Source organism: Phoenix dactylifera, unplaced genomic scaffold, assembly GCF_009389715.1.
Source record: "Phoenix dactylifera cultivar Barhee BC4 unplaced genomic scaffold, palm_55x_up_171113_PBpolish2nd_filt_p 000214F, whole genome shotgun sequence".
Lineage (NCBI taxonomy): Eukaryota > Viridiplantae > Streptophyta > Magnoliopsida > Arecales > Arecaceae > Phoenix > Phoenix dactylifera.
In genome coordinates, this window is record NW_024067725.1 from 771,885 (window position 1) to 843,973 (window position 72,089).

Sequence of the window (72,089 nt, forward strand, 5' to 3'; positions counted from 1 at the left end):
TTTGGAAGAGAAGAGGGTAGGAGAGAGTTTCAAGCGAAAGAAGGGAGTAGAAGAAATGAAACAAAATTGTGAACATTTGGGTATAACACCTATCCCCCGACACAAGGGTCGACTCGAACTAATTTTTGAGTCGACTCCAGAGTAGGGGGTTGTCCCATCAATTTCTGTGAGTCGATTTCTTCATCGCCCGCAAAACTTTGAGTTACCTCTAGAGTCGACTCGAAGCTCCCTCTTGCTCCAAGGGGTCGACTCCTTAGACCAAGCATCAGCTCATGATAAAAAGGGTTACGAGATTTTCATTTAAGTCACAAAAGAATGAAATTTTGAATTAAACCAACAAAATAATTAGGAGCTAATAGCATGATGACAACTATAAATTATCCTACTAAGGTCAGTATGGTGATGACTACATAGTATTCCACCTAGATTAGGGTGTGCTGACTATGCGGTGTCCTACCAAAAATAGTATGACGATGACCACTCAGTATCCCACCGACACTAAGGTGACGATGACTATATGATATCCAACTAAGATTAGTGTGACAATGATTAGGTAACATCCTATCGGGTCTGGCACAAGGCTTGTTGGTGCTCTTTCCATCTTATTCAAGTATATCACTAGGCCTGCTGGCAAAATCCTATCTAGGTACGATAGAGAAGAGTAGTGACAAGCCAAATGGCATGGTTTAGTGTGCATGGGTGTGCTATTGATGTCAGATTAGTCGAAAAGTAATTGAAGGGAGGATAGAGTAGTGCAGGACCAGGAGCCTTGATTTGCAAGGACTTTTGTCACTATCACACCACCATTTGATGGATAAAGGGCGCAATGTTGGGCTATAGTAAAGTGATATAGTTCTGGATAATAGTAGAGCTGTAATGTTGGGTTATGGTAGAGGGGTGTTGCACTAGGCTAAAAGAGCTAAGTTACTCCTATTTCTAAGGTAGAAACTAGGGTTGACTAAAATAAGATAAACAACATTTGATTGATTGTTGAAGGATCCTTTTATAAAGTACAATTTTTACTTGTTTATACTAAGAGTCAATAACTGCATATTGTGATAGTTGGTACCACGTTTGGCCGCCACTCTTAGTAATTTTGATAATTAAGGCAAGTTAGCCTCCACCATGCACGTTCATTAGCATGGTTGGAATGCAACTTTCAAACTAATAATCATACCTTTTGGTCTTAGCTTAGCTTAGTTTATATTGACCATCCCTTTTACTTTGGTCTAAGATACAAGTCCATGTTTGAGATTAGTTGCCTGAGTCTGTCTCCATATATTACGGTTGATCATGGCCATGTTCTAGGCTTTTGATCTATTTTTGACCTAACTGTCCTCCGATCTCTACCTCCACACTGGATGAAATTGTCATGGTTCCCAATCCAACAAAAATCATATGATTCTCGCATACTCTGGTTTCATCAAACCTAATCCATATGATGCTAGCTTATTCTTAGCTACTAGCTAAATTGTTAATATAGGGTGTAAACACTATCATTCAAGTTTATTGTATAATGTGCAATAGAAATTTGGCTATTAAAGCATTCTAGTTATTGTAATTTGTTATAATATTATATTGTAATTTAAAAACTGCTAAAAAAGGAGAAAAACAATATGCACTAAGGCTAATACCAATGATGCAAGTACTAATGATAGAAGTTTCTATATGAAAGTACAACTTATGCAAAGTATCTGTGCAAATATTAATAAAGCTAGTACTAATGACTGAAATTTTACATGGCCATCATAAAAATTCCTTGCCTAATTTGCAACAAAAAATTGGCTATAGAACCCTTCTATTTATTATAATTTATTTTATTGCTATATTTCATCTTAAGAATAATTGAAAAAAGAAAAGTAACTATATCATGTGCATAACACAGATTATATGTTAGTACAAATTAAGACTGAGACTGACAATATAGTTAAGAGTAGCTTGGCAAGGAAATGCAAACGGTGGTGGGGATCGAGAGAGGGTGGTCTTTGTGGAGCCTTCTCCTTGCTTTGTCGATAGTAGCTAGGGTGATAGCCACTGATAGAGATGACTTCCCAGATGGCTTTATTTTTGGTGCTGGTACCGCTGCCTACCAGGTAAGACAACTATGCATCCATCTGTGTATGTTTGTAGTGTATGTGAACCTTGGTAGACAAATTAAAGGTTGCTTTGGAAAAAAAGTTATGTATGTATGTATATATGTACGTAGACAGACAGACAGACAGACAGACAGACAGACAGACAGACAGATCGATCGATCGATCGATCGATAAATGAAGCGGGTGGACTAAATCACCCTCAAGTAGATAATGTTATGATTTATGTTGACTAAGTGAATCCTACTAAAACTTTTCAGGGCAAAAAAATTGATGAGCAATCTTCAGAATTTTTCATTTTTTTTGGATTGAAAATGAGCTCCAAGTTTCTCGGGTATTAAAAATCGAAACACAGCAGCTATCCTCATCTCCAGGAACTACTGATTGGAGTGAAAATTAAGATATTCTTATCACAAATAAGTCTTTTACCATGTTACTTCTTGAATATTAATACAAAATAGTCTGGCCTTTCCTTGTAAATCAAATAAACGATATCATTGATGGGCTGATCTCTAGATTTTTAACGAAAAAGATAAATATGCTCATGTTTTAGCCCCTGGCTAATGCTAAAAATAATTGCAAATAAAATGCAAGTGGATAAATAATTGAGATCGGTCAGTTTAATAACATTTTTTTGGTATTAATAATGGATGAGAGTTACAACGGTTCTCCTTTTCTGTTGTCTATTGTTTGGGAAAATAAAGCACTAACAAAGAACGCAAATTTAAAGCTGATTAGCGATTACTAGCTTAAACCCATCAAAATCAGAATTGCCACATAAAAATCAGAATTTACAAGCAATGCGGTGAAAACAACAATAAAAGTTAAAAAAAAAAAAGAAACACAATTAAGAAAACTAGTTAATAGACTAAGATCTGGTAAAGAAACAAGGATTCAGCTACCCGGTATCCATATGTGACTCAGCTCGTAAGAGGGCTGTTCTGGTGGACTGCAGGCAGAAGGAGCAGTTGCAGAGGATGGAAGAAAGCCCAGTATCTGGGATACTTTCACCCATGCTGGTCAGTCAAATACTGTCATGTCAAGTGTTGTGAAGTAGTATTTCAGTCTTTAGATCAAGTCTTATAGGTTTCCTTGCAGGGAGAAGTAAAGACGAGCACAGGAGACATAGCAGCAGACCAGTATCACAAATACAAGGGCAAGCCTGTCTACTACTCGAAGAGATGCGCTGCTGTTATAACACAAGCATAGTTTGAAGAATTGCAGGCAAATATCCTTTTTTTATTTGATGGCAGGAAGATGTGAAACTGATGCATGAGATGGGCCTGGAAGCTTATAGATTTTCCATCTCCTGGTCCCGGCTTATTCCCGGTAACTCTGTGGATGACTTCTTTATTTTTTGTGTTACAACAGAAGCATTTATTATCCAAAACTTGAGTATGATGCTTCATGGTCCTACTCTTGCAGATGGGCGAGGACCTGTCAATCCAAAAGGATTGCAGTACTACAACAATCTAATAAATGAGCTGTTAAGCTATGGTATGGAAATGATTATCTAAGTAAAGAATCTGATGTTATTAGACCTTATTTATTTTTTTCAAACATTGGTAATCCTGCAGGAATAGAACCCCATGTAACTCTTTTACCACTTCGACCTTCCCCAAGCATTGCAATATGAGTATGCAGGATTTCTGAGCCCAAAGATAGTGTAAACTTCTGCACTAATTATATATATATCACATGAAAATTTAACTCATGGTTATTCATAATAGCAATGCAGCGAAGTGGTTTTATGATATGGTTTTGATGCAGAGAGGATTACACAGCTTATGCTAATGTCTGCTTTAGAGAATTTGCTGATAGAGTGAAGTTCTGGACTACTTTCAGCCCACTACTCGAGTCCTCCCTTTTGTTTTCCCTACAGCTGAATATTTGTTTTGAATATCCTTAAAGTTATGGAAACTATCCTAAAATACCTTAATTGTATGCGCTATTCAGGATATCCGGAGTTAAATGTTAACAGTACAGCGAATGCACATTTTTATAATGATGATTTGAGAGCAAGCTTCTTACAACAGTACTTAGAAAGCCTGCTTCTGTCTATAAGGTAATCATCTATGATTGGAGAGCAACCTTCTGCTTCCCAATTATAACACCAGAATTCTCTACCAAAACACTTCCTAAGCATTGAGTCTATGCATGCATATCTCAAGCGCTGGGTTCTTGTTGGGAATCACTACCCAGAAGATGCACGTAAGAGACTGCTAAATAGATGATTGCACCCTGTGCATATGCAAATAGATGACTATGATTTTATAGAGGTTATATTCACCAGCACTTATAGCAACAGCACTCAGCATTGTTCAACTCAATTCAGTTCTCTGTTTCATCTGAAGCAATATCTGTATGCAGGAACGGATCAAATACACAAGGATACTTTGTCTGGTCTTTCATAGACTGTTTCGAGCTTGCATTTGGTTATACTGCTCGCTATGGCATCCATGGAGTTGACTTCATTGACAAAAATAAAACAAGGTATCCAAGAGTTTCTGGGGAGTGGTATTCCATGTTTCTCACGAATGGTGGATTGAGGAGGAGAACATCTGGCAATGCCTATGTTGAGTAAACATAGGCCAGAATCTATATTAAGAGGATAAAACCTAAACATTTTGAATCATAAGCTATGATATGTTATTTCCTATTTAGGCTATAGGCAAAAAACAGAAATATATGCATGCACTGTGCTCATGTTAGTTGCATACTTTGTCTTAATGAAAAAGCAAGTTCGGGCATTCCCTAGCTTTTAGAGAGAGAGAGAGAGATTGTGAAAATGCTTGTAGCACTGGATGAAGTTGTAATTTCATTATGAGATTGGAAAAAAAGAAAGACCATTAGAATATTTTTTTTGCCTTATTACATCTTTATGATCATGAAAAAACATAGGTTCGTGTAGCCTTTTGTTTGCCCATTCAAAAACCCAGGAAGAAAAATAAACTAGATTATATAACATGCAGGATGAAACTATTTGTTTTTGAAGTTATTTGTAATGTCTTTAACAGAGTGAAAATAAAAAGCAATGAATACCAAAAGCTTTGCTCAAATGCTGTCTTCAACATTAGCCTCCCAGTGGTTCAGTAATTTATAGGGTTACAAAAACACTGCAAAAAATGGTAGCAACAGGCCTTTAATAATTTGATTTTCCAGAATTGCTATTCATTAGCTGAGCTAGCACTGAAAGGGTTCTTGAGGTCTCCATGCTTATCCACAGATGACTAGGTTATGAGCAATGGCCTCTTCGAAAGAAAAAAAAAAGCTGAAAGGATCCTAACAAATTTCACTAGGAGAATGAAAGGGCAATCAGGGAGAAAAAAAAAACCAGGGAAGAAGAAATAAAACCACAACCCAAAGGAGCAAACAATGAGGGAGACACTGCACAAATCTAGCAGTTGCAGTTCCATAGTAACATACACCATCAGACACAGCACACTAATCATGGCAGATCCCAAGACAGTTAATAATATCCCAAGACAGTAACATACACCTGCAGATCAAAACCACTCTGAAGAACTTGCAAAAGGATCTCAAGTGAAGGACACATTCTGAGACCACCTCCATCTAACCTAATCTTAATAGAGAATTTCTATAAGCCACTGTCCTCCTCAAACATAACTTTTGAGATTGACCTTCTACATTTCAAATCCCATACCATGCCTTCAGCCAGTACGCTGTATTAAGAAGAAAAAAAGGCATCCATGTTTGCTGCAATAGAGAATATACATGACAACAAACATTAAGAGGTAGGTCACCTAGTTACCTCTCCTTGCAAAATTATATAGATTGCATTTACTAGAATGAAAGAAATCCTACAACTGAAGCTATCCTTCATCTTCTAAACCCCTCAATTGAATAGTGCGGCTCTAGAGAAAGATCCATAATAGTTGAAGAGCCTTATATAATTTATACCCAACACAAGCCGTTTCCAAGGATGATCTCCTAAAAGAAGCTTCCACTACCATTTTCCCAACAAAGATATGTTAAACTCTTAAAGATTCTTTATACCTAGTCTTCCTTGCACTTTAGACTTGCAAATGATATCCCAATTAAGAAGCAAAAACCAACACTGACTGAACTATCACCCATTTACAAGAAAGTTGTCCTTTTGTCAGTTATGTTAGTAATCCCACAAAGGAGCACATAAAGCCCTCGCTGTTTTGCCGATTAGCACATTGGCTAGTTTGATGGGACATAATTAATAAGATTAAGACTCCACCTAGTGGAAGCACCTTTCCCTTCCAACCAGAAAGCTTCTTGTCAACTGTGTTAGTGGCAGCCGATCTTCTTCATGCAAAGAATCTGGTCTAAGTGTTAGGCCAAGATATTCAATTGGAAATTACTCATTCTTACAATCAAAAAAATAGAAGTCAGGGGACTCCCCTGATCAACATCATCACCAAATATATAAGTGAGGTCTTGTTAAAGTTTATCTTCGAATGAGAGAGATTCAAAACCGTTTAATGAAAGCTTTAACTTAACCATCTTCTCCTTAAGTTCCAGGCTGAATATAAGTATGGCATGTGCAAACTACAGCAAATAACCTTTTTACAGGCAAGCCCTTGTCTAGCAATAAAACCATTCTCTTAAGCCATATATATCTTCCCTTCCAAGACATCAGCTATAAGACAAAGGATCACCTTTTCTCAAACCTCTCTTGTATTTATTCCATTTATCAGACTTCCCATTTAGCATGACAGCTTATTTACCATGTACTAAGAAAGCCTTGATCCAATCAATCCATCTAGAGCTAAAACCTCTAGCCTGAAGAACCTTAAGGAGAAACTTCCAGCTGTCAAAACCCTTTTAAAGATGAAGTTTTTATGGCACCAATAAGATTTCCTGTGCCCCTGCAAAGCTGTCAAGAATACACTACATCTTCATAGCAGATTGAGACTCAAGAATAAGATTAGCCAATAATATTTTCAATCTATATGCCAACACTTTTAAGATAATCTTATGGATACCATTTAACAAGCTAATTTCGCCTAATATCACCTAAATTATCTGCAGTTTCTTTCCAAACCAACACACTGTAAACACCATCAATACAATCAACATTAATGCAACCTTCATAGAACTCTTGAAACAGCCTTCTGGAGTCCTCCATTAATGTCCAATATCTCTGAGAATATCTGATTGGCAAGCCATGAGGATATGGAACCTTTCAACAGGAAGATGAAAAATTGCTAGTCTAATTTCTTCCAGAAAGAAAGTATATAACAAACTCCAATTAAAACCTTGCCAAGCATACAAACTACTTCAATCAGACTCACTTCCCTTTCCAAAAAGATCTGTTGAGAACTCATGAAAATATTGGACAATTTTGTTCTCCTTGATTTTATCCCTTTATGTCCAAACGAACAATGAACTCTTTTCTTGCTATTAGCAATCTTATAAAAAATAAAAAGGAGATATGATTGTTTCCCTCTTTAAGCCACAAGCGCCTAGATCATTGCCCCTACCATCTCTTCATTCTCCAAAATGCCTTAAATGGAATCATTGTCCATTTTTTTCTCTCTCAGCCTGAGATAAAACTTGACATTCTTCAATTCTGTCTATTTTATGGACTTTCAATTAAGGCACTTCTTTAGATTTTTCTGATATTTTTCCGCTCCATTACCTAATTAATGTTGTTAAGAGAACTGACCTTCATACCAAGGCACCTCCTTTGGCTGGATCACCTAGGCTGTAGCTGCTTAAAGCTCTCCTCCCCATTCTATTGACACTAGGAGGGCAGAAGCCCCACATTTTCTCTTGTATGATAGCAAGAATTGAACCTAGATCTCTTGCATGGACACAAGAGACTTCACCTCAGCCAGTTAGCACCTTATAAATATAATAAAGTTGAAATTAGTGTTAGCCAATGAGTTTAGATGAGTTGTTCGTCAATGCAACCAAGAAATGCAGAATTAAATACATAAAGAACTCAAGTAAATACAGCTATGACAAAAAATTGATTATGTCAGATGTTTCAACTTTAAAGCCATAAATTATTACTGAAGTAGAAGAACATATAGAAGTAACATGAAGTTTCAAAAGATACATGCTTCTCACTATGAATACAGATAATCAAGCAAAGAGTTTTAACACCTTTTACCAAATCAAGCATAAGAATATCTTGCTGTAATCCAACACAGGTCAAGAGCACAATGCTTTCTCTAACAGCTCCTGTAATTGCCCATTCTTGTATGCTTCTGTTACACAAAAATATCAAAATTGAAGTGAGATCATGGATCTTAAAGCAAAAGTTCTGGCCAAAAAGCACATGCTAGAGTTCCCTAGTAACCTTCCGAGGCTCCCCAAGAAGTAACATAAAGTTGAACATAATTATGCATGCTTATAATACTCAGAAACAAAAAATTGTCAGCAAGGAAATAAATAATGTTTGGAAATAGAACACAAGGTATGAGAATAGCTAGGTTAAAAAAAGTCATTGTCGAGATTTATCTATTTAGTTCGGAGGATGCAATACCAAGAAACCGGTTTGATATGGAGTGACGTTATGTAGTAGGGTTAAAAGTGTGAGCTCAAGTCTAATGTGAATGAGTTTAATGTACGAGTTATATATATTAATCTTATATATGTATCAAGCACATCAATATAAAATTGTAAGAGTATCATATTTCCTTTTTCCTTCACATTGATGTTGTTGTGTACTGTTTATCTCAAGTTTGAACCATTGCAAGTTACAGGAAATTAATCTCACGGAAATCCTTGGTCCTTTTCCAACTTGCATCCCTAACAAGTTAATTTAGAACCAAAAGATAGGAAAAAACTTAAAATCACCAATCATAAATTTTTTAACCTTTTCCTATTGTAGTATATCATATTTAACCTTAAATAAGAGTGTGAAATGGTTTATGGAGCAATATTTAGACAATTTATGAGCATGAGATGGCTTGACAACCATACTTAGCCCACCGTGTGACATAAAGATGCCTTGGACAGTCATATCTGGCCTATAATAGGGTTGATCATCTCTTGCTCCACCATTATGGGCCATATCTAATGCTAAGAGTTGGCTAAAAGAGGAATGAAAAACCTACAGGAATGAATTTCCCTTCATTCTCTATTATCCCATTTCGGCACAGTCTTCTCCCTGGTGATCTCAGTGGAAAGAGTGAATGTGCAATGTATGAAAACAAGAGGGAAAAAGGAGAGAGGAAAAAAAAAAGAGGTTATCGTGGGGATGAGATACTGTTCTCCATCTAAGGATGAAAATGCTGCAACCACATTGGGCCATAATAACTGCCTCAAATGTTGAAACCTAAACAGCCTCTTTATTGAAATGGATACAAAAGTAGCTCCTGATTCCAATGTTTTCCGCACTAATATGTACCACCCTGTATAAGACATAGCGACATAGAACCATCATCATACTTGTACGAGATCCAATACCGAGATTGTGAACCTTGCTTGATTGTTTTACCCTAACGAGTTAAATAAAAAGTTTCTATAGCTAATTTACTTCAATGGGAATTGATACATTCACTTCTGAGATAGATTGAAGGATGAGCCATTATCAAGTATTGTAGACAAGAGAGCAAAGGAATTGTAACAACAATATTGCCATCCATAACAGGATCGAGAAATTTCACCTAATATGTTGTGTGTTGCCTTTATTTCCCTGTTTACCGTTTTCTTCTTTTGGTTTCTTTTTCTATAGTACCTTTAATCAATTGAGTAAATTCTACTTCTTAACTTTTTCTCTTGTCTTGTTATCCTCTGATTCCTATAGTTATCATTCTTTCTAACAAAATAACGATAGTTCCATGACAGTCAAAGGCGGATATAAATCAGATAGCACTAACCTATAATTTCAAGAGATCTCAATAGAAAGGTCAGAGAAGCAAGAAACCAAAAGGCCACTAAACTATGTAGAAGGATAAGCTTACCAACTGTAATATCACAGCCACCAAAGAACTCCCCATCAATGTAAAGCTGAGGGAATGTTGGCCAGTTGGAGTACTCCTTCAGCCCCTGGCGCAGTATTTCATTCTCCAGTATATTCAGCGTCTCGAACGGCACATTTAGCGAGTTCAATAACTGCACAACAGTGTTTGAAAAGCCACACTGTGGAAAATCCTTGGTTCCCTTCATAAAAAGAACCACTTTGTGTGATTTGACCACCTTATCCAACGTCGACCTCATCTCCGGACTCAACGCTAGAAGATAGTAAATGGAGCGTTAAGGAACTCAGCATTCATTTGAATTCATGAATATCAAAGATACCATGACTATAAAAAAAATTAAGAAAAATCCAACTTTTTACCATAACATGAAAAAGAAAAATAAAAATTGGATTTCATTTGCCCTTTCTCTTCTAAACTAAAGCAAGCCCCAAGAAACTCGGCATTCATTTGAAATCATGAACATCCAAGGTAACATAAGCAAAAAAAAAATCCATCTTTTTCCCCATTACATAAAAAAGAGAGATAGAAACTCCTTTCCTTCTCAAATCAAACAAGCCCCAAGATATCTCCAACAAAAGACAAAGAACGGGGGGAAAAATGTAAAAAGAAGCAAGCTTTAAGACCTAAAAATTGTTCTTGGGATCGTAGTATTACCGGAGAAGCACCGAAACGAGAGAGCTGAGCCGAAACCCTTGGATTGGAGTCGCCGTGGATGACCGAAAAGGGCAGCGCATCCGCTTCCATACGGACGAGAGAGGGGCGAAGTAGGAGAAGAAGAAGAGATACGACATGCGGCCGTAACAACCCTTCTGGCTCCATTAACTCTCCAGGTATAGAGGGGAAGGGAGAATCTGATCGGCTGCGTCGATGCGGCGGCGGCGGCGGCTGCGGCGGAGGCCATCGTTGGAAGTTCGAGGGGAGGCCGAAGAGCGTACGAAGGCCAAGGGTTCTCAAAGGTGGGACTTGCTCGATTTCGACTGGAGCTACTAATAATAGACCAGATAATCGTTAAAGGGCCCGACCGGAATCAAAAGAGCCGGCCCGGTCTAATTGGCCGATTTAGAGCGTGGAGATGGTTGCATTTACTATTATTTATTTGGTTCGGAGATGAGGCTAAAATGAGGCTTGAAAATTAGGATCATGATGGTCTCCTTCGCGCAGGATTCACCTTCCTTCGCGCCCATTCACCGCCGGATCATCCACTCTCGCTTTAAGAGCTGGGCAGATTGATGAATGATACAGTTCAGAGTACTTTGAGATCTGTGTAGTGGGTGATCCAACGGTGGATGGGAGCTATTGTTGATTGTGTGGCAAATAGGTTGGCCGGGCCAAACACCCATTGGAATGAAAAATTATCAATCCATACATAGCCAATCTGTTGAAAATTTTTGTACCAATATATATATATGCCAGAATTTGAAACCCATACCTATCTCGGCCTATTTAATTAATGGTAACCTAAACCAACCTACAAAACCTCTCTAGTAAACAGGATGTTTCGGGTTTGCTTAGAATTTAGGTAAAACACTAGAATATAGCCTGCATAATACGTAAGATATAATTTTCTTATTCTTTTATCAACCATTCCTAAAATGTAGTATAGCAATATAATAAATTATAAGAAGTTGAAGATTTCAATAGCTCAATTTTCAATGGCCAAAAAGAAACTTTTATTTTTAATACTAACATCGACATGGAATGCAAAGAACTTTATAAAAGCTAAGGTGTAAATCTTGTCATTAATATCGGTATCATGAATGCTACCCTTATGTAATGCATGAATATCAAATTTTTCTCTTTCTTCCAGCTATTCTTAATATACAATATAGCAATATAATAAATTAAAATTAATAGAAGGCTTCAATAGACAAATTGTTATTGCAAATTAAGCAACAAATTTTAATATAATCGAGCAGAAACTCCAGCTATTTATACCAATTTTCATATACTAAACAGAGAATTCAGTATAACAGGTTCTATGCAAAAACTCTCATCATTAATGCTGACATCAATAATTCCAGCCCCCACAAAGCACAAGGTATATTTTTCCTCATTTTTTCCCTCTATTTTTGAAGTGCAATGTAACAATTTAAAAAATTATAATAAATATAAATTTAATAACCAAATTTTTGTTGCACATCAAGGAATGAGCTTTGATGATGGCCGAGTATATTAATATCAATATCACTAATATTAGTTGTCGTTGAATTTTAATAATGATCAAGAGCAATTAGTGAGCCTTTCCAAGATCGAGTTCAATCGCAAAATCAGGAGGCACATGTTGAGTCACCTTAGCAGCAGATATCTATTTGAGCCCTGTGGATTTGACTAAGTTTGTGCCGACCAGTAATGTAGAGTGTCCATGAGCCTCTGTCCCTCTCCAAGTAGAACCCGTTCCAAAACCCGCTTCCAAGCCATCATTTTCAAGCTCCTCAACAACTAGACAGGAGGTCAAAGTAAGTAAGAAAACTTTATTTCCTCATTCATCACCTAAGTTCTATTAGTTAACTCTCTCTCTCTACAAGCAATGGCTGCAACAATCCAGTCCTCAACTCACTCGCCAATGTGAAGGCTAGGCTAGCACACAATCACCCAACTTATCTTGCCTTGCACCTCATTTGAAGTTCTGAAGACTAAGAGAGCCGTAGAAAAGGAGAAAGTAGAAAAAATTGAGAGAGTTATGTGCGTTTTTATGCCACTAATCTGTACAACGAATGGTCCTTTAATAAAGAGTGAGGCCAAAGGGAGTAAGTACAAAGTAGTACAATAAAGTACAAAAGTACAAAGGAAGAAGATGTATAAAATGTTTCGATATATCTCAACATCTTCCTTCTCAAATTGAAGGTGGTGACGTAGAAACTAACTTGAGTTTGCTGGTAAGTTCACTAAGACGACCTAGTGGGTGAGACTTCATGAAGATGTCAGTAAGCTAATCTGTAGAAGTAATAGATCGTAAGTGGAGAATGCCATCGTTGAGATGTTGCTGGTTAAAGTGGCAGTGCGCTCATGGAAGACACCGTTATGGGCAATCTGAATGGCACTCTGATTGTCACAATGAAGGGGAGAACTAGAGAGCCGAGGAGCATCCATGTCAGTCAATAGTCAGCGTAGCCATAAGAGCTCAGAAGTCGCATCGGCAAGTGCATGAAACTCAGCCTTAGTGGTGGAACGGGCAACAACTGTCTGCTTCTTACTCCACCAGAAAATGAGAGAAGATCCTAGTAAGAAGCAGTAGCCTGTAGTAGAATGACGATCGGTAAGGTTACTGGCCCAGTCTGCGTCGGAGTAGGGGCGCAAGTCAAGAGAAGAGTGAGATAGGTAGTGTAGACCATGAAAGAGAGTTCTCTTGATATAGCGCGGCATTCGAAGGACAATGACATATGGGGAGAACGAGGTTGGTGCATGAACTGACTAACCATGTGAACTGCATATGCAACGTCTGGCCGTGTAGCTGTAAGATAGAAAAGACTACCAACTAGCTATCTGTAAAGAGTGACATCGGGCAGAGGCATACCATCAATGAGATTAAGTCGAGCATCATACTCTAATGAAGCGCTGGCTATCTTACTAGGAAATAAGGTATGAAGTTTATTTGGCCTGAGAGAGATAGTAGCCATCTAAGAAGGACGTTACCTCATTGCCAAGAAAGTAATGGAGAGTACCCAAGTCCTTCATCTCAAATTGCTGACTAAGAAAGTCTTGAAGAGCTTGAATTCCAGTGGCGTCATCACTTCTAATGATCATATCATCCATATAGAGAAGGACAATGATGGTGCCAGCATCAGTCTTCCGGAGGAACAATACAAAGTCACAGGAACTGAGTACAAACCCTTATTGTGTAATCGCATAGCTAAACTTGGCAAACCAAGTTTGTGGAGCCTGTTTAAGACCATAAAGAGCACGATAAAGACGACAGACTTTGTGAGGAGGGTGCTCATAGTCAGGAGGAGGCTTCATATAGATTTCTCTATAAGGTCGCAATGGAGGAAGGCATTTTTGACATCCATCTGAAATAACCGCCAATGCCGAACTACAATAACTACAATTAAAGATTTAACAGAGGTGAGTCTAGCAACAAGAGCAAATGTTTTCTCATAATCAATATTGTACTCTTGAGTGAAGCCCTTTGCAACAAGATGAGCCTTGCATTGTTCAAATGCTCCATCTACTTTAGTCTTAATCTTGTACGTCCATATGCAATCCACCGCAGACTTTTCAGGAGGTAAATCCACCAGATCCCATGTATGAGTTTTGGTAAGGGCATCTAATTGTTTGGACATAGCCTTCTGCCAAAGAGGGTTAGCACTAGCCTCACGATAAGTTGAGGCTCATGAAGGGTGGCGAGGGCAAAAAAGCAATGGTAATCTCGTAAGGGTAGAGGAGGTGCGCTTACCCAACTAGAACGGCGAGGTTCGACAGTTTGGAAGGGCTCGTGTGGAGTTGGCTGGTCTTGGGGTGAGTCAAGGGCATATGATGTCGCAGGATGATCAACAGGCATATCAGAGTTATTGGGAGTGGCCGAAGACAAATCACTTGAAGAGCTTGAATCACCTGCAAAAGGGTTAGTGGACTCGGGAAACAAAGTAATAGATGGATCAATGAATATAGACGAGTGACTGGGGTAGGCCGAAGGGAAAGAGGAGAGACTGGTAAAGAATTTGTGTTCCGAAAAGTCCACATGACGAGAGAGCCAAAGGCGCTTGGTTACGGGATCATAACAACGATAGCCCTTGTGTTCAATGCCATAACCAAGGAAGCAACATAGCCAGGAACGAAGCTCCAACTTGGTGCATTCATATGGGGGAAGGAGAACAAAGCAGACACAACCAAAAACTCGAAGAGAGCTATAGTCAAGGGGTTGACTATGTAAAAGCTCGAAGGAAGTTTTATTATGAATAGTGGATGATGGGACATAATTGATGGTATAGACAACAGTGAGAGTAGCTTAACCCCAAATACGTTCAAGAAGAGAGACTGAGATGAGCAGCGATCTTACTATGTCTAAGATGTGACAATGTTTATGTTCTGCTCGTCTGTTCTGTTGGGAAGTGTAGGGACAACATCGATGAGAGACAGTACCATTTTGTTGCAAGAACTCTAGAAAGGATTTCTCATTATATTACATGGCGTTATCTGATCGGAGAATTTTAATGGTACGAGAGAACTTAGTTTGCACCATTTTATAAAAATTTTTGTAAGTGTCAAATAATTCAGAATGCTTATGCAAAAAATAAATCCATATGTAATGAAAATAATCATCCACAAAAATGACAAAGTTGCTCGATCCCCCTTCAGTGGGAATTGGAGCTGGTCCCCAAATATCAGAGTGGACAAGATGAAAAGGAGCAGAAGAAGATGAGTCACTAGTTTTAAAAGGTAAATGAGTTTGCTTACCTAATTGACAGGAGAGACAATCAAACTTAGTAAAATCTATCGATCCAAGGTGACTACTGGAAGCTAACAACTAAATGCGAGGCAACGAGGTAGGGCCGAGGCGAGAATGCTAAAGACTGGAGGAGGTGGTAGAGCAGCAATAGGTGGAGACACCATGAAAGGGATTTGTAAGTGATCTAGCTCAAACAAACGACCAATCTTATGGCCTATGGCCTGTCCCAATTAACTAACCCGTTCATGGATCTGCATGTCACAACCTCGATTAGTAAAATGAACTTTAAAACCTAACTCACAAAGTTGGCTGACAGAAGGTTCAAAGGCAACTTAGGTACCAAATATGTACCACCAATTATGAGATTGGAAGTAGAAATTGATCCAATATGGCTAACAGGTAATTGAGAACCATCAACAGTATAAATAATGTGGTTAGGGCTGAGGGTAGTTTTCATAGAAAAGAGATTGGAATCAGATGTCATATGATTCCATATGATTGCAACAAGCTGAATCTATAAACCAGGAGTATTTACCTGAGGTGATAGATAGGGCGCGAGTCAAAACCTGGTGGATTAAAGTCTCAATTTCAGTTGCAGTAAAAACAGTGGTCTAAGAAGAAGACTTAGGAGCAGATGAGATAATTGAAGCAACCACAGCAACCTGCCAGAGAGTACCTCGAGACTCGCGAGCCTTTTTCCTTCGCAACTTCAGGCAATCTTAGACGACATGACCATCTTCTTTGTAGTATTTACAGAAGAGCTTTTTGAAAGATAAATGGAGCTTTGGTGCAGAATGATTAAAAGAAGGCTTGCAAGCAGCAGCCCTGACAATCTCAGTAGACTGCAACTTCATTGTAGAGCAGTGATTCTCTTCATAGATTAGTTCTGCAACTACGATGTCAATAGTAGGAAGTGGGGCACGATAAAGGAGGGAGGCCTGAGTAGATTCAAGATCATCTCGTAGAGCCATTATGAAGTGCATGAGCTTCCTACGATCACGATATTGAGTGAAGAGCTCTATGTCGGTGGTACAATGCAGTTGTGGTTCTGTGGTGGCCAGCTGATCCCAAAGATTAGTGACTTGAGAATACAAATCAGCTATAGACTGACCTGGTTCCTGACGCATCTAGTAGAGCTTGGTCTGATTTGAAACTGGAGTGATGCGTCGTTGGTGCAGTTGTATAGGTTCGCCAAGAAGTCCCACGCAGCTTTAGTGCTTCTGAGCTTTCAAAGGAGGCTGTGAATGGAAGGAACTGAAGTGTTGATGAACCATGAGAGAATCTTATACTGATTACATTTCCATTCCTCCAAGTGAATCGCATACTCTGTGGTGGATTCATACGAGGTCTTCTAAGGCTTAGGAAGTCCCCCAAAGACATAACGTCATAGTTTTCTTTCTTTAAGAAAAACCGTTTATATTTAGTCCCATCCAGAATGATCTCAATAGGACGAGTAACATCATTTTGGAAAACCATAATTGTTGCGAAAAGAGAGGCCTGGAAGTCAAAGTCAACAAGCAAAAGCTTACATGGCGGAAGACGTGACTAAAACTGAGGTGAGCCGCACATGGAAAGAGTGCCGCGCATGAGATTTGGCTAGATCTGGAGTGGCAAATGCACGAGGTGCGTGGGGACGCATGCGGCGGCAGTTGGATATGAAGTTTTGCTGGATTGAAGATCGGCGTTGGGCGAACAGCCTTGCGGTGTTGGATTGCCGAGATCGATCTTCGAACTACTCCAAAAAGGCACGAAGATCTTTGGGAACTGTGAGAGGGAAGGAGAAAACCCAGCAAAGCTAGGGTGAACTCTCACGAGAGGAGAAGCTTGTGGAGGCATCAAAATTTTGGCAGCTCTGATACCATGTAGAAAAGGAGAGAGTAGAAGGAATTGAGAGACTTATATGTGTTTCTATGTCACTGATATGTACAAAGAATGACACTTTCATAGAGAGTGAGCCAAAGGGAGTAAGTACAAAGTAGTATAATAAAGTAGTACAACAAAAGTACAAAAGTACAAAGGAAGGAGATAATGGAATGTTTCCATATATATTAACAAGAACGATTCCAAGCATTATCGATCTTAACCTAGAATACCTTACGAGCCCTCTGAAAAATGACCAAAGTTCAAAGTGCAAATCAATATCCAGCTACAGACTGTCGACCTTCTAGCTAGTAGGAGTGGCTCAATGCATTTGAGGGCCTAAAACGAACTCAAAGGCTCTAATATAAATGCATTTGGGGGCCTCAATGTATAAATAAGGAAAAAGATAATAAATTTCTTTAAGTAAGAGATACGTTCCAACATAAATGCATTTAGGAGCTTCAATGCATTTATAGCTATAAAGATACGTAGCATTTGAGGCCCTTAAATGCATTGGGGCCTCAATGTATTTGGACGCTCACCTTGGAACTCACTATAATAAATGTATTTGGGGGCTGGAGCCTTAGGAAACATAGGGAGCTATATGCTAGTTTTGTTGACAAAGAAGATTAAGGAGGTGACCTCTCCGAAGGAGTAGTTTGAATCCGAAGTGGCTGTCCTTGAAGACGAACTGAAGCCCATCATAAATGCTTATGATGCACTTCATGACAAGACACGATCAAAGGAGCACTTGATCGCTTCCCTAGATGCTCAATTGACTGAAGCCCGTGATGAGTTACAGGCTTTGGATGCAAGTCAAGTTGAACATGCTTGGATGAAGCACATGCTTGGCTAAGCGACTGCACTTCCAAGCTCCCTAACTTCTTTCCAAGGTGGATGAGTTTGAGAAGATAGCCAAACAAATGCAAGAGGAGTGGCAACCTCCCTTTCTTTCTTTTTTATTTTTTGAAACTAGGCCAAGTTAAAAGGATTTATTTTCAGCCACAAACAATGTAACGCCCTTATGGCTGAATGACTTTAGCAGTCAAGTATAGATTCTATTCTATAAATTTCCACTGTCTATTTGTTGACCTCTTCATAGAAAGATCTGCTTATAGGTCCTTAAACAGAAAATGTCATAGATTAATTACTCCAACTTACCAATGGTCAATATATAGATATTCAATAGGTTGAACAATCTATGCGAAAAATAGTTGACATGGCAGACTCTAGCCAATATCATCTAAGGCTGCCCCGGGCACATAGATGTAGCATACATGGTTGGTGATGAAGAGGTGCCAGTGTACCCGCTATGGTTGGTGATGCAACCCAGCCCAAAATTTTGATTCTGGGCTTGATCCACCTGAGCTACAATGTGAACAGGCTGGGCAACGTCTCTTTTGAATGGACTGTGCGCTAGAGCAATGAAGATTAAAGCCCTGTTTGGGGAAGTTGTTGGCAGTGAAATTTTTGGAAGTAGAGCTTTATGAAGTAGAGATTTTATAAAAAGTTGTTTGTTGTTTAGTAACTACATTTCTAAGCTGAGAAAGTCTTTTTATATGACAAAATTACTATAAATGATATTACATAGTATTATACAACAGAGCATAATAAAATATACATATATTAATATATAAATATATGATATAGTATAGTATTACTGTAATGTAATATATTATTATTATAATATAGTAATATAACATTGTAAGCGATAACATAATAATTTAATATAATTTTAAATTATTTATCATAAGATATCAATGTATTATGATATAATGTAATATACTATTATATTTATATTATAATACAATAATAAAGGTACAAAATATTATAATTATTAGAATACATTAATTTTTCATAATATAACATAATATTATTTAACATAACATATTAATGTATTATGATATAATGTAATATAATATTATATTTATAATATAATACAATAATAGAAAATAAGAATATCTTTTCTTGCACGGAAGAGAGTCTGATCCACAGCTAGGATTCTTTATTAGGACTCCAACAAATTTTTAGGTTTATAAAGGAACAAAGTATGTAATTGTTATATTTATTATGGATATTTTGATAAAAAAATAGCTTTCCGATAAAGCTCAAAATAGCTTTTTTGAAAAGCTCCAAAATAGTTTTTTTGAAAAGCTTCAAAATGAAACTTCTCCCAAAAAGTTATTTTTAGCTTTCTGGGAAAGCTAAAACAATCCAAAAGTGCTTTTGGAGGGCTTTTGGCCCTTCAAAAGCTTCGGCCTAAATTCCGCCAGAGATATAACTGCCTTAGGCCTCTCCTCGTCCCAGAAGTAGCTAAACTTAGGCCAAACGTCAGGTTCGTGGGAAGCGTCTTCTATCTTTCCCCCATTTGAATAAGTGCTACCCTTCTAAATAGATGCAATTTTGCCTACCATTTTCTCAAATGAACACTCCATGGCCCCATGTCCAACTCGACCATAGATAAACAGGAATTTCTTCATAGGTGAATGGTTGCCAAGATAGATCTTCCCCTTCACCTTGCCACGGCTCCTTAAGATCAACCGAAATACAAACTCAGAACAAAGCTCCTCAACCTCATCTCTCTGTCCAGTCATGTAGCCAAAGAGGTTTTCCAGCCACTGATGCTACCTCCAGGATCTTCACTTATTTCGGAAACTACGCTAGTAATTCATCCATCTTTGGTTTTTCTGCCGCACGAAACTTAGGTTTCCATGGTTCTAACAAAGGCCTTATGCATGTTCTCCTCAGTCTGAAAATGGAATGCGAAGGGTTCTGCGCCAATAGCAAAGGCCTCAAAATGAGTTGACAAGAAAGCCAAGACCAAGTCGAGGCCTTCAACGAGTTAACTAGGAAGTCAAGGCCGAGTCTCTTCCCCACAGTTTTTCAGATAACAGCAAGCAGCCATTCCACTTGGGCTACTTTCACTTCATTACTTGAAAATTTGACAACTTTTTCGAAGTGAGCTCTCAAATTATTAATTTCTGCGACTGTGACCTTAGTTAACGTAGAAACATTCCTTGTTTCTCTTATCACCGACACCCATGAATGGTGTGGGACATTACCTTCTTCCCCACCATGAGATGGTTCCTTCTCAATTGATTGCTGATTGATAATTCCTTCTCCGTCAACACCTGTGCACAGGCCACCCTCTGCAGTGAAATCAATCTTGTTCTTCAAGAACGGCTGTTCATTTTCAAAATTTCAACCACCAGCAACGACGCCGCACCACCTACCGGACTCTGTTCAACTTCCATCCTCTCAGGACAACACTCACTCTCTCACACACTCTCGAGTACTTGAGTAGATAGGTTTCGCTTGGCACGTGCTAGGACTCCAGTGTTTTATAATTGCAAGAGGATATAGAGTAAGACATACCTATCAGATGCGCTCATCAGTTGGCTCTCCAAAATGAAGCCTGTAACATCAAAGAACAAAATATCAGTTTTATTCATGGTTGTAGCATATTTCTATAAACCACATGGAAGGAGTTCTCTCCTCGTACATTGTTGATGCATTATTGCAGTTCGATGGCGGAATCGGGAAATAAGAGCAGGTTCATATAAATAACATAGAAACAACACCTATGCCCTAGTTTCCATCTCTATTTCCGCTTTTATATATAATGTTCAAGAGCAGACTAAACAGAAAAAGCACAGCCCACCGCCAGAGTCAGGGCTACTAAAGATAAAACCATAGGAAACATCCTAGTAGCACCACCGTCCGCAATTTCAAATCCCATACAGAACTGCCACATCCACAGTTCCCTCGTCCAAAACAGGAAGTTTTATGCGATATGGGTGATATACAAAACGAAAAAACAAAGTTCAATCTTTAAGCATCTTAAGCAGCAGCACTCCTCAGATGTATGGTGGCATTCGAGGAGGGGGCATGTGCTGATACCCATTCTCAGGATGGCTCTGTGGGACCCTTTCAGAAGCAGCTGCTCTCTGAGCGAAGCTTCCTGGCTGAGGATTCTGATTAGGATTAAAAGGACTCCACCACTGGGATTCACCCTCAACTGGGATCCAGGGTAGCGGCGAGAAACCCTCTCTACCCCATCCATAAAACCGGTCGATAGGTCTGCCGATGTTCTCACCTTCTTGATGATTCCTGCTTATAGATCCAGATACAGAGAAGCCATAGAAACCGCCAATTTCAGCTGAGGAAGAGGATGCGACTGAAGAAATTAGAGTTAAACCCCTTGGCCTCATTCTCCTGATCGGAGCAAAGGGAGAGGTTTGCAGCGACGAAGAAGATACAGACTGAAGATAGATGTGACTGCCAAGACCCCGACTATGACCCCTAACCTCCCCTATAACTGGTGGTCCTAGTGATGTGACTAAATTGTTTCCACTGCGTGCAACAGACCTGCAATAGTTAAGAGAGTAGTATCTGATGTCAAGCCAATAATATAGGTCCACTAGAGACAGAGGAAAACATGTAAACATTATAGCAAAAAGATATAATATTTACCCATGCATAAGAGGGTGGGGATGCACAAATGATCCTAATCTCTGCTGGCTGCCGGTATCATTTCTAGATAACCTCAAACCAAACTGAGATGCAGACTGATCGCCATTTCCAGGCAAAGGAAATGAAAAGGAATGCTGTTGCTGCCAGTTGTGGTTTTGTGGCTCAGTTGCAGGAAAACTGTGGGAGTTGATCATATCAGCCGATGATTGTCCTCCCAAGCTAGTTGGATGTCGATGAAATGGACCATTGTCCGGAAGAGAGTCAGAAGAATTTGAAGGTGCAGCATGTGTAGCATGAGGAAACCCATGCATGGCCAAGTATGGGCACGCATGAGAACTACTTGAAGCACTTGAATGGTCTCCATATGCTGAGTTGCCCATTAACTCATGATCTTTGATGATGCAAAGAGCAAGAAAAATCAATATAAAGATAACATTACTTAATTGTTATAAGATCTTCTAAAAAGAGAATTATTGCTCTGAGATAGGCAAAGTGCTTACAAGAGCTTGGCTGGGGTTCTCCTTCCCTGCAGGCAGAATAACTCTGAAGTCAATTTCGCTAGCATCAAGAATCAAGATATATAGGCCATGTACAAAAATTTTAGCAAGCATCTTTACATTCTCAAATACTAATCTGGAAAGCAATATGCAATATAAGAAATGGTAGTTTAAGTTGGAGAAATTCCTAGGCATAAAACTTCTGAATAAGCTCCAAGCTAGAAGAATCCTACGGCAACCTCATGATGCATTGACATCACAGAATTTGATGCATGATCCAACCCATGGGCTTGTACCAATTTGGAGTTGAATTCTTCAGACATAATCATCATGTCCAACTTAATAGTATAAAGGACCATTGGGTAAAGTAAAATCTTCTTTACTCAATGGGAAAATCAAGAGAACCACCACTTAAACTGCAATCATTCTTTACATTTTTCCTATGAATATAGAATTGGTGTTTGTGGCTATAATAGCTTCATAAATTTGACTTAATTGGTTTAAAAGTAGAAAATGAAGACCTAAAAATGAGAGGGATATTTCAAACTCAAAGCGAACACCAATTACACCTTCATCAATAACCTTCCCTCCATCGTTCTTTTTTGCTCATTTTACTAATGTTATACGGGCAGGCCAAAAGCTAAGAACGTTGACAAGGATATATTCAATACTTAAAATCATGGGATAAACCCAGCATATTGATCAAAATATATTGGTCAATCATTAAAAACCAGCCTTATCACATGGATTCAAATTCCCTTAATGGCTCTATTTTTGTTATTCTTGTAAATGCAGATTTCTTCAGAATGAAAGTATCATTAACTGTCATTTTACTACCTTTATCAAGTTCTGTGCTCTATCATGCATGATTTCTAAACCTCCAACATTTATCTAAGAACAACTTCACTAGCCATAATTGACTTATGGTGAACTTTTCGAATACATTTCAAGTTGTAGGACCTCACTCTAAGTGCCACATAGTTTACTTGTTTCAGGCTCTTAACCGTCCTTTTACCGCATACCATTGATTTCATTTTTGTTATTTAATCACTGTTCATACACCATTCTTGATTCATCAAGTTGGACCTGCATCTTTATGACTCTGTATAGATGGGGAAAAGCTTATTGATTAAGACGAAGGTCCAGGCCCATACGTACCCATGCCCAACATTATTCTCTAGGTAAAATGAATCTTACATACACATTATGGCCTGGACAATTCATTCTAATCAAGGTGTCTCAGGTTCGAAATACAGAAATAGCCTCTCTACACATGGGAAGAAAGCTGCGAACTTCTAACCCTCCCTAGACCCACCAGTAGTAGGACACCCTTTGATACACATTATCCATCTCCCTCCAAAAGCACATCTTCACTGTAACAAACCACATCTTCAATTGGAGGAAGTCTTGCCAATGGAACCACATTACCAAAAATGACTGTCAATATCTCATTCCTCATTTAATGAGTTTATTCCATGGCCTAATGTAGCATTCCATGCCCTTCATTTATCCTGGCAAATAGTGAAACCATATATTTATAACTTTCTGATCTTCAGTGTAAAATTCAACCTTTTAATCTTGACTAACCAATTTGCCTATAAGATAAACCAAGGGGCCCCTCATAGAATATCCTCACTAATTCTGTACTGGTATCTTCCACTTCACAGACCATATAATAACCCTTAATGCCTCATGATAAGCTTTGTGGGGATCACTCTATTCCTAAACTTCCTTTTCATTTCAAATTTTTGCATCAGCCATGTAAGTAAAATAATTGCTTCAATGGTTCAACCTCTTCGCATGAGGATGGATTGCTTTTAAAAATATTGATTAAATTTCTAAACCGTTTCTTAGTTACTTAATAGCTTCATAATGTGACTCAAAATCTAATTCCCCAACATATTATTCCTTTAAACCTTATAATTTGAATTACTATGCCTTTTCTTCCATCATAGTAGCAATATCTTGGAAAAAATCCTAAACCTAAGAGAATAATAGTAATTGTATGTGGAATTACTTACACTAGTGCTACCTTTTAACTCAAAGTAAATCATACGTAGAGTATCTATTAATAAAGGTAATGTAGCACAGGAGATGTGGGGAGTGTATCAGTGCCCGAGAAAATAGCAAAAACGAGTGAAATGGCAATTAATCTCTTAATGTTTGATATTCAATTCCTATGTACTTCAAGGAGATAACACACAAAGTAACGATGATGGATGAAATCATGGTACGTCGTATCGGCCCGAACCAGGCAATATGGTATAGAGCATACCGTACCGTATCAGTTCGGTACCAGTACCAGATATGGGTGGCATACCGACACTCGGTACGCCAAAAAAATTCCGTAGCATACCGTACTGACACTATTCTAGTGTGGCACCGATATAGGGTCCAGTACCGAAACGACGAACCTTAGATGAAATGATATGTGATTTAGCAATAGAACTCTAAATCGTTTAAACGCATATCCTTAAAACTTTCTTTATAATTTAACATCCACTTGTTTAAAAATCATCAACCAACACTAGATCATTTGCATATAACAAAGTCCATGATGCCTCATTTAAAAAAATACGGAAAGGGTTCGTATAACATATTTTAACATTATCAACACATACATAAATATTTTTGTTGTCCGCTTCCTGTCATGTGATGACCTTTGATCCTCTAAAGCATGCTTGTTTGGATCATTAAGAAATGCAAGAAGGCTCTTCCTTTTAGCTTAAAATACTTGCATCAATCATCTGATTTGCTGAAGTCTAAAGCTGAAAGGCAAATACAGGAGCAAAACAAATTTCTTATAATAATACACTGGTGGTACCTGCTGAAAGTGGATGGTTGCAGGAAAATATTGAAGTTGGAAGAATTAGCTAGAATGAAAAAAAGGAAAGAATGATAAGCTTTTAAAACTAAAAAATGATGACATAGAGAAGATACCAAGGTGAGAATGGGAAATCAGAGAGGAAAGATCACTACAATGAAACTAATGACAGCTTCTGGACCTATTTGATCGAACATCTTTGAACATATGACCACCATACTGGTTGGTATAAATGTGCAATAGAAGGCGCTGGAAGAGCAGAAAAGTATGAAATAGGGGCATAAGGAGAGGATCAACAGGAGGAGAAAGAGAAGGCAAAAAAACTTAGTTTAAGAGGAAAGATAATTATCAAGAAAATATTACTCAGCTCCAGAAAAAAGAAAAATTAAGGCTAAGGGTGAAAGTGGACCAGATTATATCTATCCGGATCTGTTTTCATATCCAAATCTTTCCGAATATGGATAGAAATTTGAGCATCCAACTAATATTTGTATCCGTATCTATATCCATCAAAGAAAATGAATATGGATAGACCCGATCCGTATCCGAATATCCGATTTTATTTGTAACCATATTTAATTTTATATAGCACTCATGAACTTTTAAGAGAAATATATAACCATATTAACATGCTATTAAATTGATTTAACATCCACTTAGTAATATCTTTGATTCTATGGTCATAAAGTTTAATTATTCAACTTATATCCGTATTTATATCCATATTTCCGGTATCCAATTTGTATCCATATCTGTATAAAATAAATACGAATAAGAATTTTTTATTTGACTAATATCCATTTCTGTATCTATATTTTTCAAATAAAACAAATATGGATATGCATGTACTGGTATCCGATCCGTATCCAATCCAGTTTTAACCCTAGAAAAGGCAATATATTCAATAATGGATGGTTGGAATGAGTAGAGAAGGAAAAACCTGGTAACCAACATACTTGTAGGACATGTTTGGAGTCCTAAATTCACCATGCAAAGGGAGATAGCTTCGACCGCTAACTTCAAGATAACACCTAAGGAGAAACAAAAACAACTTGTGTTTTCCATGTTTAATTGGTGGATGTACTAAACAATTACCAATTAAGGACCTAAAGTGAAAAACAGCCTCTAGTAGAAACTAGGTAGGAACAAGGGCAAAACTGAAAGCAGACAATCATAGGATTCTGACCATCCTAGGAAAACATTTGTTTTCATCCATAAGGATACAAAAGTTGAGACAGCTAATTTTGAGGGGGCAAAGGTCAACGATGAGCCTCATGATTAGAGTTGAAACAAAACCTAGATACCTCTATAGAACTGAATATAACTTATGGGAGCATGATCCTTGTTAAAATGGAAAAACTGAGACCTATATATGTGAGATATAGCCATGTAAAACACAGTCATTAATACAAAAATTAAATGATAAAAGCACAATGAGAATATGACCGTGCAAAGTCTTGGCAAATACCTAGCATATCCATAAGAAGATGAAATAACCAACAAGTAGCACAAATTAACATACTAAACAAGTAGAGAAGATTGAAAAGCCATGTGCGCATCAAAGCATAAAGGTGAGCAACACAAATGAAAGAATCAATTTTAAGTACGTACAAAATCAAAATATTCTAAATCAGCATTCCTGCATATCAAGAAACTTTCGATACTGTTATACGACATAAACTCAAGGCCATATGCTCACAAACATTCAAGCTATCACCAATAAGTTTCTCAGCGTACACAAATCAGTGCAAATATGGCAACTAACAAAGCAAATTGCAGTAATAGATAATGTACAATGCATGACACAAATATCAAACACAAGTCTAAATAGCTCAATGCAAAATAAGCTATTTGGCCCAAAAGTAATTAAAAAGGAAGATAAAAGAACAAAGAAGATGCAATTGCAGTTGAGAAACAAGCTTACTCGAATAATGATGCAAGTTGCGTAAACCCACGGAAAGGACACCACTGAAATCCAAACGGCTGCAAAAAAATATTTACATTGATGTTAATGTTATGTAAAGCCTAAAAGTGCAAAAAAATGGAAGATAATATTTCTAATTTCATCTTTGATGAGCAAGTCAGTGCTAAAACCACATAACTAAAAACTGATTGCACATAAGGGTGTCAACAGGTTTATCCAACATGATTTTCCTAATGGTTGTCCGCATAATTGCAGGCTTGTATTCTGGTTGCAGGCTTGAGATTCAGATTTCAGCCTAGATAACCAGGCTCAAGGGAGGAATTCATCTTAGGGTTGGTTATAACAAAAAGAATCAAATTTGAGCCTTTGAATTACTTTATAAGGTAACCAAATCTCTATGCAACTTCCTTATTTCAACCCATAACCACTTAATCACTTAAAGTAACAAGAATTGTCACACCTCGCTCTCTCCTCACAGCAAGAGAAGGTTAAAACTTGAATCTCATCAATCACCTCTTCCTGAAATGGTGACTCGAACTAGTTCTTGTCCTTTGAAAAAAAGAAGTCCTTATTTTAGGTGGATCTTGTCTTACACCTCAAGGTTTCACTTTCCAAAAATGCCTAAAGGCTCAGGGTACAAGCGATATAAACTCATGGTTCTTACAATATGAGGTGGGGCATAGATATTGCAAGAAGAGGCTCATGTTTGGCAACACCTTGCACTTTATAGGATGCCCTAGTAAGAGCCATATGTACAGTAGGTTTTCAATACAATACGAGGGGCAACCTAATTCACTTTTGCATGACATTATGTGTGGATCACAAGGCCAAACTTGTGTCTGCCAAGAAATTCTCCATGCACTTTAAGGTTTACACAAAAATAGTGCCGAGGATAACATAAAATTCATTACATTTCGATATACTTTTCACAAGTGAAACTTTTCCTATGCAAATTTAGTCAGTAGGAGGAAACTCATATCTTAAATCTTTTCTTTCTCATATATCTGTTAATATGAAGGAAAACTTATGAAACTTATATGCCTTCTGTCTTAAGGTCTATGTGTTGCCTCACACCACGGTTTTTCAAAATCGCCAACCCCCAACCCCGGCCCTCCCCGTTTGTTTTCCTCTGTTCCTCTTAGCATGCATTCAGGTCAAGCCTGATACATCTAGCTCTAGTTCCAGCGAAGGCAGATTATGACCCAAGGCTACAACTGCCAATTTACACCCACATCCCTGAGACATGTCATGATGATTGGAATTATATGTTACAATAAACTTATACTTACATCCAGTACCATATTTAAAAGAAAATCTATGAGTTCAAAATGATTTTATAGTTGCATTTTCTGATTTAGCTACACCAATATGATGCAATGCAGAGAAATGCGATCTAGTGAGACACAGAACGTGATAATAGCAGGTTCTCAAGTCTGTTTTTCGTCCTTTACAATTAAACACTAATTTCTTCTTTACTTTGTATCTATATCAACCTCTATATTAAATGGAACTCGACCTACAAATGGGAAAGCCAATTTATGTAAGCATCTTGATAAAGAAAGATAGATCCTGTTAGTTCTACTTACAACAATATCTCCTTGTGCAATCTTGCTAAATTGCCACTCCATGAATCCATTTTTTTCCTAGAACTGTTTAATATCTCAAACCCTCTTTAGTAAGACCTATTTAACTTTCTCCAATCTCATCATTCAGCAACAATTTATCCACAAATATATGCACCATATGAAATCTAATTCCTCATGAATATCAATTTGCCATCAATATCCCCAGTCTCATCGCAAGCAATATCTACATACACATCATGATTATTAGACTAGCATGAAATCTAATTCCTCATGAACATCAATTTGCCATAAATATCCCTAGTCTTATCACAAGTGATATCTACATACATATCATTATTATTAGACTAATACACCCATTCGATATGCTTTTCTTACTCGACTCCATTTAAGTATGCTAACTTGGTTTTCATCATAATACTTTTCAACATTAATAAAGGTCATGGTGTAGGTTCTTCGTTCTCACGCAATTTTTTTCACAAAATTGCCGAAGAAAATCACATTTCTTTTCAGCACTATGGCTATAAGTTGTGGCAGATGCAGTTCTCTATATCAAATTACCTTAGGCCCTCGTCTAGACTCTTTCCATGTCTTAAATAAGACCAGAAGGTTGATACTGAGCATCTCTCATACATGATTAGACATACCTTACATGTTCAACTTGTTGAAGTTGCCATCAGATTTTAAATGATAAGAGAAAATTTGTTGATATGGTGTCAGTTGCGACCAAAGGAACATTGGTGATTAGCAGCATAACTTCTTGATCAGACATCAGTAAATATTGAGCTTGATAATAAGTGGTGTGCGCAAAAAATCACAGATTATCTATCATTTTCTTGTCAAAATGTTTAAACAAAAATGGGATCATTACTATATCTATAGAGTTTAAGTTTTGATACGTCAAGAATTGTTTTCGAATAAGTAAAACTCCAGAATCTTTTGGTGTCTTATTTTAAGGTATAGAAAAACCACAAACTGGGATAGTCAGAATGTACTTCAGCCCGTGACTTTGAGTGATTCAAGTGCCTCTATATATAGCAATCCATGAAGCTCCGAGGTTGTGCAACTTGATTCCAAACAAATCGTTATGAAGTCTATCCCTTTTTTTTTCTTATGTTTGCTCTTCTATCTTCATCCCCTTCTGGTGCTCTTTTCCTTCTTCACTCCTTTCTTTCTTACTTGTATGCGACTTAACTTCTCTAGGGGAAACATATGTTAGTCAACCTCTTACTCTTTTCTAGATTAGAAAACTGTCATTTCTTCCCTCTTATCAACTAATCTTGTTGATATTCATTAGCAAAGGTATAATAGAAGCATCACTAGAAATCCTAGATGCCCTTTCCCAATCTGGGGGGCGTAGGGGTGGGGGGAGGGAGGGGTTCCCTTTTCATATGTGCAGCTCTTTTGTCATAAATCAATTCCTATCAAAGCATGTACCATGTTTTTATTAGATTCTTGTTTAGCATCAATTAAAGATTCACAATGCAAATTATTCCACAAAGCAGGGAACTCGAATTCATAGAAGTCATTGAGTTTTGAAGTGGTACAAGATGGAGTTGAAGCTATCAAAACAAGAGGTCCCACATTCTCAACTAAGAAAGATTAACACAACAAGATGTCTTAGTGTTTTGTTTAAATATCTTTTATCTAAATAATGTTATTAGACATACACGCACAAAAGCACACATGCCCATGTGCACGGCCTCACACAAGCATGCACACAAGTTTCCAAGTTTACATGATGGAATTAGAGTTGAAGCTATCAAAACAAGAGGTTCCAAGTTCTCAACAAAGAAATATTAACACTAACAAAGATAAGTATGTATTTTTTAAAATATCTTTTATCCTAAACTATTATCATGTCCGCATACACGCAAGGTTAGCTGAACCATCCCAAATTGGGCAATTCGGTTCGTACTATACCATGCTAGATGAGAACTGGGATGGTTCCCCTCCTTGGCCTAGAAATGACCCGAACCACACCAAACCAGGCGGTTCCATACGGTACCGATGCCAATCAGATGGTTTGCATCGATTCAGGCATGCATACGCCCCCCCCCCCCCCCCCCCTTCATGTAAGTCTAATAATTGGGGGTGCTGAGAGCACCCCCGCCCCCCTTCTCGTGAGCTCTCAATGCCTTCCAAACCCTTTTTATATTAAAAAACTAAAAATTGGCCTAATCTTGTTGTTTTCATGGATTTCAACCTGAATTTTGCTGAAATTAGATAATAGCACTCTCCACTCTTTATTTCTGTAACTTTTTTTTAATTTTGAGGCCAAAAATTCGCCGTAAATTGAAAAAATAGGGTAAGGTCATGTTAAATTTTCATATTTTAGTCTTATTTCATGATATGTTGTAAATTTAGGAAAAATCTACACGATGGCACCAAGATCTTAGATTTTCATTCAATCTATAATTTTTAAATTAAAAAAATTCAGATTTAAAAATTAAAAATTAAAATAAAATTCAAAAAATACTACAAAATCAAAATTATGCTTAGGGGTATGAATGCCATTCTCCATGAAAATTTTGTACCATTTTATTCAAGTTTGGGTATGAATGTTGTTGACCCTAAAGGGTTGATTTCGATGATGCAAAATAATTGAGTAAAAGGATCGCTAATCTATTACCTTAAGTATGCTTAATTGATTTCAGAAAGCCAAGAAGAAAGCCTTCAGTATCTCTCTAATGAAGATGATTTATCTGAAGCTCTATACCAAGATTTACAACTCTTAAAAGGCCTTCAAGCAATCCTTGAAATCTCGCTATCTCAAGAGTCGACCCTTAGTTTGTAATGAGTCGACCCTGACATATTGTCACTGCCTGATATGCTTTCACAAGTCGAGTCCAGTAGATCGCAAGTCGACCTTAGAATAGTCTCAAAAGGCAGACAGAAAGCTATGGAATTCATTATATTAGCAAGTTGACCCATGAAGAACATGAGCCGACTCTAATCTAACACGAGTTGATTCTAGAAACAAGCAAGTCGACCCCTAAGTGGCCATAAAGAAAAGACAGTGAGCTGAAAATTTTCACATTGGCAAGTCGACCAATGAGAAATAAAGCCGACTCTAGTCAAACAAGAGTCAACCCCAGAAACAAGCGAGTCGACCCTTGAACGGCCATGGTAGAAAGACAAAAAGTAGTTAAACTTAGTCCATTAAAAAGTCGACCCCTGAAAACATTAAGTCGACCCTTGTCACCAGATCAGCCGACCCCGGAACTGAGAGAGCCGACTACACAATGACCACAGAAGAAAGAGCGCAGCAAAAATAACAGCAAATTCGAGTTAATCCCTAACGATCACGAGTCGACTCCTGGAGGCCATGAGTCGACCAATGAAAATATCGAGTCGACCCCTCTGCGTCTAACAATAGCAATTGCTAGTTTTTCCATAAATCAGAATGGTTGTTTTCATATCACAACAACTCTTTCAACCTGTCTAACAGCTAGGAGAGTGTTCCAACCACTTTTAAATGGTATAAATGCATAGGAACACTAAGAGAAACAAAGAGAGAACGAGAAGTGAAAAAAGAAATCAACAAAAATAAGACCAAAAAAAAGAACAAAAAGAAGAGCTTTAAAGAGAAAAATACTCACGAGCATTTACTGAGAGTTAAAAGATCATATCCTCTTCAATTGAGGGTTGGTGAAGTGCATTCAAGATCAATCAAAGCCAACCGAGTCAAGCTCCATTTATCACTTTGTATTTATTATTCAGGAGTTGTACTTTATTGTGTTTGACACATTACTTTTTATACTCTATTGTGACAAATTTTCGGAACCGAAACTTAAGAAAAGGTCTATCCAAACTGTGAATTGGATTATGTTGAGCCTGAGGATAGGCTTGGTGTTGGTTTTGGGTGATTACTTGTGAAAATCAATTGGGTTGATTATGAGCCTGTGTAAAACAATAGGACTCTAATCCTAAAAAGATGATAGCGAAATTTTTCAAGAAGGGTGTCTTGAAAAGTGGATGTAGGTGCAAGATTGGCACCAAAGCACTATAAATTTTGTATGTTTGTGTTGCTTGATTTGTCTGCATTGATTTTCTGCATATTCACTTATTTGTTAATTGCTGAAATAACTATTCACCTATATTTTATTCTACTGCATTAAATTTAAGTTTTCAAGAAGCCCAATTCTCCCCCTCTTGGGCAGCATAGCTAGGCAACAACTGGTATCAGAGACTGGTACTCAATCCTCTCATTGACCTAACCGTCAAAGAGTCACAGATATATGACAATCCCAACTGGAATCTCATGTCGAGGGACACAAATAGACCTCCACTTTTTAATGGCACAAACTATACCTATTAGAAAGCACGCATGCGCATCTTTGTTCAAGCACTAGACTATGACATGTGGAATGCCATAGTTAATGGTCCTCACACACTCACAAAAATTATTGATGGTGTGTCTCTTCCCAAAGCCGAAGAAGAATGGAATGAATTTGATAAAAAGATGGCACGGCTGAATGCTAAGGCCATAATGTTCATTATTGCTCACTAAATACTAATGAGTTTAATCACATATCAACTTGTTATTCTGCTAAAGAGATTTGGGATAGGCAGGAAGTAACTCATAAAGGCATTGACCAAGTCAAAAAATCCAAAATTAATATGCTTGTACATAAATACAAACTATTTAAAATGGATTCCAGTGAGTCAATCACTAAAATGCTTACTCGCTTTACTAATATCATTAACAGTATTAAAAGCTTTGAAAAATCTTATACTAACAGTGATTTAGTAAGAAAGATTTTCAAATCACTATCAAGAGCTTAGAAGGCCAAAGTCAACTATTCAAGAAGTGAAAGACCTCAACGCCCTTCTCCTAGAAAAATTGTTGGGTTCTCTGATGACTCAAGCTATCCATGAAGCAATCCTTGGAAGCTCACATGCAAACACAGAAAATTTCGTTCTGAGCTATCTCAAGAGTCAACTCTCAATTTGCAATAAGTCGACCCTGGCACACTATCATTGACTTATACACTATCACAAGTCGACTCCAGCAGATCACGAGTCAACCCCAGAACAGTCTCAAAAAATACAAAGCTGCAAAATTTTTCATATTGGCAAGCTGACGCATAAAAAACACGAGCCAATTCCAATCTAACACGAGCCAATCCTAAAAACAAGCAAGTCGACCCCGACTGGCCATAGAGAAAAGATAGAGTTCAAAATTTTATCCAATTGGCGAGTTGACCTATGACAAACACGAGCCAACTCTAGTCAAACAAAAATCAACCCCTAAAAACAAGCGAGTCGACCCTTGAACGACCACAGTGGAAACATAGAAAGCAGTAAAACTCCGTCCGTTGAAGAGTCAACGCTTCAAAATATCGAGTCAACCCATTACCAGACGAGTCAACCCCCGAACTGAACGAGCCAACTCCACGTGATTGCAGAAGAAAGATAGAGCACAGAAAAAATAACAGCAAGTTTGAGTCGACCCCTAAAGATCACGAGTCGATTCCTAGAGATGATGAGTCGACCCATTTGCGCCTAACAACAGCAACGACTAGTTTTTCTGTAAATCAGAATGATTGTTTTTATGTTACAGTAGCTCTTTCAACCTATCTATTAGCTAGAAGAGTGTTCCAACCACTTTCAAATGGTATAAATGTATGGAAACACCAAAAAAAATAAAGAGAGAACAAGAAGTGCAAAAAGAAATCAACAAAAACAAGAGAACGAAAGAAAAAAACAAAAAGAAGAGAGCTTCAAAGAGAAAAATACTCAAGAACATTTATTAAGAGTTGAAAGATTATATTCTCTTCAACTGAGAGTTGGTGAAGTGCACTTAAGATTAATCAAAGCCAACCAACTGAGTCAAGCTCAATTTATTACTTTGTATTTATTATTCAAAAGTTGTACTTTATTGTGTTTACACATTACTTTCTATACACTGTTGTGGCAAGTTTCAAGGATTGAAACTTGACGAAAGATCCATCCAAACCATAAATTGAATTATGCTGAGCCTGAGGATAGGCTCGGTGTTGGTTTTGGTTGGTTACCTGTGAAAATCAACTGGGTTGATTATAAACTCGGGTAAAACAATCGGACTGTAATCCTGAAAAAATTATAGTGAAAATTTTCAAGAAGGGTGTCTTAGGAAGTGGACGTAGGTGCAGAATTGACACCGAACCACTATAAAATTGTGTTTTTGTCACTTGATTTGTTTGCATTGATTTTTTGCATACTTATTCGTTAGTTGCTGAAATTAATATTTATCTATCAAATTTTTATTGTGCTGCATTATATTTAAGTTTTTGAGAAGCCTAATTCACCCTTCATAAAATCAGAAGTTTATTACGAAGATGATCCTGATATCTACAAGAGACATTACCACTCCATGAGATTTTAGATGTTGGTATATATTTAAATTGACTTTATATTCTGTATTTTATTGATTTTCTTTATAAATATAATGATCTACGTACTTTAATTGCATTTAGCATTAAAATTATAGTCATTTTATAAACAACAAGCATGAAGAAAAGAAACACCAAATTAAAGAATATCAAAACACCGCAAAAAACATCAAATTGTTGTTCAAATCACTCAAAAACTTCATAAAAAATCATTAAACATAAAAAAATGAAAAAGTAAAAAATAAAAAATTGTGTACATGGTTCAGAACCAACATGCCTAACCATATCAAGTGTCAGTACTGTATTGACCAGTAAGTGATAGCTATCAGGTTCAGGTTCGCAGCATGAACGATGAAACCAACTGAATCCACTTTCTCAATACCGTACCATACCAGTAGCTGACTTGTACGGATCCCAGTACTAGTTCAGCCTGCCTTGCATGCACGAGTTTCCAAGTTGTACAAGATGGAATCAAAGCTGAGCTATCAACAAGAGGTTCCATGTTCTCAACCAAGAAAGATTGACACAACAATCAGTATTCATATCTTTTAACTATCTTTTATCTTAACATGCTATTACATGCGCACGCGCACATATATATATATATATATATATATATGGAGTAAAAGCTTGGAGGCCAACCTCCAAATCCTGAAGCCTATTTATTTTCTTGTACTTGGGCATTCTCTATCTCTAGCATATCCAACAAGGAAAAAAAAACCAAAAAAATCTAGTGCTATGTGCCTCCATTCTCTTTGATGAGTAATTCCAACCATGGTTTTAAAGTGCCAACACTAGCAATAGCACCCTATCAGCATCACACAATTAAATCATTTTTTTAATTAGAAGGATGTTTTCAGTTCGTAAGTCCTTTTTTTTGTTTCAACACAGCTCGACAAGAGTCATGTTGACGATGACCACCAATCCCATCAGCAGCATCGGTTGAACCTTGATTATGACCATATCGTCAATAAATGGTATTCTAGCCATGTTACTTGATAATAGTTGACCATGACCACCAATCCTATCAGCAGCATCAGTTGAACCTTGATTATGATCATATCATCAATAAATGGTATTCTCGCCAAGTTACTTGATCATAGGTATGCACTTAGAAAACATGGTCACAAGGAATTGCAAGTAGAATTTGTTGACAGTATCGCAACCAAATGGACTTCAAGCCATAGTATGCCGTCGTGCCATGCCGATTCAGTACTGGTACATAGTATGGGGGGCATACCAACTGCCGAACCGGTCTCCATAGTGGGTGTACCTATATAGTGACAAGGTGGCATCGGTATGGGGCTCAGTACCATTGCTTTGTACCTTGCTTCAAGCAACATATCCTTTGAGGGTAGATGAATAATTTTGCCACTACACAATAGATGGCAAAGAAATATGTCACAGTTTAGGTCCATAGCTACAATTTAAATTAGAGGATCTAGAAGACGATAATCAAACTCAGATTGTTAATTCTTCTGCAGCATTTATCTTTACCACCGAATTGTCCAACATGCAATTTATGGAGTTCTTAATCTAATTCTAGTCATTTGATACCTTGAATCATCAATTCACAATACCAAGTAAATGATGGAAGATCGACTCCATGCTGATAGATGACATATGATGGATCTCTAGTTGAATCATTTGATAGAAAACCCAACTAAAAATTTCTCAGCAGTAAATGAATACTATAGAATAATATAAAATAGGAAGACTAACTACTTTTGGGGTTGGTGTGCCATAAGTGGGATGTAAAACCCAATCACACATATAGAAATTGATAACATATAATCTCATTAAGTAATCCAGATTATTGATTAACAATCACATGCAATAAGATAATAACCCCTTGACTTATTATAAAGAAGGCCACTTGACTGATTGATATCACTAGAGAATTAAAAAGCTGATGGATTTAAAGTTCTTGAGAAGCTCTTGAAATATATCAAGCCCATCTTATAGGCGGTACCAGGTGGTATATGCAAATATACAAATAGTATTATGTTACCTATTTTTTTCGGGAGAGGGATATATATAGAAGTATATTAATTATTTGATTTTAGACGTATGCAATGGGAAAATATTAAAGTTCATTAATTTATGTCAGACATATAATAAAAATGAAAAAAATTTGACCTAAGCCACACAAGAGAAGGGAAAAAAATCTCTGTACATCCCACATGATAATCAACTACCATTTTATGTGGCAGCATTGGTTTTGTTACCTCTTGAGAAACAAAGAGTTAGAAAGGACTACCATAAAGTAAGGTTTCACCTAAAAAGAATGACCAGAAAAATCAGAAAGAATTGATGCCAGTTTTGCCTCCTCCAAAAACATTAATGTATGAGATTTATAAAAAGTGCATATATGCAAATCCACTTCATCAAAGACTTCTTAAATTATAATATGGTGCCTGAAGTGTCAAGCATGACTATATGAACTGCAGAGATATTCCTGAATACAAGGTCTATCATAAAAACCAAACTCTTCAATGCAAGTTTATGGCAATGGACCAACATCTTTTGCACAAAAAAATTAAAGGAAAAAAATTATTTTCTAGATTCAAAGAAAAAAGAGAGTTCTTTTTTATAAGCCATGTTTACCAGCTCAGAATAGCCAAGATCATAGATGTCTTCAGTAACCCAGCCATCAATATCAAAATCAGCAGAAGAGCGGTGTCCATTTGCATAAAGCCATCGACCTTTCTCAACTTTCCGACAATTTGGGCACTGCATTGCCCCCTTTGCATTAAATGCTGAGCCAATGCAATCTGAACAAGTAATGAAAGAATAGTTGGATCAAAATATAACAATCAAACTAAAGACAAATTATACAGAACATTCTAACCGTGAAGAGTATGCAAAACCACATGAAATTTAGTGAATAGGCATATAACGCTTAATGATGGGAAGAGGCTAACGTTCTACTATCCCAGATTAGTAAGTTGCATAAAGGGTAAATTAGCAGAAATTCTTGACATGAATAGCAATGTGCAAAGAATATCAATAAAACTAGTTTATTGCTCAACTTTTGGGACTAGTAGACTGACCCAGGATCTAATCTGACAAAACACCTTTGAAGAAGCAAAATGTCAAGATAGTTTGGGAGTGCATCAAAGCCAACCATGTAAAACATAAAAGTTTGCAATTCCAATGCTACAGCAGTTATAAAAAATGTAAACAAATTAGGATGAGGTTCCCATATTAGGTTCCAGTTTCAACTCAACAAGCATGATAAAATCTCTCCATATGAATGTGGAAAATACATTCAGATCAGCAACAGGGAAAAATCTATTCATGATTTAATCATAGAACCAGAAAAGCCCTGTACATTCTAATTGTAAAATTAACTATACCATTGACTCATCCTTTTATCCCTGATGTTTAACATCACATTGTCAATTCCCCCTAAGCCAACTATTTGTTTATCTCATCTGTTTTCATCATGGCAAAGTTCTGCATTTAGCCTTTATACATGACGACGACCAAACTAGATCATCATGGTGCCCTTTATACTTTCTTGGAACAGTAGCTTGTATTGAATATTTTCTAGAGAGTTGATGATATTCAGCAAGGGTTTCCATAAGCTTCCTTCAGCTTGGATGTTTATTGGTGGTTCAGTAGTCATTCAGATTCTTCCATCTGACCAACATCTTTGGTGCTGAAACTCTTTTGCTTTGTAATAGACTTCTATATATGAGGAAATACTATATTTTTTAAAATTAAATTCTTCGAAAGGACTATTCATGGTACCACTGGGCAAGTCCTCATCATAGCTGAAGAGTCTGATATGATAGATTTGAAATGAGCGGATAATTTCCGCCACTTTTCTTTCTTCTATCCCGCTATAAATCTCTGCCTTTAAGAAGTCTTCACTTTTTTTGATTTCGTATGATATAGTAAATACTACTGTTGAGAACATTTGAAGGGTGGCAAAGCAGTCAAACAAAATTAGCTTGACGAGCTCTTTCTACATTGCTATGATCTCATTTTTATTAGCAAAAGTGTTTAGAGAGTGAAAGCCGACTCTCAAATCATCCATGACGAATACTCTTGTCAAACCTAAAGGTTGAATTTTGATGATTACAAAATACTTAAGATGATGTTGTATACTAATGACATTGGCTTAATTGTGAAGTTTTATAAGTCAAGAAAAATCAGAAGAATTGAAGCACTGCAAAATCTTAAGTTCTTCGCAAATATCTCATTGGACATGTTCTAAAAGGAAATGATCTTAATCTAGTCCATGGAGATCAGAGATGAAGTCTAAAGTTTCCTGTTTGAAAGGCTTAAGTCAACTCCTAAGCAAAAAGGATAAGTTTAAGTTGATTCTGATAAGTTTTATTCAAGGAACACAGTCAATGAGTCGACCCCTGCAAAACATGAGTCGACCCTTGTGTAATTTAAAGTAAACAGAAAGTTCTTACCGCCTGAGAGAAGCTTGAAGAGTCGACCCCCGAAATTGAAGAGTCGACCCTTGAGTTTGAAGAGTCGACCCCTGCTCAGTCTCAGCGCCGGCCGAAAAACCAAAGCGTGAGCCGACCCTTGTGTTTAAAGAGGCGACTCCTGATGAAGATGAGCCGACCCTTAAGGATAAAGAGTCGACCCTTTGCAAATACCACAGCATAAGCCTTCTCGACATTTTGAAGTGCCGATCCAGAATGAACATGAGTCAACCCCTAAGATACATGAGTCGACCCTTGTACTGCTGGAACCACAACGGAAAGCTGTGAACGACTTTTGTCTTCTATAACAGAAAAAGATTCTCATCGGAACGGGAAGAAAGGAATTCAAATCCCGCCGAAGCATTTGTCTATAAATACGAGGGAACCTCAGAATGGAAACAACAAGGAAAGGGAAAAGATTCTATTGAAAACAAAAGGTTTCCACTGAGAAAAAGAGAAGAAAAAGCTTAACAGTTCATCATCCTCACCAGCATTGTAATCTGAAACTTTCTCTTGTGAGGAGATCAGTCGAAGTTTCTCACTGCATCGTGAAAAGCTGCTGTTCGGACATTGGAACATCCTTCCACAGCCAACTTCTTCATTGGTTTCAGCTTTTACTTTCATTGATTTATTCTTTATATGCTCTGAAGCTTTAAGTTTTCTAATTACAGCATTTTTTTAGTTGGATTAATTGCTACTGTAACAGTTTCATTGATTTTAAACTTGTAAAGGCTCTTCCAAGCCTCGATTGGAAGTTGCTGAATTGGGAATATTCAGCAATGAAAAAATTTCTGATTGGTTTATCTGAAAACCAACTGGATTGTTTGTGAGCCCGAAAAAACAAACGGTGTAAAATTTTTGGTTGGTTTGTCTGAAAACCAACTAGGTTGTTTGTGATCCCGGAAAACAAAAGGTTTTCGGTTGGTTGCCTAGGAAAACCAACTGGGTTTTGATTGTGAGCCCGGAAAACAATCAGGCTGTAATCTGCTGGGTTATAGTGAAATCTCAAGCTAGGCTTGAGAAGTGAACGTAGGTGCTGGAAGTGCACCGAACCACTGCAAACCTTGGTGTTTGTGATTGTGGTTCTTCTCTTCTTTTCCTCTGCATATTCCTGACTGCTTTACTAACTTTATTCACTGTCGAATTTGTGCAATCTTATTTCCGCTGCTGAAACTATAAGATAACAGTAACTCATACTCTCCATACGTTTTAACTTTAGTTATTTTTAAAGAGACCCAATTCACCCCCCCTCTTGGGCTGCACCTCTGGGCAACAAGTGGTGTCAGAGCCTGGTACTCACAAAAAACTTTTTGATCTAACAATCAAGAGTTAAAGGTCATGGCAGCCACTATGAGATCCTCTGTTGCCAAAGGGTAATCTACCAACAGACCATGTCTTTTCAATGGCACAAATTTCACTTATTGGAAAGCTCGTATGAGAACTTTTATTCAAGCACTTGACTATGATTTATGGACTATTATTGTTAATGGACCTCACACACCAACTAAAATTGTTGATGGCATCACCTTATTCAAACATGAGATTGAATGGGATGACCATGATAAAAGAATGGCTTAGCTGAATGCAAAAGCCATGAATGTTCTTTACTATTCTTTAGATGCAAATGAGTTTACTCGTATATCTGTTTGCATAACTGCTAAAGAAATCTGGGATAGGCTGGAAGTTACACATGAAGGCACTAACCAGGTCAAAGAATCTAAAATCAGTATGCTAGTGCATAAGTATGAATTATTTAGAATGGAAAATAGTGAATCTATAACTGAAATGTTTACTAGGTTCACTGATATTATAAACGGCCTGAAAAGCTTTGGCAGATCATATTCTAACAGTTATCTTGTTCGGAAAATTCTTAGGTCTCTTCCTAAAGCATGGGAAGCAAAGGTCACTGCCATTCAAGAAGCCAAAGATCTCAACTCTCCCACTGGAAGAACTGTTGGATTCCTTAATGACTCATGAGCTCTCAATGAAACAAAATCTTGAGGAGGATGAACCCAAAAAGCGCAGAACCATTGCTCTTAAATCCACTCTACATGAAGATGAAAGCGAGGATTCTGAATCTGATAACAGTGAGGAAATGGCCCTGATTATAAGAAGGTTCAAAAAATTCTTTAGAAGAAATAAAGAAAACTTCAAGAGAAGGCCTGTAATCAAGGAGGAGCAAACCAAAGAAAATAAGAAACCATATGTTTGTTATGAGTGCAAAAAGCCTGGACACTTCAGAACAGACTATCCTCTATTGAAAAAGGCTCCGAAGAGGTTAAGGAAGAAAGCTATGATGGCTACTTGGAGTGACAGTGATGAATCCAGCTCTGGAGAAGAAGAATAGCAACTAGAAGCTGCAAATCTGTGTCTAATGGGACATGAAAATGAGGTATATCTGAATACTGAATATGATTTCACTTTCGATGAGCTTCAAGATGCTTTTTCTAAGCTTATGATTGAATATAAAAAGCTTAACTTAAAGAACAAGGAACTGAAGATTAAGAACCAATCATTAGAAAAAGAAAATACTCTGCTTCTAGATAACAAGAAGAAACTGCATGAAGAAAATCAGAAGTTAGCTAATGAAGTTGAAAAACTGAAACCTATAGTTGATAAATTCACCCTAAGTTCTGAGAAATTAAATTTAATTCTAGAAAGTCAGAAAGTTGTTTATGATAAAGCTGGTTTAATATAATCCTTGGAAGAAACAGAAATAATTGAAAAACATTTTTGTGAAACCCACTTATGTTAAACCGAAATCTGTACCATTCAAATTAGACAAACTGAAACAGATATGCCACTTACAATCCTATAAGTCGGAATCTTATGAACAATGTTTCAATTAAAAAGATATAGGTTCCGAAGGGAACCATCATTGCTAACATTCAATGACCCAAGAAAGTTTGGGTACCAAAGATAAAGAATTGATTTTCTGTTTTGCAGGTGTGTCTAGCATCCCAAGCATCAAACAGAAAATGGTACTTGGATAGTGGGTGCTCTAGACACATGACAGGGGATGAATCCCAATTCATGTCCCTCAAAAAGAAAAATGGAGGAATGGTTACCTTTGGTGATAATGGAAAAGGCAAAATCATTAGTATTGGTAACATTCAGATTACTCCAACTACATTTATTGAAAATATTTTATTAATAGATGGATTCAAACATAATTTATTAAGCATTAGTTAATTCTGTGATAAAGGATATGTTGTGATTTTTGAATTATCAATGTGCTTAGTTTCTAGTACTAATAACAGTGGTATAATATTTACTGGACATAGACATGGAAATGTGTATTTGATTGATATAGATCAAATACTCATGAAAAACATGGACTGTTTGGTAGCAATGAAAACCAAAAACAGTGAAGCTAGCTGGTTATGGCATCGAAAGTTAGCTCATACAAGCATAGACTTAATTTCAAAACTTATCCGAAAAGAACTTGTTTTCGACTTGCCTAAATTGTCATTTGAAAAAGATAAAATCTGCTCTGTATGCCAACTAGGAAAACAGACCAGAGCCTCTTTCAAATATAAAAATGTTGTCTCCATAAATAGATCCTTAGAGCTTCTGCATATGGACTTATTTGGACCAACAAGAACTGCAAGCCTAGGTGGAAAGCATTATGGTTTTGTTATTGTGGATGATTTTTCTAGGTATACATGGGTTTTCTTCTTGGCACACAAAAGTGAAGCATTTTCAGCTTTCACTAAACTGTATAAAAAGATTTCAAATGAATATGGATTGAAAACTATCAAGATTAGAAGCGACCATGGAATTGAATTTGAAAATCATGATTTTAAAAATTTCTGCACCGAAAATGGTATTGATCATAATTTTTCTGCACCAAGATCACCGCAACAAAATGGTGTTGTAGAGAGAAAAAATAGAACACTTACTGAAATGGCTAGAACAATGTTATGTGAGAGTGACTTACCTAAGTATTTTTGGGCTGAAGCCATAAATACAGCTTGTCATGCTCTTAATAAAGTTACCATTAGGTCAATTTTAAAGAAAACTCCTTACGAACTTTTGAAAAATAAGAAATCAAATCTTTCATACTTTCATATTTTTGGTTGCATCTGTTTTGTTCTAAATAATGGTAAGGACAACTTGGGAAAATTTGATTCAAAATCAGATGAAGCTATTTTTCTTGGATATTCTTCTTCAAGCAAAGCATATAGAATATTTAACAAGAGAACTCTAGTCGTAGAAGAGTCAATACATGTTATCTTTGATGAATCTAATGATCCTTCTTCAAGAAAGAATGTAGATCTCGATGATGATGCAGAAGAACTCAATAAGCAAGACAAAGAATTAACCCTAAAGGATGTTTCTGCATCTGAAAATTCAGAGCATGATGATAATCAAGAAGAAGAAGATCAAATGCTTAAGGGTAAAACTAGTCTACCAAAAGAATGGAGGTATGCACATAGTCATCCTAGAGAATTAATAATTGGTGATCCTTCACAAGGGATAAGGACTAGATCCTCCATTAGAGATGTTTGTACTCATCTTGTATTTGTTTCTCAAATAGAACCAAAATCTTTTGAAGAAGCTGAAAAAGATAACAATTGGTTAATGGCAATGCAAGAAGAACTGAATCATTTTGAAAGAAACAATGTTTGGAATTTAGTTAGAAGGCCTGAAAATATTTCTGTAATTGGAACAAAATGGATTTTCAGAAATAAATTAAATGAGGATGGAATTGTAATTAGAAATAAGGCTAAATTAGTTGCTAAAGGATATAATCAAGAAGAAGGAATTAATTTTGATGAAACTTTTGCACCTGTAACTAGACTTGAAGCTATTAGATTATTATTTGCATTTGCATGCTTCATGGATTTTAAATTATTTCAGATGGATGTCAAAAGTGCATTTCTAAATGGCTTCATAACAGAAGAAGTTTATGTAGAACAGCCACGTGGATTTGAAAATCATAAACTTCCAGATCATATCTTTAAATTGAACAAAGCACTTTATGGCTTGAGACAAGCTCCTAGAGCTTGGTATGATAGATTAAGCAATTTTTTAATAAAAAGTAATTTTTCAAGAGGAAATGTTGTAAAACCTTGTTTATTAAAAAGAAAAATGCTGATATTCTGATTGTTCAAATATATGTTGATATTATATTTGGTGATACTAATGAAAGCTTATGTGAAGAATTTGCTAAGCTCATGCAAAGTGAGTTCGAGATGAGCTTGATGGGAGAACTCAACTTCTTCCTTGGACTCCAAATTAAGCAAACAAGAGATGGAATCTTCATCTGCCAAAGCAAGTACACAAAGAAAATCTTAAAGAAGTTTGGTTTGAAAGATTCAAAATCAATAGGTACTCCTATGAGCCTCTCTTGTAAATTAGAAAAAGATGAGCATGGTAAATCCCTTAATTCAAAGCTGTATAGAGGAATGATTGGTTCCTTACTTTATCTTACAGCAAGTAGACCTGATATAATACATAATGTTTGTATGTGTGCAAGATATCAAGTAAATCCTAAAGAATCACACTTAATTGCTGTTAAAAGGATATTAAGATACTTAAAAGAAACACAACACTTAGGCTTATGGTATTCTAAGACATCTACAATTGACTTAATTGGATATTCAGATGCTGATTTTGCTGGTTGTAGATTAGATAGAGGAACTTGTCAATTCCTTGGAACAAACTTAATTTCTTAGTTTAGCAAGAATCAAAATTCCGTAGCATTATCTACAGCTGAGGCTGAATATATTGTTGCAGAAAGTTGCTATGCTCAAATTCTATGGTTTAAGCAACAACTCGAGGACTATAGCATAAAACAAAATAAAATTCCTATAAGATGTGACAACACTAGTGCCATAAATCTGACTAAAAATCCCATACAACACTCAAGATCTAAACATATAGAAATCAGACATCATTTCATAAAAGATCATACTCAAAATGGGGATATAAAAATGAAATTTATAAATACTAATAAACAAATTGTAGATATATTCACTAAATCTCTTAATGAAGAAGTATTTTGTAAATTTAGAGGGTGAATTATGTATTTGTGATCCATTTTGATGACTGATTATGAATGATAAATTATGTATTTTGATTGACTATTAATAGTTGAATTTTAGTTGATTTGATCCGTGGTTTGTAATTGAGTTTTAAATCTTATTCAAAAGATTTTGTCTCTCGAACAGTTTAAGGAGACGACTCATATAAATGAGGAGTCGACTCATGTAGTAAGGGACGACTCTTAAATTAAAAGAGTCGACCCCTAACTCACAAGAGACGACTCTTATGTTAAAAGAGTCGACTCTTAGTTCATAGAAGATGACTCATGAGTTGGATGAGCAACTAAAGAGGAAACTATTAGAAACAAATGCTAAAAGGCTTTCTCTCTCTCTCTTTGAAACGTTGAACCTGAAACGTTTCATACCTCTTAGAGCGCCTTTTTGTCTTCAAACTCTTCAAACAAAAACCTCCAAAAACCCTAGAAAATCTTTCCGAGGTTCTGATATGGTGAGAATCAAGCAAGTTACATCCGGACCAAAGAGGAAGAATGCCACTCCACAAATTGAGAGGAGAACAAAGGCTTGGGCAGAGAATCCACAGAGGCAAGTAACACCACCGCCTCAACCCGTTACGGCTCCTCTGTCACCTCCGTCCTCAGTGTCGAAACAAGGACCTCTCTCCATAAGAAATGTATCGACAGGAAGGAGAGTGGATTTTGAATTTATGGAGAAAGAAAATTTTCCCTTAGGGCAAAATCTAAAGGATATGGGTTGGGAATATTTATGTTCACTGAATGTGCCAACCTATCCAGACCTGGTACGAGAGTTCTACAACAATGCCAGATATGGAGAAAGACAGATCTCGTCCAAGGTAAAAGAAATCCCTATCTTAATTACTGAAAAAATTCTTAGAGATACCCTTCGGATTCCAAATGATGGAGAAAATAGAGATCTAGAAAATAGGAATGAAGGGATTAGTACCATTCTGAATAGAGAAGTCACAGGAGATTGGACTGAGATCAGTGCCAATCAACTGAATGCAGAGATGCGTCTACTGCATCACATGATCAACAAAATGTTCTTTCCGAAGACAGAAAAATTTGATCATATTTCAGAAAGGGATATACTAGTAATGCACCATATCATACAAAGACTCCCACTGAACCTACCCTGCTTGATGCTTAGATACATGGAAGCTCAAGGACAGAGAAAAGGAGCTTCACTTCCTTATGGTATGGTCTTAACTCAAGTCCTCTGTTACTTCAATATAAATCTAGACGGGGAAACCAAGAAGGAACTACTGTCTTCTTATGTTTACAATGACAAATCATTGAAGAGGATGGGATTTGTTAAATCTGAGGAAAAATGGACTCATAAAAGGAAGGAAATTCAAGATGAAAGTGGTCAAGACACTCCTACACCACACAAAGGCAAAAGAATTCCTATACAAGCACCTTCAACAGAACCTTCAGTCAGGCAGCCTCCACCTATTCAAAGGTCATCAGATCCTCCACTCAGACTTGAGAAATGGCAGTTAAAAGCTATTGGGGACAACAGTATTACAGCACTGCTTAATTCTAGAGCCAGTTTTAGCAAAGTCAATCATCTCACTAACATGACCCAAGAAGTGAAAGCAGAACTGCAAGGTTTAAGGCAACTTGCAGCTAATCAACAAAGAAGAATGGTAGCAATTGAAGAGCAACTTAGGATTCAAAGAAATTCTGTTCAAGGTTCTGTACAAGCATTGAAAAAAGAACATACTCAGCTCAATTGCTCCATCACTGCACTGAACAGTAAAATTGACAAGCTGATGGAAGAGCCAAAGGAAGATCAATCTGGACCTTCATCTTCAAAATCTTGAACCTAGACTGACCTTAGACTATACCTAACCAGAGCTTAGACTAAAACCCATGTTTTCAAAACATAACCTTGTACTAAGCTGAGTTTCATGATTTTTTTTTTGTGGCACACTTGTATGCTGTCTGATACAAATTGATCTCAATTGTAATCTTTTTGATTTATCAAGTGTACTTCATTTATCAATTATAATGAATGCTTACCCTTCTTGAAATGCAGTTAATGTATTTATTGGTTTGTATGCTGCTCTGATACATATTGAATCAATCCTTAATCCTTAATGCTAGTATCAGAAATTATTTTTAATTTCCTTTCTTTTGTTGATGACAAAAAAGGGGAGAAATATAGGAAAAAAAATTCTAAACTGAGAGATAAGAAATATGAAAAAAAATTCTGAATACAAATCGGAAGAAATATATGAAAAAGAATTCTAAACTGAGAGATAAGAAATGTGAAAAGAATTCTGAATACAAATCGGGAGAAATATATGAAAAATAATTCTAATATGAGATATAAGAAATGTGAAAAGAATTCAAAATACCAATCTCTACATTAAAGATAATATATAGGGGGAGATTTAAATTATGATGGTAAACAAAACTTAAGAAAAGATGAAGAACAAGAACTCTGCATAATTCAAATGTTTATAATTGATAGGGGGAGACTTTTCTCCTTAATTTGGTGAAATTATGCATATATCTCTAAATGTCATATTTGCTCTGAACTTCATTATAAAATTCTGATAATTGCTGTGAAATTTATTGCAAAATTATTTTTAACTCAATAATTTTGTCATCATTAAAAAGGAAAAGATTGTCAACCCTAAAGGATGAATTTTGATGATTACAAAACACTTGAGATGATGTATACTAATGACATTGGCTTAATTGTGAAGTTTTATAAGTCAAGAAAAATCAGAAGAATTAAAGCACTGCAAAATCTTAAGTTCTTCGCAAATATCTCATTGGACATGTTCTAAAAGGAAATGATATTAATCTAGTCCATGGAGAATAGAGATGAAGTCTAAAATTTTCTGTTTGAAAGACTTGAGTCAACTCCTAAGCAAAAAGGACAAGTTTAAGTTGATTCTGATAAGTTTTATTCAAGGAACACAGTCAATGAGTCGACCCCCGCAGAACATGAGTCGACCATTGTGTAGTTTAAAGTAAACAGAAAGTTCTTACCGCCTGAGAGAAGCTTGAAGAGTCGACCCTTGTTCAAAATGAGTCGACCCCCGAAATTGAAGAGTCGACCCTTGAGTTTGAAGAGTCGACCCCTGCTCAGTCTCAGCGCTGGCCGAAAAACTAAAGCGTGAGCCGACCCTTGTGTTTAAAGAGGCGACTCCTGATGAAGATGAGCCGACCCTTAAGGATAGAGAGTCGACCCTTTGCAAATACCACAGCATAAGCCTTCTCGACATTTTGAAGTGCCGATCCAAAATGAACATGAGTCAACCCCTGAGATACATGAATCGACCCTTATACTGCTGGGACCACAACGGGAAGCTGTGAACGACTTTTATCTTCTTTTGTAACAGAAAAAGATTCTCATCAGAACGGGAAGAAAGGAATTCAAATCCCGCCGAAGCATTTGTCTATAAATACGAGGGAACCTCAGAATGGAAACAACAAGAAAAGGAAAAAGATTTTATTGAAAATAAAAGATTTCCACTGAGAAAAAGAGAAGAAAAGGCTTAACAATTCATCGTCCTCACCAGCATTGTAATCTCAAACTTTCTCTTGTGAGGAGATCAGTCAAAGTTTCGCACTACATCGTGATGAGCTGTTGTTCGGACATTGGAACATTCTTCCACAGCCAACTTCTTCATCGGCTTCAGCTTTTACTTTCATTGATTTATTCTTTATATGCTCTGAAGCTTTAAATTTTCTAGTTACAGCATTTTTTTAGTTGGATTAATTGCTGTTGTAACAGTTTCATTGATTTGAAACTTGTAAAGGCTCTTCCAAGCCACGATTGAAAGTTGCTGAATCGAAAATATTCAGCAAGGAAAAAGTTTCTAGTTGGTTTATATGAAAACCAATTGGGTTGTCTGTGATCCCGGAAAACAAAAGGTTTTCGGTTGGTTGCCTGGGAAAACCAACTGGATTTTGATTGTGAGCCCGGAAAATAATCAGGCTGTAATCTGCTGGATTATAGTAAAATCTCAAGCTAGGCTTGAGGAGTGGACGTAGGTGCTGGAAGTGCACCGAACCACTATAAACCTTGGTGTTTGTGATTGTGGTTCTTCTCTTCCTTTCCTCTGCATATTTCTGACTGCTTTCCTAACTTTATTCACTGTCGAATTTGTGCAATCTTATTTCCGCTGCTGAAACTATAAGATAACAGTAACTCATACTCTCCATACGTTTTAACTTCAAATATTTTTAAAGAGACCCAATTCATCTCCCCCTCTTCGGCTGCACCTCTGGGCAACAACTCTTAATTCAATTAGCAACTCTTTAATATCATGAGGTTGTGGTGCAAGGTACGTTGTACCAGTACTAGTCGGCGTACCGGTGGTGCCCTAGACCGGTACGGTATCGGTCCGGTCTGGTACCATACCGGTACCGGTTGAATGACCGGGTTTTGGGTTTCGACGCTATTTTTTTTTGAAGTTTTGTTTCTGTTGGATCTTATTTTATGAAATTAAGTGAAGTTTGATGTATTTTATTGTTTTCTTGATTTTTTTAATGGTTTTTGATGTTTCTATATTTAGGATTAGGGTTGAAGATAGATGATGCATGGTATTACTTCCTTCCGTTCCAAATGATACAAATGATAAAATGATACACATAAAATATCTTCAAATTAAGATACAATTATTTACATACATTTAAAGCACTCTCGGATATCTAAAATCGGAACGAGTGCCGATGGCTCTCGTAGATATCCGAATCATAAGTATAGTCAGGAGAAAGTAGATCAAGCCAACCAGAAAAAACTCGCACCAGGTTATAAGAACTATTGAATCTCTCGCTCACGCTCTGGGTCTGAGAGGTGTCTTTTGACTATGTAGAGGCTCATCCGAATATAGCGGAAGCAAAATCCGACACACCATATCCATATTCGTATGCCTAAGGCTGTGGATAATAGGATCCATATGCGAGCTCATCTGCAGTTGTATCCTGTCTTCCTGAACGATCTCGAGGAGCCCGTCTTTTATATGCAATAGTATCCTCACATACTCTATCAGATGGTCGACCGTGGTCCGTATCCTGTGTAGCATGCATAAAATTGGGACTCACCAGTGAATCGAAGGCCACCCTTCGGCTATATCTCATAAGTACCATACTGTCCTCTGCTCCCTCCATGGCTAAAAAATCCATCACCATCATAAGTACCGTGCTGGTCTAGCTCTCCTTTATACTCTCCACTGGGGCCCTTTGTTTTCTTTTTTTGGTAAGCTGGGCAGCTGGATGCTTACCAAAATAGTCTCCGCTAGATTTTTTTGAGAAGGAAAGAACTCTCTTAGCACCTCCTTCCCAATTTGTGGGCTCTCTCAAATCTACCCTTCTCTGGTTATCCCTCCTTCTGAGTTGTGATTGTCAGAACAATTCGTTTGGTATTTATAGCCGAATGGGAGGGGGCGTGGCAATCACTCTATTTTTTTTTCAAATTCTGTCGCCAAAACAGTGATAGGAAGGCCACAGTGCGTAAAAAAGGTGGCCGTTGTCGGCCACTTTATTTTAACACCACAACGCCATGCTGTGGTCTTTTTTAACACCACAGCGCACGCGAACTGTGGTTTAAAAATCACAACGCTGTGGGTAAAAAACGTACCGGTGCGTACCCGCCGATTCGCACCAGTAACGGTCAGTTCCAGCCCGAGATGGCTCGGAACGGTCCGACGTACCGTTTAAGTGTCGGAACGGTCCGGTACAGGCCGATTCGGCTTTCCATGCTGTGGTGTCATATCATGAATAGTATCTTAGAGTTCTTTGTTTAGAACTCTTTGTACTTTTTCTCAATAGTCTAGCCCTTTGAATTTGACCATTGAGAGCATCTCTATTAGGTCACATAAACCATAGAGATTGATCAGATCTAGATTCGCCTTAGATGATTTTTCACCTAATAACTTAATTTGCTCTTTGATCGTTCTCAGTAACTTTTCCTTTTATGCTAAAATGATTGACTAGGGCTGTCATAGCCCTTCTAAAATCTTTTTTCTCATTTAGGATATCGGTCTCCCATATTCCATTTATATATATATAAAGTCCGTTGTACCGATGCATACTGCCTTATACCAGACTTATCATACCATAATGGTATGGAACCGAGACTTGGTACGCCGAACTGACTCCTATATTGGCCACTATACAAATTGGGTGCAAGCCTGCATTACTTATTAGGCTCAGAAATTACCTCAGAAGCTTATCATGGCATTAGCATAATCTCATCAATTGAACCTATATCATTTGCCTACACCATGTCAAATCTACCTGAAAACATGTATAAATTTGCTGCAAGTCCACATTCCTCATTTGTCTCACAGAAATTACCTGTGAAGATTACCATGGCATTCCTTTATGTGCATTCCTTTTCCTTAATGCCCCCCAAATTACTAATATTACAATCTGAATTCGATAACAAACTCCCTTTTTATTTTCAGTTATAGGTTAATGTCCCTTTTGCACCAAATACAAGATGAAATATGCAAAGCCCTCAACATATATGAGTATGTCATTTGACAACATAGCTTTTCTCAGCCCCAATCCTACAAAAAATTCAAACCTACCATTTCCCGCTACAAGGGAAGCGTCTCTTCCAAAAGAGAAAAGTGGAGTAAGCATAATAGAAAATTTGCATACGCATTAAACAATCTAAGCATTATCCTATAATTCTAAACTATCAGAAGTAGCGAAAATAGAGATATTATAGAGTCAAATGCAATTCAAATCAAGGTTCACCATATAGGTGCATACTGGCACGTACCGGGCATACAATATTGCTTCAATATCAAATGGAGACTCAGTACGGGGGGCGTACAAAGTCTCGGTATGCAGAGTCGACCCTCATAGTGGGCATACAGACATTGTATCAGCATGGTACCAATACAGGGATTAGTATTGAAATTGCGAACCTTGGTTCAAATTATATATTTTTTCTCGTAAGCAAGTTAATTAGTGGTATTACATAATTTAGGCATCATTATGGAAATAAAGATTGAACCAAGGATTCAAGTACCAAGCATACCAACCCATACTAGCTGTTCTAGATCATACGAACTAGGAACCGGTACCCAACACCCCCTCAAGACCAATTTGTGATGGACCAGCCTGAATCACTTTGGATCCACACATAGTCAATCCCATACCACCAAGTACCAATCTTAAAACTCCTATGCCTTTTTCATATCTACTATATAATGCCACGCGTGAGACATGTCCAAGCATCCTCATCTCCTAACCTTGAGTTTCCCCATATGGCGTGCTATCCATATTTCCCACCCTGCATTGGTTAGAGCTACTGGTTGTCAACCATGAGGTGGAATGGTTAAATCCTTCCTCTAGCATTTATTATTTATTTATATACCTAAATGGTTATCATTTAAAAAATAAAAATATATATGCATCACACATGCCATAGTTTTGCTTAAAGCCATGCGCTGGTACCTTGTGTCAATATAGAACAAACTGCAGTATATAGCATACAAGTCAGCGACCATTAGAAAATCGTACCTCAATTTATAAACCTTGGATCAAATAGAACAATCAATATCATTTTTCCCACACGCATGCTTTACATATGAGTCTTATACATTTATGCATGGTCCTTGAAATTACAGCATTAGATGATCACTAAGGCTCACTCCACATACTAGCCAGATTCACAATATCGGTAATAAGAACTTGTGTAGTTAATGTGTGCTAAAGGAAGCCAAATTACATCAAGTACATTTCACATGCCACTAGAAACATTTATTTGAGTTGGTTTTAAGTTTGGGTCATGTGTAACGCCTTCCTTGCATTTGCACAGGTCATTGCTTTGTACTAGCAGCATTAATTAGAGTATGCGGAGTGCAAGTTTAACACCTATGGCCATGTTTTGGGGTGGAAATGGAAATCAGGATTGCTTTTCCTATTTGCAGGATATCTGTTCCTAGGAGTCATCATGAATAACTGATTCTGCTTTCTATGTTTGGATAAGTCTACATTATCTCAAGTAAATGAAGCAATTCTTGTAATATATTCCTATTTGTATAAACATACACACATTTGCTATAATAATATAACTATGAATAATATTTAATCTGTAATAATAATAACTACACGTTTTAATTATATATGATTCACAGAATTACATATTATATACGATATGATTGTTTTATAAGTGATAATATATACTACTAATTATAGTTAATTGATATTTAATATTTATTAATATTTACATACCAAAACATAATATTGCTTTATTGTTATACAATAAACATTATATAGTATTATAATATACTTTCATATTATATACAATTTGTGCTAATCAATATAATATGTAAAAAACCTCTTTATATAATTAACTAGTTACATATCTAACACTAGGGAAAAGAACACCAAAATGTCTCCCCCAAACCCCAAGGCATCCTTTTACTCCTTTCATGAGAATTCAATAACCAGTGAAATCAGCATTCCTGTGTCTAAATTACCAACCAAACATGGGAATGGGCTGAAATGGAAAAGCAATACCCATTCCCCATTCCTATTCCAACAAACCCAATGTGGCCTATATGTATCTCTATGGTAGAACTTCTACGAAAGCCTAAATTAAATACCATGTCCAAATTTGCAATAAGTATTCTCTTATTCTCCCTTATCAATCCTATATGCCTCCTTTTATTAAATCCACTGCCCCATTTATCAGGTTTTGGCTGTACAATAAACATTATATATTATTATAATATCCTTCATACTATAGACAATTTATATTAATCAATATAATATGTAAAAGACCTCTTTGTATATATAATTAGGCACATATCCAACACTAGGGAAAAGAAAACCAAAGCGCCTCCCCAACCCCCAGGCATCCTTTTACCCCGTTTACGAGAACTCGACAACCACTGAAATCAGCATTTCTGTGTCTAAATGACCAACCAAATAAGGGAATGGGATGAAATGGAAAAGCGATACCCATTCCCAATTCTCATTCCAATTCTTATTCCAACAAACACAACATGGCCTATATGTATCTCTATTGTAGAAATTGTACAAAAGCCTAAAGTAAATACCCTGTCCAAAAAGCCTAAAGTAAATACCCTGTCCAAATTTGCAATAAGTATTCTCTTATTCTCTCTTATCCATCCTATATGCCTCCTTTTATTAAATCCACTGCCCCTTTTATCAGGTTTTGTTAGAAGCTCAACACGCGTATCTCTTTTTCTTTTTTGACTTCAGAAATCCTATTATGTCCTATTTGACTTCATAGCATCCATTCTATATTCTGGCACTGCATTTACTGTTGGACTACCGAAACCCCAACTATTAATGTACTCTTTCTCTTTTATTTTGTTTTGTTTTCAACTCTCAAGCAAACTCACTTTTCACATTGAATTCATTCTACTAAATTTTTCCTTTCAATATCCTTCAAATATGCACAGTTTAGTCCTAGATGGTATGAGAGAGATGGGGAGAGTTCCCTACTCACAATGCACATGCATAAATTGCCTTAACTTCACCTTGACTACCGCAAAAGAATCTTCATATCAAATATAAATAAGGAATGTGGTGCCCTCAATTACCAACCTTTATTTACTGCATCCAAAAATGAACATGTGTCGATAGCCCCACCCGATACTCATTCATGAAGTGTTATAACTCAACTGGAGAAAGACCCTAACTAATCCTACTATAAGCATGTAACGACATAATGTAGCAAGCTGCAAATTATGTTGATCAAACTTGTCATTAATCATGATAAACAATGTTTTAATGGCAGCTGGGTATGCAAAAGGTCAAAGGACTGTATAACATAAATGCATTACGCGGATCACATATGCACGTGCATATGCAGTATGCAAATCACATATGCAGTTACTTTTTTTTACTTGAAAATAACCATAATATGTTAAATACAATAATAACAACAATAATAATTATATTTTTTGGATGAATAATAACAATAGTAATAACAATAACAACTAAGTGCTTATTGATAGTAATTTACACCTAGAAGCAATGACAACAGAATAATTAATATAAATAACTATTACTAATATCCATATCAGGCCCTTCTGAAATCTATATTAAAACTAACCATCAGCTTGAATCCACTCCTCTCCATGGGTCCACACAAAAGTGGGCTGTATTTATGGCTCCAAGATACTAACCAGGCTCACATATTAGTCGTAAAATACTAATAAGTCTATTTATGTGGCCCCACAATTGTAAGTAGATGGACTTGTTGGTCCATTTGTAGCATGACCACAAATAGTAACCACATAAAAAATGCTGTGCGGTCAAGGGACCACATATGCATATGCACATGTGGCAGTATGCAATGCATTTTTAGAACATCAGTGATAAATAGGCTCCAACAGGGCATCTCTACTTATCAAACATTTTTCCAGGTCTAGGAATTCACACTAACATTCAGAAGTTCAACATCCAACTAATAGTCACAAAAAACTACTTTATCTTTCCAATTAAGCCCTCTTGGCTTAGGGTTGTGATACAGAATTTTATCCCATTTTCATGTCGGAGGAGGAGAAGGATGATGATGATGATGATGACTACAACAAGCAGAGCTCTGTATTTAATCATCAGCAATTATCATCAAATTGAACATCATATTTTTTTTAGCCAGTATATAGACGATCTGAGTAAAGAAGGGTTAACCTCATACAGAAAGCAGGCACCTTGAGACCTACTAGACTATGGATCAAGTAAAGCCATGTATTATGCTTAAAAGTTATGATCCTTAGCAAGAAGAAGAAATGCAGCTTATTCACATACTAGTTTATGACACCTCCTTCCCAAATATGTTTCTTGCTACGAGATGCATGTCCATCTTACATATCAGCTAGCATAAACCAATTAATGTCAAGTTTATTCAGGCGAACAAGCACCGAATCAGGAAAAAGAATATACCAAAATTGCATTAAATTTCACATTTTCCTTCCTACAGTGGAAATTCAACTGAATTACCAATCTCAGTCCCACCTGCCACCCTGTGAAACCATAAATTCAACTGGTTAGCCAGCCATCTAACTTAATTCTTACATAATTTCAAATGGGACATGGATCAGACTGACTGCTGATTGGTAAGTACAAAATCAATGCTCCATGTTTCTACAAGGTTCTACTAGTTTCCTTCCTAACCCAGGTGAAAATTAACAAAAAATACTCTAATTTGGATAAAGTTGAAATCTTTATTCAAGCAAAAAATAGCCGATCGCAATCAAATTGCATTCTTTACAACGAAAACCCAACTTCTAACATCAGCACAAGGTAAACACCATGAAAATGTCCAGTAACGATAGATCTAAACAGAATATCACACAGCGCAACAAAAAGGTTTGATTTTGACAACAGGAGACGCACGATCGCTCAAACCTAGAATAGCAATAACAGTCGACAAGATCAGGCAATTCATTCAACATGGAATGAAAGGAAAGAATTCATCACCTAGATGGAATACATGCCCGCATTGGAGCCTGGCGGTCGATCTGTCACCCCGATTCAGCACGAGCTCCAGGCAAATCGAGCAGGAGGCGGCCGCAGTCCCCTTCCCCTCGTTGGAAAACTCCACCTTCTCGAGATCCATGGCCTCCGAGCCGCTCATCGATCCCTTCCCCTACTCGTTGCCTCTCCCTCACCGCCCCTAGAACCCTTGCTCAAAGACCGTAGAAGCCCCGATCCATTCCCGTTTCCGCCATGACGAGATTACAAAAGTTAAAAGGACGGAAGAGAGAGAGCACGGAACGAGACGGCTTCGGTTCGGACAACATGGCCAATGGGATTTCGCTGTAAGAATTCTCTTTTTTTTCCAGATTTCGACGGTCTTTTTCCCCCTTTTTTCTCTTTCTTCTGTGGCTTTGCGCCGGTGGGTTGCGTACTGTTGGGTTCGAATGACAAATAGCACGCCGTCCACAGAGTCGTCACGGTACATTTGGACGTTACACATTCTCGTCTCTTCCTTTATATGTCTACCCCTCTTTTTCATAAATACAATTGTTGCCTGCTTCTCATGTGAATTTCACTAGAGGATTTTTGTCTTTCTATGAATACGATGGGAGCGCGCACATCACAAAATGAAGAACATCCTATGGATCTAAGTAGGGGAAGAGATTTCCTATCTAGGTCTTATCTTCCTAATTTGTTGTAACATTTTATATTCACTGCTTTAAAGCCCTAAATAATATGGCTATTTTAGAGTAACATCTCAGACCCATTTCATTCACCAAAAAAAAAATTCTTACTAAAATATTTTTTTCTAAAAATTTGATTTCTAAAAATATGATGAAAAAAAAATAGTTTTGATATGTTTGGTTGACTATAGAAAAGTGACACATTCCAAAATAGCTTATATTTGGTTGGTCATAAAAAAGTAACATATTGTAAAATAGCTTATATTTGGTTGAACATGTATTTTAAAAAATTGTGTGAAATATATATTATATTTTTAATAAATAAAAAGATTTTATCCATAATTTTGATGATTTAAGGATAATTTTGAAAAAAAAAAATTAATTCTCAACCAGTAAAAAAGTAGCTTTCACATAGCCTCTATGAATTTTTCTTTCTTATAAAATATAGAAATTTTATTCCTAGTGGGAAACCAAACAAGCCCTTAATCTCATCTGCGGAATTTATTTGAATCTTTCTTTGCATTTAGTAAGAAAGCAATTGTACTACTACATTCATATTTCTCCTTATAATTCTTGCATATGAACGTTCTCAATACATGGCAATTTATAACAATACATAACGGCAAGTAACTTTGTCAGTTATACTAAAATTATTTTTGAAAAATAAATAAAAAAAAATCTGTGAAATAGTTAACTATTTTTGGATACATTTGTTCACAATAATGCAGATATCCTTAGCCGACTCCCTTTGCTAGCTGTTTAACTTTGTCGTAAAGCATCAATCTGCTAGCTAAATAAGTAAAAGCAAAAGAAATTGTCGCCTACTATTAGCTCATTAACTTGTTTCATCCTGTTCATGGTTTAGACCAACTATTAGCGCCAATTGTTTTACAAAACAACATGGCTGGTGACAGATCAATGATGAAGCTGATCTCCATATGAGATGATATACAAAAAAGTAGCTGGACAAAAGAAGAAGCAACAATCTCCATATGATATTTTAGCTTTCATTCATTTAATTTGAGTTATATGATCATACACCTTTACAGGGTCAGAGGCAAAGAGGGTCAGCTAAAGGTGAAAATGGTCGAGTTTGAGTTTTGTTGGGCTAGGTTGAGACATAAGTATTATGGAAAACTTGTCTACTTGAACTTGACCCATTTATTAATAGGTTAGAAATCTGAAGCCAAACTCCCACCTATTTATTCTCCAAGAACAAGATCCACCTATTTCCTAAATAGGTAACTCATCTTGACTAATATAACCCATTTAATAAGCATGTTGAATTAAATCATATATGTGATAATATGTGTTGACGCAATGGATTGATTTTGATAAGTACAAAATGTTTGAGTATAATACTAATAATTTTGTATTCTTAGAGAAGTTAATTTGTTTTATAAGAAGCTCGATGAGGTTGAAAGGCTAAAAAAGTATGGAGAAGTTTTTTGAAGAGTTTTGAAATTTTCTGTAGTGAACGAGTCGATCTTGGAGTATCATAAGTCGACTCGTGCCGAGCATAAATCGATCCCAGTACAAGTCGAATCGGCCCCAGAATGGCCGCAGATAGAAAACAGAAAGCAGTAAAAATCAAGCCTCTCACGAGGCAACCCTAGTGGATAACAAGTCGACCTCAAGCAAACTCGAGTCGGCCTCAAAGATAAATGAGTCAACTCCAACAATGACCATAGGCGAAAAATAGAGCACAGTGAAAATGAGACATACTTCGAGTCGACCTCTAAAGATCACTAAAAGACTCTTGAAGAAGTCGAGTCGACCTATTTGCACCTGATAACAGTAACGACTAGTTTTTCTGCAAAATTAAAATGGTCATATTCACTTCTAATGGCTATTTCATCCTCTCTAATAGCTAGAAACATCTTTCTACTATTTTTTGAAGATATAAATGAATGGGAACATCCAAGAAAGATAAGAAGAAAAAAGTGGAAGTAAGGAGAGTGAGTGGATGAGGTAAAAGAAAAGGATTACAAGTTAACCACCACTCCTTGAGCTTCAACTTCCAATCATTGAATTCCACCATACCATCAAGAGTAAGCAAGAAAGAAAAAAGAAAAAGAGCTGATTTTTATTCATCAAGATTCCAACATTCAGAGCAATCAAGCATGAGCGACAATGAGATAAATCCAACATTTGTAAACATCATTTTGTATGTATTTTCTATCTTTGTTTAGTGCACGAGATTAAAGAATCTCGTATGGAGTTTTGGTGTAGCTGACACCATAAAAATCGACCTGCTTCTAAGGTCTGGCTGTACCTGTAAAATAGCTAGGTTGCAATCGATTATCCTAAAAAATTGACTAAGTTTTGCTGAGATTATAAATCAACAAGGAGTTCTTAGAACTCGGGGTTGGTTTAGTTGTACCAGCAAAATAGCTTAGTTTTGATTGATTACTAGAAAATTTTAACTGGGTTTGGTTGTGAGTTCGAAAAATAATTAGGTTGTAACCTTGTTTATATATTATGGTTAAATTTCCAAGGAGGAAGCCTTAGAGAGTAGATGTAGGAGCTGAGTTTGGCTCCGAACCATTATAAAATTATAACATTTGATTTACTTATACTTGTTCTTATCTTCTGCATTTATTTATTAGTCATTTTACTGTGCATACTTATGTTTAACCAATCATACTTAATCATTGTTTAAGTTTGTAAAAAGTTTTAAAAAATCCAAGTCACCACCCTTGGGTTGTCATCTTGGGCAACAATATGTTAAATAGATCTTAAATATATTAAATAGGTATGAAATGATTTAAATAGATTACATAGGTTTAATTTAATTGTGTCGCCGAGCTATGCAACCTAGGAGGGGGTTGAATTAGGTTTTTCAAAAACTTTTAGTAATTAATGCAGTGAAATAAAACTCAATAGAAGAATATAAACTTCAGCAACAGACTAATGAGCAAATATGCGGATGATAAATGCAAGTAAAGCAATCAATGCAAGTAAAACAATCAATGTAAATACAAAAAATTTATAGTGGTTCGGTGCCAACCTTGCACCTACATCTACTCTCCAAGATTTTCGTTTTCAAAATTTTACTATAATCTATAATATAGATTATAACATAGTTGTTCTTCAGCTTTACAACCAAAGTGAGTTGATTTTTTCAAACAATCAACCAAAACCTTCAACCAATTGTTTTTTGGGTTCAAAATCAATCCGATTGATTTTTTCAGAAAATTAACCAAAACCTTCACAATTTAATTATAGATTTGAATGGACCTTTCTCCTAAGTTTCAATCTCTGAAACTTGTTACAACAAATAATAGAAAGTATTAAGTACTGACACAATGAATACAGCTCCAAGACAACAAATACAAAACAATAAATAAATTAGACTCTGTTGGTTGATTTGATTGCTCTTGAAGGCGTTTTACCAACTCTCAGATATTGAAGATGTGATCTTTTAGCTCGCAATGAAAGCGCTTGAATAATATTCTCTTGAAAGCTCTCTCTCTTTCTATTTTCTTTGTTAGCTTAAGTGAATTTGTCTTTATAATACTTGAGATCTTCTTTTTCTCTGGTGTTCTTATGCATGTATACTCTTTGGAGATTGTAGGAACACTTTTCTAGCCGTTAGATAGATAATAGAGTCGTTGTGAGATAAACATAGCCGTTATGATTCATAAAAAAACTTGTTGTTACTGTTGTTAGGTACAAAGGGGTTGAGTCGCTGTTTTCTAGAGTCGACTCGAGATTTTCAGAAGTCAACTCGTAATCTTCATGAGTTATCTCAAACTTGTTTCTATTTTTGCTATGCTATATCGTTCATCTATGACACTTTTGGAATCGGCTCTCTCAGTTTAGGGGTCAACTCATCAAATGACTAGGATCAACTCATTATTTTTAGGAGTCAACTCTTTAACGGACTAAGTTTTACTACTTTCTATCTTTTCACTGTGCCCATTCTGGGGTCAACTCGTCTGTTTCTAGGGTTGACTCTAGTTTGATTAGAGTTGGTTCATGAATTCTATGGGTTGACTCGCCGATGCGATGATTTTTTTAGCACTCTGTCTTTTCTCTGTGGCCATTCAGGGGTCAACTCACTTTTGTCTGGGTTGACTCTTGCTAAGCTAGAGTTGGTTCGAGTACTTCTTGGGTCGACTTGTCACTCCATTGAATTTTTTGGCTTTCTATCTATCTTTTGAGACTATTCTAGGGTTGACTTGTGATCTGCTGGAGTCAATTCATGAAGGCGTATCAGTTAGTGACAATGTACCGGGGTCGACTCATTGCAAGCTTGGGGTTGACTTTTAGGTAGTTCAGGATAAAATTTTCTCTGCTTGTAAGTGAGCTTCCAAGAAATACTTTTATAATTTTTTGGAGTTCGAGCTTTTGATATAGAGCTTCAAATAGATGATCTTCTCTTAATAGTAATTGAAAGCTTTCTTATTTTCTTTCTAAAATTAATCAATTAAACTCAAATCAATAGATTAGTCAACTTTTGACTCAATTGTTTTGCATCATCAAAATTAATCCTTTGGGATCAACAAGTTCAATCAACCTGATTTGATGGGTTGAAATAGGTCAGATGTGTTAGAAATCTAACATAAAGTCAACCTATTTAATAACTAGGTTGAGTCAGGTTGACCAACAATCTGGAGCCATTTATGCCAAAAATAAACCCACTTATCTTGGGACAGGTGCAGGTCCAGTTAATGTGTTTGATCATAAATTGCTACCCCTCAAGTTGGTAAGGTTGCCTCAACTTATACTTGAATTAGAACCTCTCTCTATTATTTTTCTTTAGCTAAATTAATTTTACATGTTATCAACTCTATAAATTGGTGACAGATGCTTTGTTTTGGTTGGGTTGAAGTAAGTATGTTTTCTTTCTCATTTTAACTCTTTCCATGTTTATTGTTGTTAATGTTAAATAAATACAATTTTGGAGACATGGCTTCCTATAATTCTTCTTCAACTAAATGGTTTTACAAATTTTCAACTTTATAAATTGTTGACAAATGTTTTATTTGGTTAGGTTGAATTATGCACTTCAACTAACATTTGAAAGCTTTAGTTTACACTTTTAGAACCTAGGAAAGTTGATGTTCTAATAAGCATTTATTTTCTCCTCTTAACTCTTTCCATGTTTATTCTTTTCAATGTTCTAATTATTATATGTTTTTTTTCTAATCAGGTTTTTGGGACAATTCTTGAGAGTACAGACAGGCTTGAACCTATGACCTCTAACTTGGAGAGGAAGATACCAATTAGCTGAGTTAAGAACTATTGGCTTTTATCTTATATTACTATTTAACATTCTAATAATTGTACTTATTTTATATATTATCAATAAGCCCATAATATTAGTCAAATTCTACTAACTATAACACACCCCTCACTTGACGCAGTTGGGGTGGAAAAGTTGCTGGATTTTTGTGGATGATGGCTGAAACTCTCTCTCTCTCTCTCTCTTTTTATCTTTGGCAATGGCGGGTAGGGTTCTGTGTGGGTGGAAGGGAGAAGGAAGAAGATGGGTTGCTAATGAGGTTTAATTGGATTTAATGGATGGGAACCAAATGAAACAATTAAACTTCAATGGGAGGTAGCGGCTGAAATTGGTTTGGACCCAAGGCTGAATTGGGTTGGGCGTGATCAAGCAGATGGTGTGATTAATGAAGAGGAGTCCTAATAGGATTAGAACTCTAAGGGATTAGGGCTAGGTGGCGAGATTAGGAGGGGATAAGTATGGGCTTAAGGGAAGAGTCTCACTTCCACTTAAATACCCACAAAGTTAGGCGGAAGAGAAGAAAGAGTCGCACCTTCTTTCTTCACCTCTCCTTGGTGTCATACCAAGATATGAGAAGAGTCTCTTTCTCACGTGAAGGGCTCTCCAAGCTCTCAACCTTTCAAGAAAATTTTACTCAAATTAATTCTAAATTTTATTTTTCAACTTCTTCTTCATATAAAGAAGAAGGTTGGAAAAATAAGGACTATTACAACCAGAAATTTGAAGACTCCTTCTAAATATGGACTTCTACTAAACATGGACTCTTTTAAACTAAATCAAACAATTGACTCATTCAAATAACTTACTAATTAAGCATCCATCTTTTGATTCAAGACAGCCATTTGATGGAAAACTTCAGCCATTATCTCTAAATCATCTCGTTGTCGATCGATATTGTAGGGACGGCTGCTTCGGATGCTCATAGTGATCAAGGATTTTTGCTCTAATACTACTTGACGCAGTCAGGGTGAAAAGGTTGCTGAATTTTTGTGCATAATGGTTGAAACTCTCTCTCTCTCTTTTTCTTCTCTTTGGCAACGGCGGCTTGGGTTCTTTGTGGGTAGAAGGAGAAGAAAAAAGATGGGTTGCTATTGGGGTTTAATAGGATTCAATGGATGGAAACCGAATGAAACAATTAAACTTCAATGGGAGGTGGCAGCTGAAATTGATTTGGACCCAAGGTTGAATTGGGTTGGGCGTGATCGAGGGGATAAAATTTGTTGTATTTATGCTAGCATCAATGTTTGATACTTGTGTTGATAGTTATGTCAATACCAAAACTACCAAAAGGCTCAAAAAGTTTTAGTGTTGAGTAATGCTTAACAATAGATTTAATGGTATCGGCCCAATACGCTATGATAAATTTATAATAATGAGAAAAGGATAAAGACAATTATTACTAATTATTTAGCAAAAATAGAGTATATGGCTTGAATAAGTAATAATTTTAATAAATATGTAGTGATTGTAAAAAAAAATCAATTATTTTCGGTTGTTATTCATTATATTCATTATGATGTCATTATAATAATTATTAAGAAAGCTATTATTGTAACTATTATAGCAAGGTCCACTACAACCAATTAAAATTATTTATAAAAACTTGTGGTTTTTAGTTAGAAAACCTACCACATATGTATCACCATTCCAACACCTAACCCACTTAAAATAGCCTCTCAGCATGCATGATTTCATCTCTATAAATTGTTGTTTAGTCTGCTTCCTACCTCGTCACTTCTCCTCTTCTATTCCTCCCTAATTGCCCCTTCTAGGGAAAGAGAAAAAATAAAATGTCCATTCCAAGCCCTACCTTATATCCTTCATCTACGATGTTTTGGAGGAGTTGAGAACCTTAAAATACACCTCATCTCTAATAGTGGTTGAGCTCGTAAATGCTTAATTTTCCTCCATGATTTACTTCTTTTAGAAATAAAAGACTAATCGAAGAAGGTCATCATATCGAACTGCCCATGGTGTTGGTCCAACAAGAACCACCATGTTCTTGACTAATTAGGTAAAAAAGGCCACAAACTTTATTTATCTTTTTATTAATTTATTTACTATTGTAGTGATGTAATTCTGGTTTCTTTGTTGCTTATCACCTTGTTGTCTGTGGAATTTCTCATCTCTTTCTATTGCTTTTGTGTTAGCCTTCTTTCATATATCTATCTACGCAAGAAAAATATGATCAAATCCTTGATGTCTCTCTGGGAAAAATAACAAGTCTTTAATGGATTTAAACTCGGTGTGTGATTGTTCCCTATTAATATGCGGTCATAAAGAATGCATGTTTTGTTAATTTTATGTTTTAATCTTCCTTATAGGATGGATCAATGGATAGGCAGTTAGTTAACGGGTCATTTACTTGGTATGTATCCAGCAATCTTAATGGTTTAATTTTTTTTCCTTTTGCTTTTCTTTTCGTGCATTTAAAATATGATTTCTTATTTGAGAATCTAATATGGAGGAGGAGTCGAACTTGATCCCCCCCATCCCCCGCTTTCATTATTAAAGAATAAACAATTGGCTGGCTAAGTGGTAGCTGCAAGGAGACAATTTGAAACATAGTTTTATTCTTTCATTTTTTTTTTATATATCTTAGGTGGAGAGAGGCCCAAGCATAAGAAAAGAACAGGGCAAAGATGAGGCTTTGCATCATTCATGGTTGCTCCAATCTATACCTAATAGCGACGACTCGAACCTAAGGGCACCGGATCACCCCCTTGACATCGAATGCCAACTTGGTATAATAAGAAGAATGTCCTAGACTAAAGAAGTATGAGTAAGACGAGCTATGAAGGTTGGTCTAAATGACTGCTCTTGCAAGTTTTGAATTGAGTGTAAAAAATCTATATCTTGCAAAGAAGAAAAAATTCATGTATGAACTACTATTTATATGTTTAGAGTGTATCATGTTCTTAATATTTATGCTCCACTATTTGATGTTATTTGTAATTAAAAAGATGTAGTTTCTAAATTTTGTGGCTTCTTTTGTATGGTCATGGGGGCTTAATGGGGTTTGTTGTGAAAGTTATTTTGACAAAGTCAGGTAGAGAGCCCTTACAAGTTTTAGAATGACATAAAAGTTGAAATCAAAAATGAATTTCAGAAAAAACCTAAAGCAGTTAAAAGAATAATTAGAAGCTTAAGAAAAAATCTAAAGTAAAAAAGAAAGAAAACTAGAAATAACAATTAAAGAAAACTAGAAGTAAAAATTAAACTAAAAGATCAATTTTTACCTAATAGATCATTTTCTTGCTATCAAGAGGGTTTCATCATTGCTTGAGATCCGCCAAGGTTCTTCAAAGCATGCTATGCTATGGAGTTCACGAACTAGTAAGTGTTGTCCTCGAAATTCATCAAAATTATTCTGGAATCCACTCAAGCACACTTAAAATCCACTAGAAAAAATACTTAGGAGCAAAATGAGTTAATGTATACTCAAGAGAAATAGAATTTTACCGAAATTGAAATTTGGGTACATACAGGAGATACTTATAGTGATGGGCTCCTAAGACCCATAGAAATTCTAGTTCGATACATATATTTTTATTGTAGAAAAGTTAAATATGGCGATAAAATATACATTTAAATCCTGTAGCACTTTTAAGCCAATTAATTATTATTTCTAGAAGAGAAAAGAAGGAAAAGATCACCCTTAATTCACCATGGCCGCGGGATGGCATTCTTCATTAATTATGATAAGTCTTTATTAACATATCAATATCCCCCTCATCCAAGTTCTAATTTATGTTATTGAAGATGCATTGGAAAGTTCACTGAATGTCAAATACAATGGAAGTGTTTGAAGCTCTAATGTCACCTATATTGATTTAGGTGATGCCATACTTAGAAAGCCTATGCATTGGACTATTTCAAATTTTGTAGCATGACTTATTTTGGACTTGTCTATAGAAATTAAGCTTATACAACACTTGTGAGTCAAATTTCATATCCTTCCATTTGGAAATGTCTAAAAGTACTTCAAAAGTTGCCAAGAAATCCTGCAATAGTGGAGAATAAGGATTCAACGTTTGATCTTCATTCTAGCACAGTCTTTGATGCTTACTTGTCAAAACTAATCATCTTATGTTAGAATTAGATTTGGGAGTTGGTGAATTAGAATTTGATTGGAGCAAAACTTGGCAAATTATATGGAGTTGTAGAATTGTGGCATTAGAAAATTAATCAATTCATGCAACTATGTTCAACTTCGTACAATTAAGTGTGCAATTGATTAGGTGGGATGGTGCGATGTTTTGACCAATTTAAAATCTAATTGAAACATGGTGGGTAGAAATGTCCATTAAATTCATAGTGCACAATTTGATCACCTAATGATTAAGGTCTAAAGCTTGGGAAGGGTGGTCAAGGGTATGTAGATAGCTCGCCCCGTATAAATACAAGGCCACCACCCTAGTTGAGGAATTCCACATAGTCACTGCACGCTTCGGAAGCCATATATGCAATACCCAACCTTATCTATTATTGTAACATGTTTTGAATGCTTGGTAACATCTAACCCTCCTTGTGGTAAATATTTCAACCACATGAATAATTCTTTCGGAGAACTTTCATTCTCCTTTCTAGCTCTAGGAGTTGATATGTGACATTAACCCAATAGCGTTTGGTAACCATGCAAATAAAATAATTGTGTTATACTCAAATGATAAAAACTACATACAAATAGCTTATAGGACATACAATACGTTAATACCATATTGTGTACTAATCTAAGTATCCTGATCAATGTCATGTAAACAAAAAAAAGATAATGAGTTACAAACTACATCAACATGCTTCTATTAAATTGACCATAATTTTATCAAATTTTTTGTCGACATGCTGAGTATTTATTCATATACCCAGGCTAACCTATCAATGTCACCACTACTATAATTACACATTTCAAATTATTGGTCAATATTGGCATTCTACCTTAATAAAATTTGTTGTATCTATGCTAGCATCAATGTTAGATATTTGTGTTGATTGCTATGTCGATGCCAAAACTACCAAAAGGCTCAAAAAGTTTTAGTGTTGAGCAATAATTAACAATGGATTTAATAGTATCCGCCCAATACGCTATGATATATGCATAATAATAGGGAAAGGATCAAGACAATTATTACCAATTATTTAGAAAAAATAGAATATGTGGCTTGAATAAGTAATAATTTTATTAAACATGTAGTGATTGTAAAAGAAAAATCAATACTTTTTGACTGTTATTCATTATATTCATTATGATGTCGTTATAATAATTAATAAGAAAATTATTATTTTAACTATTCTAGTAGGATACGTTACAACCAATTAAATTCTTTACTAAAAATTTGTAGTTTTTATTTAAAATACCTACCACATATGTATCACCATTTGGACACCCAACCTAGTAAAAAGAACCTCACCATGCATGCATGCATGCATGATTTCATCTCTATAAATTGTTGCTCGGTCTCCTTTCTACCTTGCTACTTCTCCCATTCTATTCCTCCCAACTTGTCTCTTCTGGGAAAAGATAAATAATAAAAAGTTCATTCTAGCCCCTACCTTATTCCCTCCATATCCAATGATATGAAGGAGTTGAGGCCCTTGAAACACACCTCATCTCCAATGGAGGTTGACCTCGTAAATACTTAATTTTCCTCCATGATTTGCTACTTTTAGAAACAGAAGACTAACCGAAGACTAAGTAGACAATTTTTTAAGATAGTTTCATTCTTTGATTTTTTTTTTTGTCTTAAGGGGAGAGGCCCAAGCCTAAGAGAAGAGCAAGGTAAATATGAGGCTTAGCATGATTCAAGGTTGCTCCAATCTCTTCCTAAAAGTGAAGACCAGAACCTAAGGGCACAGGTGATCACCCCCTTGACATGGGACGCCAACTTGGCATAATGAGAAGAATGCCCTAGACCAAAGAAGTACAAGTAAGAAAAGCTATGAAGGTTGGTCTAAATGACTGCTCTTGCAAGTTTTGAACTGAGTGTAAAAAATTCATTGTTGCAAAGAAGAAAAAATTCATGTATGAACTACTATTTGTATGTTTTGGAGTGTATCAGGTTCTTAATATCTATGTTCTACTATTTGATGTTATTTGTAATTAAAAAGATGTAGTTTCTAAATTTTGTGGCTTCTTTTTTATGATCACGGGGGCTTGATGGGGTTTGTTTTGAATGTTATCCTGACAAAGCCAGGGAGAGGACCCTTGCAAGTTTTAGAATGGAATGAAAGTTGAAATCGAAAATGAATTTCAGAATAAAACTAAAGCAGTTAAAAGAAGAATTAGAAGCTCTTTCATTGCATTGTCTAGAATTTGCTCGGTTGGTATCATCTCGTTAGGCCAGGAGGTTGGGATTCAACTCGAGCTGAAGACCTGAGAGATGAAAGAGCTATAGGAAAAAAATAGTTGTAGTCCCACTAATCCAAAAGATGGAAGCAAGAGGGAGAGAGAGAGGGCGTGGTGTCCATGCAAACCAAAGAAAATGATCACAATCCACAGGTCCTCCATTGAATTGTACATATCCCTGGCAGAGAATAAAGTTCCTCTGAGCAGAAGGCCAACATGGCATCCAGTTCTCTGGATCACTCCTGATTTTGCATCCCAACATTTCGGCCGCAAACCTCAAGAGGCCATTAAGGGAAAACAAAACAAAACCAAGAACAAAAAAAAACAAAAGCATGCAACAGAAAAAGAACTCATGTGGTTCGAGCTAGAAAAAGAAGCGGAGTCGGCGCCGACGGCACATGCACTCCGGCACCGGGAACGCGATCACGTCGCGCCCCTTCTTCCTCCCTCTCTCCTCCGGCTGTCCCATCTGCGGGGCATGCACCCGCTTCATCATCATGCTACGCAGCTCGCCTTCCGACTTCGGTGCTGCTGCCGCCTGCTTCAGGAGTTCGACCACCGCTCGCTTGTTCGGTCTTATGGACTTCTTGTGCCCCACGTACGCTCGATGACCCTTCAAATGAAATTGACCAACATCGCCGTTAATAATAGAACATACGGTGGGATCGGGAGGACCTTCATTCCATCACCCATAAAAGAAACAAGCTGGGCACCGACCTGGATGACTCGGGCCATGTTACCGCCATGGGAAGGCATGAACACATCGCTGCTCACGGCCACCATGAAGTCCACCGCGGCAAGGACGGACGACTTGTTGGCGAACTTCACAAGCTCGCCATCTGATGCCAGCATCTCCTTGTTCATGAGCTTAGGAAACTCGGCCATCAACGGCCGCAAAGCTTGCTCCCCGCCCAGGGGTTCCCCTCCGGCCCAGTACACTCGAGCACTCCTCGGTGCTCCCAACGCCCTTAGCAGCCTTCAACATTCGGCAGAATATACATTACGAGTTGCCAAGGGACATGAATTCTTGTAATCTTGCAGAAATGGGTGGGGGTTAAAGGGGAAATACGCTGCGACTTCTAGGGCATTAAGAGGGCAGAGACCAGCGAGTCTTCGGCGGTCGTGTGTGAGGTTCAACTGCCCCGTGAGGAGCTCCGGGCGGGACCGGCGATCGTCCATGACGAGCTGGTCGTATTCGGGTCCAAGCCCGGGAAGGCATCCAGTCCGCACCCACACGTCCTTCTCGAGCCGGAGGTGGACGGCGACGTAGGACCCACCAGCCCCCATCCTCCGCGCCAGCTTGTCACCAAGCTCCGAATTGGTGCAGTGAACCTCAGCGCGCGGAACGCCACCTGCCACGGAGAAAGGCCAGGCTATTTCACAAGGAGAATGGTGAAATATCAATGCAATTTACTTATTAAATGTGCTCTTTGTGTGGTTGTGCCTCCCTTTTATGAAGATTAAAAAAAAAAAATAGCACGAATCTTTTAGTACGTACCTTGCAGCGAAGCCTCTGGAGGTCCAAGGGTAGATCTTTGGATAGCTTAGAATCTAGCCCTTTTAGCAGTAAAATGCCGACCTCGTTCAGCTGAAAAGCACGAGAAACCAAAGGTACTCACTTCGTTCCAATTACTTAAAGAACTCGCTCGGTTAGTTTATCTCGTGACATAACCAATAGAAACTCGGTGTTGATAATAACGATTCTTTTTCGTACTTTTTTGCCAAGTCTGCTGCGAATCCAAAATGGTGAAGCGTTGAAAGGGATGGAGGCTTCGACGGTGGGCCTCCGGCTCCGATGGGAAGGAGGGAGTGACGAGACAACGTGGACGTCCGATCGAAGGACCCGCTTGAAATGATCCGCATCGAATATTTCCTCAAATGCGCTGCCCGCCACGGTATATTAAAGCAATTTAAATATAGAAAAACGAAAACTGAAACAATTTATTTAAAAGCAAAATCCTAAATATTATTAAAACGCCTAATCTCCGGCCATTGGACCATCATGGAGACCGAGAAGAGTCAAAAAAAAAGGACGAGGGGGAAGAAAAGAGGTTCGATCCAAAAGAAAAGGCCATCGAAACTAAATATTTTTTCTCTTTCTTGATATCAAAAAATGCTGAAGCTCAAACAAAAGGAAATATCTTTCTCTAGTAAGCTGATAGATGTCATATATATTGAAATTACCCTTTACACAGCTTAGATCAAATAAATAAGCAAGAAATACCCAACGGTCAAAACCCTAAGGAGATAACAGATACATAAATTAGTTCAATTTCGCCAATAATTCAATGGCATATAATGCTCATTCTTGGTATTCTTCTTCATTTTTCAGAAATTCTTTATAATTTATAAAGGGGCCAGCATTTCAAAACTTACTAATACCTCAAAAAAAATCCTCTTTCTTTTTACAAATATCAGAACTATAAACTTCTTATAATTATTCAGAGAACTATATCTTTCCAACATTTTCCTTACATCAATCAGTTTTTCAACCACTCGCAGGAAAAATAAACCAGAAAATAAACAAGAAATTCAGGTTAGAGCTTTTAGAGCCTAAAGAAAGCCGCTAAGGTAGCTATAATAAAACAATTTTCTTACTAATCTACTGAGGTTTGGCAATGATTTTTACGAAATTCTTGAATATTTACTTAGTTTTAACATTCTTTTAACGCGTTGCCAAATTGGTATTAGTTTTCCATACCTTCTATCCCCCCATACTACATTAGGCTTCAATACGGGCATGACCAGTGCGGCTCCAAGAATCCTTGCAATGACGACGGCGTCGACGATCTGATTCCTCTGCTGGTTCAGGCCCCCGGAGACGACCGCCACTACGAACCTCCTCCGCTCCTTTGTGACTCTTGCCGAGGCCTGCCGGTACCCGAGGCTGAACTCGATGCACGGCTGGTACCCCCACCCATCTGGTTGCTCCCAGAACTCTCTCTCCTCCTGCGT

The 72,089-nt window shown here is 36.8% G+C and overlaps 3 protein-coding genes and 1 long non-coding RNA gene across 5 annotated transcripts in view; 1 reads left to right on the forward strand and 3 right to left on the reverse strand.

The window, feature by feature from the left end:
• Nucleotides 1-1,158: 1,158 nt before the first annotated feature.
• Nucleotides 1,159-8,216, forward strand: LOC120105170. The gene is made up of 2 exons (XR_005507553.1): nt 1,159-4,158; nt 4,464-8,216. It is a non-coding gene; the product is annotated as an uncharacterized LOC120105170 (long non-coding RNA).
• On the reverse strand, nt 8,037-10,991 carry LOC103715363 (uncharacterized monothiol glutaredoxin ycf64-like). Its single transcript, XM_008802963.4, has 3 exons — nt 10,673-10,991; nt 10,001-10,270; nt 8,037-8,299 (listed from the first exon to the last, which is right to left on the reverse strand). Exons 1-3 carry the CDS (start codon nt 10,917-10,919, stop codon nt 8,244-8,246), a joined length of 573 nt encoding a protein of 190 aa, XP_008801185.1. The 5' UTR covers nt 10,920-10,991; the 3' UTR covers nt 8,037-8,243.
• Nucleotides 10,992-20,808: 9,817 nt separating this feature from the next.
• Nucleotides 20,809-57,289, reverse strand: LOC103715364 (E3 ubiquitin-protein ligase RFI2-like). 2 transcript variants are annotated; one of them, XM_017844769.3, is made up of 6 exons: nt 56,855-57,289; nt 37,550-37,716; nt 26,983-27,041; nt 22,238-22,263; nt 21,738-22,128; nt 20,809-21,656 (listed from the first exon to the last, which is right to left on the reverse strand). In XM_017844769.3, the coding sequence occupies exons 1-6, from the start codon at nt 57,009-57,011 to the stop codon at nt 21,122-21,124; spliced, it is 1,335 nt and encodes a 444-aa protein (XP_017700258.1). In that variant the 5' UTR covers nt 57,012-57,289; the 3' UTR covers nt 20,809-21,121. The 2 variants fall into 2 exon arrangements, with proteins under 2 accessions (XP_017700258.1, XP_008801186.1); XM_008802964.4 differs by having other exon boundaries at nt 20,819-21,632; nt 56,855-57,273.
• A 12,209-nt stretch (nt 57,290-69,498) lies between these two features.
• Nucleotides 69,499-72,089, reverse strand: part of LOC103715382 (O-fucosyltransferase 37-like) — a 2,954-nt gene continuing 363 nt past the window's right edge. Inside the window, 7 exon segments of the mRNA XM_008802992.2 lie at nt 69,499-69,747; nt 69,852-70,110; nt 70,204-70,450; nt 70,453-70,486; nt 70,633-70,722; nt 70,849-71,017; nt 71,836-72,089. The exon segment at nt 71,836-72,089 is cut by the window's right edge and continues 363 nt beyond it. Of these exon segments, the coding sequence (XP_008801214.2) occupies nt 69,499-69,747; nt 69,852-70,110; nt 70,204-70,450; nt 70,453-70,486; nt 70,633-70,722; nt 70,849-71,017; nt 71,836-72,089 (1,302 nt within the window).

What these genes read in the sequence shown, in the direction of transcription:
- LOC103715364 (XM_017844769.3), bottom strand. Translation starts at nt 57,011, where the DNA reads ATGAGCGGCTCGGAGGCCATGGATCTCGAGAAGGTGGAGTTTTCCAAC. An exon ending in CGGGCATGTATTCCATCTAG is followed by an intron (nt 37,717 to 56,854) that starts GTGATGAATTCT and finishes TTACTTGTTCAG; the next exon opens with ATTGCATTGGCTCAGCATTT. An exon ending in ATCTTGGCTATTCTGAGCTG is followed by an intron (nt 27,042 to 37,549) that starts GTAAACATGGCT and finishes ATTTTTTTGCAG; the next exon opens with CCGTTTGGATTTCAGTGGTG.
- LOC103715363 (XM_008802963.4), bottom strand. Translation starts at nt 10,919, where the DNA reads ATGGCCTCCGCCGCAGCCGCCGCCGCCGCCGCATCGACGCAGCCGATC. An exon ending in CTCGTTTCGGTGCTTCTCCG is followed by an intron (nt 10,271 to 10,672) that starts GTAATACTACGA and finishes ACTATCTTCTAG; the next exon opens with CGTTGAGTCCGGAGATGAGG. An exon ending in TGGCTGTGATATTACAGTTG is followed by an intron (nt 8,300 to 10,000) that starts GTAAGCTTATCC and finishes TTTGTGTAACAG; the next exon opens with AAGCATACAAGAATGGGCAA.